General features: G+C 33.0%; 1 protein-coding gene across 1 annotated transcript; it reads left to right on the forward strand.

Annotated features, from left to right (window-relative positions):
- Nucleotides 1–8,903: 8,903 nt before the first annotated feature.
- LOC129233124 (acetylcholinesterase-like) lies at nt 8,904–48,379 on the forward strand. Its single transcript, XM_054867186.1, has 5 exons — nt 8,904–9,000; nt 13,177–13,367; nt 24,493–25,606; nt 33,790–33,965; nt 42,996–48,379. The coding sequence occupies exons 2-5, from the start codon at nt 13,289–13,291 to the stop codon at nt 43,115–43,117; spliced, it is 1,491 nt and encodes a 496-aa protein (XP_054723161.1). The 5' UTR covers nt 8,904–9,000; nt 13,177–13,288; the 3' UTR covers nt 43,118–48,379.
- Nucleotides 48,380–72,089: the final 23,710 nt, after the last annotated feature.

Raw genomic sequence — 72,089 nt, forward strand, 5'->3', positions numbered from 1 at the left:
GCTTTTGGCATCAGTGCCATCGAAGTTTTAATTTAGAACATCGATGATTTCTCACTGATGCCTGCTATATAGTCAAAACGAGCTGATGTGTGCATCACATGACTTCCTTTTACTCCAATTTAATCTCATTTCCCTATTATTGGCAATTTTAATGTGATTCAATTGTTTACTCTCGAAATATCACCAACAGTGGCCAAATTGAAACCAAATTTAAAATTAAAATAAAAAATCACCAAATTTGTTGACAAGTTGGCGACAAAACTTGGCGACTAAAAGACTGGCGATATATCGCCGTGTTGGCCAAATTATAACACCACTTGAGTATACATCGAAATTAACAATGATTTTCCCCCAAAAAGGGCAAAAGACCCCTTTAGAAACACCCGAATGCAACCAAAAGAGGAGGTGCATAACTAGACCCCACTAGGAGTCTACGTACCAAATTTCAACTTTCTAGGACATACTGTTCTTGAGTAATGCGACATACATACGCACATACGCACACACATACATACGTACATACCGACGACACGAGAAAATTCTTTGTAATTAACTTGGGGGTCGTCAAAATGGATATTTCGGGTGTCTGTAGGTTCCTAGGCATATGTCCACGGGTGGTCGGGTCGAAAAAAAAGACTCAACATTCATTCAGGGGTGAGAAAAATAGAAATTAAGGCCGATTTTTGAGTGAACATTTTTTCGCAAATACAATACTTCCTTTTTTACTTCATTTTACAAAAAAGGAAGTATTGTATTCGCGAAAAAATTTTCACTCAAAAATCGCCCTTAATTTCCATTTTGCTCACCCCCAAATGAATGTTGAGTTTTTTTTTCGATTCGACCACATGCGGAAAAGTGCCTAAGAATGTATAGACACGCGAAATATCCATTTTGACCATCACCGAGGTAATTACAACGACTTTTCTCGTGACGTCTGTATGTATGTGCGTATGTGTGTATGTGCGTATGTGCGTATGTGCGTATGTATCTCGCATAACTCAAAAATGGTATGTCCTAGAAAGTTGAAATTTGGTACATAGACTCGTAGTGGGGTCTAGTTGTGCACCTCCTATTTTGGTTGCATTCGGGTGTTTCTAAAGGGGTCTTTTGCACCTTTTTGGGGGGAAATCATTGTTAATTTCGATGCAAACTCAAGTGGTGTTATAATTTGGCGGTCACTTGGCGATATATCGCCAGTCTTTTGGTTGCCAAGTTTTGTCGCCAACTTGGCGAAAAATTTGGCGATTTTTTTTTTTTTTTAAATCTGCTTTCAATGTGGCCATTGCTAGTGATATTTAAAGAGTTAGAGAGAGAATCCCATTAAAATTGCAATAATAGGGAAATAGCATTAAATTGGTGTAAAAGGAAGTCATGTGATGCACACATCAGCTCGTTATAAAAGGAAATAAAAAATGATTTGCTTCATTTGTCTGTAAAACATTTTTTAGCTCAGAACTAAAACTTATACATCGGGAAAAGGAACTAGGAAAACATTTTCTTCAGTAAACTGACTGATAAAACAATGTCACAACCTCCTCTTACAAATGAGCAAATAGAGAAAACAAATCTAATTATTTACCTTGCGAAGTAATAACTTCAATTAATGTTTGCTGAAACTGTTAGAAATGAAAACAAATACATTTAGTGAAAATTAATGAAAAGTAAACCCCGCATTAGAAAGACTAAATTGATCTTTATTCAGTTTGTTCAATATGCATTTTAAGAGGAAATGACTTCACTGATGAGTTTCTTTTAATTATTTTAAAATAAAGTAAATGTTGCTCAAAAGGTTAAGAATAAATTGAAGCAGTTTTTTCTGATCACCGTCTGTATGTATTTGATTCGAGTTCAACTGTACAACCATGTTTTTAGTAACTTAAACACAGAATAATCCATGTAAACCAAGCTGTTTACATATTTAATGAAATGCAGCTCCAGTTCCTGCGTGCTGAATAAATTAGGAAACTATGATATTTGTTATAAGAAATATTTTGGTAGTTCTGTTTTAAACGCGTTTGTTTCCAACGTTATTCAAATTAGTGCTTTTGCAACGTTACTCTTTATCAAGAAAAAGGAAAACATACATTTTCATTTCAATGTACGTTAAATAAGAAAACAAAATCTATTCAAGAAATCGCCGGAAGAAAGGGAGAGAGAAGATCTGTCTTTATTATAACAAACTAATTATTTGTACTACTATTTGATTTATATAAATGTTTCTATACATCTTTACATATTATAATTATGTTTTATTTTTTAATTTATTTCATTCTTGTTCTTTTTTTTACATTTTCTACTTTAACAAAATCATTACATTTTTAATAGTTACGTTAAGTTCCTAAACATTTAAATCAAATTTCTGATAATATTTTTATGTAAAATAAGTATAAAATCTAAGCTGAAGAAATTTAGTGGTATTGCCAATCTTAAGGATAAAAATTATTTTTTTGAAACAACTGGAGTTTACACAATCGTGTCATGGAATCTCGTTCTTTTCGCACAAAATATTATAATCTCTAACTCAAAGATTAGTACAAGAGGATGATCAAAAAAAAAAAAAAAGAAAGAAAAGAAAAGACGCATGAATGAAATTCCACTTTATTCCAAGGGGGAATTTTTTTTTTTTTTTTGTAAAATTTCCACTGAAAAGAAAGGAACACAAAATGTTACAAAGAAGCGTAGAAAACAATAAGAATTAATGCGTACAACTTTCAGGTAACATGTAGGTAAATGACCAAAGTTATCGCCTTGGATTGTCTCTCGCTTCGCCAACATCAGGCTGTTTCGCGGTCTTATCCAATTATTGTTCTCCAACGGCTCAAGTGGGGTTCTGTAAATGGACTCCGGAACATCACAAAATGGGCAAAAATGTTCAGCAGTTATTCCAATTTGGTGAAGATAGTCATCCACAATTTAAGACTGAACAAAAATTTATACAGTTCAAAATCAGAAAAAAAACTAATTTTATTTTTATGAACTAATTTTCTAGTCAAAAACGTTGTAACACTCATGAAATTAAAATTAGTTTAAAGTTTCGTAATTTATATAAGAAGTAAATTACAGCACTTTGTACCAAAAGTTAAAATATAAGTAATATACTTATAAAAGCCCTTTTTTGCAAACTTGAGATGCTAAATAAGTTTTAACTTGTGTTTTTAATTTTTTTTAAATAAATTATTTTTAAAGTGAAGATGGTTTGTTTTTTTCTTATCATTAAAAAAGACCTTTTTTTTCTCAATTACAATCAAATGTTCATGCTTTAAAACAAGTCTCTTGCGTGAGGTTTTTGAAAACACACAATTTTACGAAGAGCAAGAGAAAAATGGTACAGTGCAAAAACTTGAAAGATGTATATCCGACAGGTATCTCTGAACTAGTGACGAATAACTATTATTTATTATGTCCTTAATTTTTGCATACTTTTGGTCGGAGCTTTGGAAAAATCTTCACATAACTGTAAGAGATGCTGAAAAAAAAGTGCCTCATTCGTAATATAACACTGTATATTTTCAATTTGGCCTATAACTTCCCGTATTGTGCAAAAGAAATTATTTATTAAACTGATGAGACTCATACAGCTCATATAAATGGTACTTCAGTATTCAAATTATCTGTGATGTTGACATGTATGACTTGATATGTAAGGTGAGTTGGGGGAAGTGCAGCCCTTAAATTGTACAGTTCGACTTTATTAAGGCCTAGACATTACATGACTTGATACAAATTTTTTAATTTTTATTTCATATGTTACCTGTTTTAGTGTGTTTCCCGAGACATGAGCCTGTTAAAATCATTGCAGGTAAAAACGTTGAAAAAAAAATTTTAAACTATTGTGCTCTAGGGCCGCACTTTCTCAATTAAAGTGGGGCAAGAGCATCACCTATCTGAATTTTTTTTAAAAACTGTTTGAGAAAATAAGGGGTAAGTGCAATCAATAAAGTATTTTTTTCCTGATTAAAAACGATTTTTTTATTTTAATTTTCACCTATTCATTGGGAAGTTATTACATTTTTCCTAACGAAACCTGTCAATGTAAAATGAAGAACGTTCAAGGAACAATGGATTATTAAACAAAATTATGAAGTTTTTATTTTAAATTAAATAAGGAACATGAAAGATAACTTTTATTATGCTAATAAGCTTAAAAAAAAAAAAAAACTTGCATACCAAGGAATATTCTTTAAAACTTGAATATCAACGAACTTATAAAATATTAACTTAATAATACAAAAGGTAACTATACAACTGACAAAAGGTAACATGTCTTTGGCGAACTTGAACATATTTTTTTGTATAAGTACACTTAGTATAGTAATTAACAATAAATAAGTATAGTAATTAACAATTTAATTTATATTATATTCTGAAAACGTTACTTGGAATATCAAATTTCCTCTACGATCTGAAGAGGGATTTGGAAGGATTGCTGCAATGTCGTCGTCTTGGATCTCGCTAACGTCGTCTCTTGAAGGATAACTAAATACAGTGCTATAATTTCCAGCCGCTTTTAACTTTAAAAATTTAATTTCAGAGAAATTATCATCATTTATATTAGTAATTTGTCCTACAAAATGTTTAGTCATCTTTTTTGTAAAAAATCTCACAAGAACCCAGTCGCCTACCTTTCTCTCCGTTGGATGCCTTCCCCACTGAAAGATATCTTCTTGCTGTTTTTGCTCTGTGGCAATCATTTCTTCGACTGTCATTTCATCATGTAAATCTTCCCTTAAACTCATATTTTCATTATCGTCACTTTCTTCCTCCTCGTAATTTCGGAAGAATTACAAATTAATTACATTGCTTCATTAAATCGTTGCGAACAAATTATATCTGTCATAAAATAACATTGCCAGATTAATAGGAAAGTGCAGCCCCAAAAAATGCGAGGCTGCACTTGCCCCTTTTTTTCGGACCGCACTTTCCCAGTCGTATAATTTTCTGGGCAAGTGCAGCCCTAAAATTAATTGATTTGAAAGTAAAAAATAATAAATCTCAGTTTCAAAAATACGAAAAATAGACATGAAATAGTTGTACTTACGCTTTGGAAGCACGAAAAAGTGGGAACAACAACAGAAAAAAACGATGATTTCTCGAACCATAACAACATGGCACTGTAGTGGGAATGAGAAAAGTTAGGAAACCAGGGAAGGAGTAGAGTTACCATTCAAGTAGCGCGATCTAACGCACGCAGTGCAAAGTAATAACATTTACCAAGCTACCCAGATGGCAGCAGCCGTGCAGATATTCCCGGTTTCTGATTATTAACCTAAGCCGCACTTGCCCCAAGACCGCACTTACCCCAACTGACCTTACATGTAGGCCACTTACAATGTTGTTTCAGTAACAATTAAAGGATACAATTAAAGAATATCGTAAGTCACTGACTGGTTGTGACTGGTGTGGTGTGTAGGAAGGTGGTTTTGACCTGATAGAATTCAGTCTTTTTCCGAATGTACACAAGTTAGATAGCTTTCCAATTTATTCAAAACATTGTCCTGTTGGAATGCAGAATTTATTTTTAGTATTAGTACCAACTCTTTTTAGTTTTGTTTCTCGTAATAAGGAAAACAATCAATGATCACAAACTCTTTTGTAAAACTTCGTTTCACTCTTGGATGTAGGTGTCAAATTCATTTTCGCCTATTTTAAGCTCAAAATTTCATATATTTGTACTTGACATATAAATATACCCACTTTATTTGTGATAAAAAAAATTTCATTTTTCCACTTAATATACTGTTTTGCATCTGGTGTTAAAAAATCTGTTTATATGGCTAGGTACATGACGATACAACATACTTTCTTTTTGCTGTAATTTTAAATTTTGTTCAATATCTTATTAACAGTTGAGAAAATAAACTTTTTCCTCTAAATGAAAACCCCGACGATCATGCCATGGGTTTTCATTTAGAGATATACATTTTATTTTTGAGTCATACTCTGAAGTACGTGCTTTTTGCATAAAAGTAGGACTTACTTTCTCTTTCAAACAGTAATTTTCGAGTATTCCCCTTGTTATGAAAGCTAGTAGCTCGTTTTCATCTCAGATTCTTCTCGATACATAGGTACATATCGATTTTGCATCAAAAACTACAAATGGTTTTCGTCAAAAGAGGCAATAACCTAGCTTTTTTTCTCTCGATAAATTGATTGTTCCCATAAATGTTCACATATGTACATTTAATCATTTAATATATATATATATATATATATATATATATATATATATATATATATATATATATATATATATATATATATATATATATATATATATATATATATATATATATATATATATACACACGGGGAAATGATAATAAAGTGAAAAATAATATATTCTACACTCAACCAGCGCATAATTGCGGCTAAAGCATTAAATGCATTTTAAATATTTGGTGTTATGCTCGTGTTCCACCTTCAGTCGTGCACGAAGTAAATGTAAAATAACAAATAACGAAATGAAAACAAACTGAAAAAATTGAACAAGAAATGCAATAACGTGAAGAAGTAGGACAAATGCAAAACCAACAAATTCAAACACAACTACATTTAAACAGTAAAAATTAATTGGGTGGGCACTGCTTCGTCGACGGAGAGCGGAAACGGTAGTTGTACTTAAAATTTGCAGGTTTCTGAAGAGGTCGACAGCGCACGAGTTAACATTGAAAGTTTAATTGTATTAGAAAGTCTAAAAAGACAATACTACAGCCAAGTTGTGCAAACAACCCCCCCCCCGCTCTGACCTGCAAATAAAAGAAAACAGATTGCCCCTGCAAGAGAATCCAGTTGCAAAAAGACAATTCCGTCATCACAACTCAGTCCGAATTCTTTCCAGTCGATACGGTAACCAAACCTCGCATCCACTTAATACCTCCCTCAATCGGGTTTCAGTACTACGCATCATCAGAGTTGAATGGATAACCGTTGCCAAAAAAATATCGATTCTGCCGAAAAGAATTACAAAACAGATTAAAGTAGTAAAATATAAATTCAGCCGGATAGTTGTTCTGATAATATAAATTAGCGATGAATCTATAGACCTGTTTATTAAAAAGCGTGTCATCATTGCATATTTTAAAAAATCTACTAAGTTGACAAATGATGATGTTAATGAAAATCTTTTTGTGCAAATTGCTAAACCAGTGAGGCATGCTTCTTGTCTGAAAAGTGTTTTTTTTTTTTATCATATAAATCTGTCAAAAGTTGAAAATTTTTAATCTTAAAAGAAATACCCAAAAGTTAGCTGAATTAGTTACCTCACTGGCTTTATTTAATTGAAGTGTTTGTGGATATACGACTTTAATTTCTTTCTCCATATTTTTGTTAAATACAAGAATATCATCGATACATCTGAATATCTTGATTCTTTTACTATATTTGACCGTGTAATTGAATTCACAGTAGAAAAGGTATAAGTTCTCGGCAGTGTTGGAGTATTTAGTGCCCATACCGATTTCATGTTTTTGTTTGAAAGTAACACTATTGAAGGGGAACAAAATTATTCGTACAAAAATGGCAAAGACCGTCGAAAAAATTTCGATTTATCCCTAGATCCTCACCAATGTTAAAAGAATCAAAGATTTTCAGAACAGTTGCATACAGGTCTTCTAAAGGAATATTACAAAACAAGTTTCCAAAATCAAACGTATAAATTCTGTAAATAAAACCAATTTTGTGACACAGTCTCTGTCTTACTTGAATCATGCGCCCTTTTCTAACCCGGTGGTTGATTTTTGAACTAATTATTTTTATTGCACAATCCTGCTCCTCATGGCCTATATACTCTACTAGTGGTACCGGCACGGCTTTGCCCGTAGTAGAAAATTGAAAGGTCATTTGGTTCGCCTCTATATTTATAAATATTGGATGATGATTTTCTCACCAATTTGCTATATTCATTTGTTTGCCCATGCTACGGTACCACGTTATGATGATTTCGTAATTTAGTCGTCCACGTTGTGATTATTTGCTCGGAAAGATTTTCTTAAAATTGAAAGAGAAAAATAACAAAATCGAATTTTCAAAAAATCGCTTCGAGGTGCACACCACCATTCTACAAACTAACTTTGTGCCAAGTTTCATGAAAATCGGCCGAACGATCTAGGCGCTATGCGCGTCACAGAGATCCAGATATCCAGACAGACTTCCAGCTTTATTATTAGTAAAGATTAGGAATACCTGCACGTTAGGATTTGCCTCTTGGTAAGGAAATAAATAAATAATGATTTATTCTAGCTTTAAAAAAATACTTTTTGCTTCATTGTGAAAGTGCGTACAATATATCTCCATTACCAAGGTAAAAAAAAAAAAAAAAAAAAAACTCAAATGTTCTTCGTTTTTAAAAAGATCCTAATTACAACTAAAGTTCAAAAAGAAAAAAAAAACATTGATTGCATGGTGTGTTATTGTGGTAAAAAGTATTCCGTAACATAGACTTTTCAGCTTTGTAAAAGCTTTTCTGTTAGCTCAAATCCCAAGAGATCTGAAATAATAGAATTTTCTTGCTCACCCAAGTTGAGAGAACAAATTAAGTAGACTTTTATTTTCAGTTAAATAAGTATTAGTAAAGATATGCCTAGTTTTATCGAAGTCCCATGTGTAGTGCGGTCCCCAGAGGGGTCTGAACAGGGTAACTCTAATTATAACCATCCTGTACATCCTTTTGTATGTAACGATTATCTGATCGGAATAATGTTTCGTTTATGTCACAAAAACTTTAACTAATATTCCATTTTTTAAACTTTCAGGAGGTATTATAGTGAACTCAACTCAAATGGCTTCAAAACACATTCCAGAAAAAATCGTTCTCGTCGTCCTGCTGCTGCTAATGACTTATCTGGTGGAGTGTAGAACACCACGAGCTACTGAAGATGATTCTCTCACAGTTGAGACCACAAAAGGACGCGTTAGGGGCATAACTGAGATCAGTGGGCACGGAAAAGAAGTCGACACATTTCTTGGCATACCATATGCAAAACCCCCTTTAGGAAAATACAGGTTTGTGCTGAAACGTATTGTACAATTTTATGTTTATCAAAAAACATTTTTTTAATCTCTCAATGGAAATTTTTATGTTTTTTTTTTAAATATGCATGAAATCAAATTGATTTTTAAATTGATTAAAATGTAAAAATAATGTCAAAAAAGCACAATTTGTTAAAATATTGCTACGTATACTTATTTTTCCAATTCCTACTATTAGATTACACGCTCCCTATAGCAGAAAAATACCTTGTTCAGTAAAATGCTTTTTATTCATCCACTCAAGATCAAATTCATTTTTTTCAAACTTGTAGTGGATGTCACTTGATGTTAATAATTTTTTAAAATATTACTTCATTAATTACATTTAATTTCAACTTTTCCACTTAGTAGTATGATTCTGTCATATTTATTCACATATTTACATTAATTGTAACTATTTAATAAAAAGTAACTAAAACAAAATTTTTCTTTCTGACCTAAGTAGGACTTGACTCTATTTTTTTTACATCTTATTTACTCAACAACTTATTTACTCTCTCCAGTTGAGACCACAAAAGGACGCGTTAGGGGCATAACTGAGATCATAGCTAAGCTCATAACTGAGATCTATTTGATTTGATCTTCTGAATGTGAAAACTCGTTTAATGATTTTCAGCGGATTTGAACGAGATAAGACTAGTGATATCATATGTTTTATTTCTAACTTAAACGACCGTGAAATTGAAGTTAAAGTGGTTTTCGATTTGAGGTGGTGAAAAGAATAGTGGGGTAACTCACTTTTTAAAATGTATTTAGTCAGGTTCATAACATCATGGAATATATTTTTAATCACCACAATTTAATGCAAAATACAATTACTTATTATGAATCTGGTTTGAGTAAATAAATTGCAAACATAAAATTATAGACTTTTTTTTTAAGGATTCATTCCGCAGTAACGTGTGTGATTTCCTGAAGCAGTTTCTTTGCAAATAACAACAAAAAATTTTATTGAGTTATTAAAATATCTTTTTTCCCTTTAGTATGATAACAGAGAAAATCTAGGATCAATTTAATGGCAATAATTTTACTGTAGAATAATACAAACATTAACTCAATGACTTAGGAATTAAAAATATATGTCTTTAGCGGTTTGTGAAGGGTTTTTTTTTTTAAATCAACAGTTCCTAAATTATGTCAATCTTTTGTGCTTAAAAAAAGCCAAAATCAATACAGAGTTCTGCTGCGCAAAGACAAAACTTATTACTTAACTTTTTTGTTGCAAAGCACTTCAAAAGGTGGGGCTCTAATAGTAGAGCTTGTCACGGCAAAGTTACAGGCTACAGTCACACAGAATCGTGACGCCTTGCAAGAGTCACGGCATCACACAATTGTGACACGTTTCGCGTGACTTCACTGTGCAACAATAAACCTGTGATCGATCACTTTATGACACTATGAAGTCACTGCAAAGTTACTTCATGAAGTTACCGTGGCCTTGCATTCGTAAGTTTCTGCATCCTGTTGACGACTTTACAGTGACGTTCTCGCAACGGGGACCTTAATATGACTGTCACATGAGGGTCACGTTTCAGTCATCGTGATATCTGGGCAGCTACTTTCTGAAGGATTTCTGAGTGTGACTGCCCTGTCCAAATGTTGTAAGAAAATGTCACAAAAACCACCTCATTTGCAAGGCAGAGATTAGAATCAGGAACGTTATAGTTACGGGTCCACGCGTTTCTGTTGAGTGTCATGAATCGGCTATTGCACAGAAGAAAAGTACCCACTTTTAAACCTAAATGATTACAATATTGTGTAAAGCAGGGGTGCAGTCATAAATTTTCCTACACCAGAAGGGCAAGGGAAAATGATTGTATTCTGTTTCGTTACCCAGGAGAGCCTCAAAATGCAATAATTGGGTGGGGGGAAATTCAACGGTTTCCAAATTAAATCCTGAATTTTGAGGAGCATTAAAATATGATCATTCATGCATAACATCCGATAAGAAAGAACATTAGTTAAACCTAAAACATTATTTTAAAATTGTTAAAGAAATAAAAGAATCAGTGTTACAATATTGTCGTTAAATTGGTTGAATCGTCAGAAAAATTTGTCGAATGAGGAAATTCTTTGGGAGATCACAGTGGACTCCCAAAAACCTTCATTCAGGCTGCCCCTGTTGGTACCAGCTTTACTTGAAAGGGAAATTTAATTTCCCAGAAAAGCAATTATGGAACTTTGTTCCGATGTATTCCGATACCAATTTACCTCCGGTCAAAATATAGTTTTGCTTAAAATTAAGTAACAAATTTTTACACTTAGAGTATCTTTTTATTTTTTTAATTACTACAAGCTTTGTGGTTGAGTACAGAACTTTTTCACTCATGAAACTATTAAATGGTGAAAAAACTAAAATGCTTATCAAGTTTTGTGAAAATTGGTTTTTAGCAGGGTAGACCGGAACACGTTTACGCGGTTTTTTTTTCAATGAGTTTTCTAAATTTTATGTTTCAACTTTGGACATTTTAGACATTGCGGATTTATGAAGCAATTAATGGAATCAAAATTTGTATATTCAGTTGTTGCTCAGTTTGTATTTTTAACTGTTAAAAAGAATATTTTTGAGTCCAAGTCGATTGCTTTAACTTGCCCCGGACACGCGGCACGTTTACGCATATTTATTTTGACACCTAACGTGGTTCTGTTAGTGTTTTGAACATGATGTCAACGAATGTTTTACTTTCGTTAAAATAAAGAAAATTTACTGCAGACTGAATAGTGTATAAAGTAAAAGCTGAACGGGAATGAAAACATGATTGTAAGCTATAAGACACGAATTTTAACTCAATTAAAACTTAAATGGTGACTTTCAAAACTAAATAGCCTGAAAAACTTAAAAGTTTGACAGTTTGGAACTAAAAAACGTCAGGGTAGGTTTAGAAGTAAGACACAGTAAGAACGTGCGTAAAGGTGCTTAGAAGTCAACGCGTAAACTTGCCCCGACGCCAAGTTTGGATTTATTTTTAACGTACAAAAAAATGTAATAACATTTCAGTTCATATAAGTAAAATTGTCAAAAAAGGATAAAATTCTGCTAATTTTTATAAATTTGTTCATTAATAGGTAAATACTATTTATTCACAATAAGCTTCAAGACGTTCAACTCAAAATTTACTCGACTTGGTAGAAAATAGACTTTTCTTTCTGCAAGCTAGACCGAAACTCGACTGATGCTCAGAAACTAGTGAAGATATTTGCTAGGAAGCAACATCAATCTGTTATGACTGTTGGTTCTCCAGTTATAATTCGTTTTAAAAAAAAAGTTACTGCGTAAACGTGCGCCGGACTACCCTACTTACTTTAAAATGCTTCATTTTAACTGTAATACAATCTGCTTTTTAAAAAAAAAAAAAGCTTTGGTTCCACGCAGAACGCTCGGTGGAAAAACGATTGTTATTTCTGCTTACTAGACCGAAACTCGACTGATGCTCAAAAATTTGTGAAGATATTTGCTAGGGAGCAGCATCAATCTATTATAACTGTTGGCTCTCCAGTTATAATTCGTTCTGAAAAAAAAAAGAGCATTGCGCAAGCGTGCCCCATGCGTAAACGTGCCGCGGCCTACCTTAGTTTGTAAATAGAGTAGATGTGATGTAAAAGTATATATAGTCCTTTTTTTAAGAGATGTAAAGCTGCAACTATTTCCAAAATGTGATTTATTCCTAATTCAACTCAGGAATATTTGTACATTTAATAACATTACCAACATTTAATTTTCAGTTTGAAAAGTAGCCTTGAATCAAAGTGAAAGCATTGCAGTATAAACGCTAATACGTTTTTTTTACGATATTTTCAAAAAGAAGAAATAGTATGTTTTTAAAGAATTTTTCATATTTAGGTATACATTTATTTATTTACTTTTTGGCTAATCTGAATATTCTTTTGCCTTGAAAAAATGAAAAAAAAAAAAAAAACAATAATATATTTGTCTTCGATGATTTATGAAATAAATTTTTACTTTTAAGACACATAATGATCCGTGGGTTTCAAAGAGTTAAGGAAAATACACATTTAACGAGATTTGCATGACGTATAAGATGCAAACAACAAAAAAAAATTGCCTGTGACCTCAAATAAAGCTATTTGCATTATTACTTAAGCATTATTCTTCATTTTCCGTTTTCATCCATTCAAAATATGTTTTAGATTCCGACATCCGAAGCCTATAGATCCATGGAAAGGAGTTTTTAATGCAACAACGCTGCCTTATTCGTGCGTTCAAATTAATGACACTGTCTTTGGGGATTTCAAAGGATCCATGATGTGGAACCCCAATAGCCCAATAAGTGAAGATTGCTTAACAGTTAGTGTTTGGGTGCCAAAACCTAGACCAGAAGGTAAGTGTTATGTGAAATAAATTTATCTGAGTACTGTCAGCAATGCTTTTAAAAGCTGAAGCGTCATCACTACATGACTTGACAAGCAAAATCAAAACTAATAAAATAATAATTTAAAAAAACGACAAGATTTTTATTAGTAAACTTTATTCTAGATAGAAGGTTCAAATACGAACAAGCTGAACTCTTGAAAGTTACAACAGTCAATGCATCATGCGAATTCTTAGTGAAAGATCTGATTATGACTTTTTGCATTTAAAATAATAGGGAAAAAGTCTATTATTTTATTATTTAAAATTTAATCATTTTCTTTTAATTTTTTTTACTAGTTCAAATCAATTAGTAGTGGCGTATCTAGAAAAAACATTTCGGAGGGGAATATGACCTAATTTTGGAAGGGGACGGTCATATTAGGGTTTCCAATCCCGAAATCCCGATCCCGAATCCCGCGGGATTCCACATGATATTTGGCGGGATTAATCCCGCTAGATTTAGAGCAAAATTTCACATGATTTCAATTCCCACAAATATTCTTCTTGCAAACGTTTTCCAATTTTTGCCGCTCATAAAATGAATATTTTCAAAAGCATGATACCGTCGCCTCTGAGCAACAGTAGGACATCTTAGTGTTATTTCTGGGATTAGATGTCTTAGTGTTGTTCTGATGCGACGATATGATATTTGAATCATCTTGCTCTTCTTGCAGAAATACGAGCAAGAAAAACTTTGTGCCCCATATTATGAACGGTGGATTTACCATTTAAGAACAAAATTAAAATTGATTATAATTTTCTGAAAATGATATGGTATTTTCACTTGAGGTTTCAGTTCTCATACATTCAGCACTCGAGAAAATGCGCAAAAATTTTAAACGTTTGTGAAAGTCATCACAAAAATTTGAAACCCAGAAATTTGCGCTTCAGAAAAAAAAAGAAAAGAAAGTATTAGATTGCAAAAACCGCTGGCTGGTGTAGCCTGAATACAATGTTGGAATGTTTCTGTAAAATCAAGGAATGTACTCAGAATCTTTAACTTAATATAAGTGCACAATATTTTTCTCCGAAAAAGAACGCGAGGAAAAACCTAAAATTATGTTATCTAACCTGCAGAACGTGCCTGTTGCTATCTTTGTCACAGTGAAACTGATATTATTAATGTGGGTGATACTTTGAAAAAATTATGTTGGATGAATTAGCTGACAAATTGGCAATATATATATATACATATTCGGCCCGACTCTAAAAGAGGGGAAAAAAAACTTTGATGAAGCACAGGATAACTCGCATGACCGTGCAAGCTGCTCAAGTCTTTGAATGTCTCCTTAAAATGAGAGGTATAATTAGGGATGTTACCCAAAAACATTTACTGTGACTTGGTGAAACCAATCAGCGCTTAGTCCCTGTAGTAATGAATCAAATGCACTGATACAAGGACCAACGAAGCAGTATTCTCAATGTGAGCTAAATTGGATACAGCAATACACAAAAAGACATCTTTTTTTTCTTCACAAATTTGCACTTCTTGAGCAAAAAATAACCATGCCGCCCTCCCCCCCCCCCCTTCCCATGAGAAAAGGAAACTCTATTTTAAAAGATTATGAAGTTTTTGGGTATATTTTGGTAAGTAAAAACAATTATTGAATCTCAGGGAAACCAACCGCAGCCATAGCACGCATTTTAACCAAGCGCATTATTTTTTGCGAAAAAATCCTTTCTCATACGATCCGCATACGAGAGATGCTTTGTTAAGAAGCATTGGACACTTTTGCGTACCAAACGATGGTTGCTAAATGGGATGTGATTTTGTAGCATTACAATTGGTGTACAGAATTCGAGAAAACTACTAATTCAAGTAACAAAAGCAGTCCTTCTTAAAAGGCGCCAACATTTTCGAATATATATTAAAATTTAACTTTTAGAAAATTAAGTCAATCCACGAGAACCCGAGATTCCGCGTTACTGAACTCGGCGCGGGATTGTAAACCCTAGGTGATATGTTAGTTTTAGTCCTTTTCTGTGAGAAAAAATTTAGAAGATGAGAAGATTCTAATTTTGTTGGAAGGGGGTGATATATCCTCAGGTCTCCCCTCGGACACGCTCCTGCAAAATAGTTGTTATCTAGAAAATCTTTGCCCAGTTTCTGATTCTTCATACTAATATACTAGAATTGCAGTCCCCAACTAGAAAAAAAAAATTTAAAAAAAAAAAAAAAAACAGATGCTCACTTAAATTGGTGCGTTTTGAAACCAAATGCCCATCGATTCTAATGGTTGCATCCTAATGGTCGATTTTTTTTTTTTTTGCATGACCTTTCGGGCCATTAGACAGTTCCGAGTAGATTGAGGATAAAGCATGTGAATCAATGCAGCCATGCCATAGTTGGTTCAAGAATAGCCGCCAAAACTACTCTAGGAGATCGGACGATATGTCGGATTTCTTGCTTAATTTTCTAAGTTGGCCAAAGCTTCATATGGAATGAAGACATAATTTGTTTTCATGGTAAAAATTTCTTCTACACTCGTTTGTCTTGCTTGACAAGCAACGTACAGCTTAGCAAAAAGAGTACTGTCTCTCCTCAAATCATAAGTGCTTTGCTTGTCTTTAGACTCAGCCAAAAATAAATTGCCACTGAGTAAGGAGAGATTATTTCTTTTAATTACTTCATGAATTAATAGTTTCTTACTAGTAAGCGGTCTGTTAAAAATGTATCGAATTGTTTTTTTTCCCTACTACATTCCAGACATTGCACTTTATTCTGAGAGAACAATTCTATTGCTGCTGACTCTGCTTAACTCGTCATCTTCAAAGGAATTTGCCGTGTCCTTCAAATATTTCAACGAGGTCAGAAACGTGGGTCTGATATCAATGATAAAAGCTTTCTGTGTCTTCAAAGTGCTCTCAGCAGTGGTGTCAGACGTCAGACTCAGACGTCAGTTTTTTTTTTTTTTTTTTTTTTTTTTTGAACTCCCCAATCATGCATACAACTTTGGGTTTAGCCAAAAATTAGCCAAAATCAGAAACACTCGATTCAGAAAATGTTTCTGTCTTTGAAAAACATATGAGAGAAGTGATTACAAGCTATATTAGTATTCTAAAATCACAGAAAACAAATAAACCAATAAATTTATTTCTAAAAATGTTGTGAGTTCAAAAAACATTTCGTAAAATAAAAAAGATGTAAGGTAATAAATACATGCTGTATGAGTGATTTAAAGCTCTACAGAACAAACAAGCAAAGTTATTTATTTCAAATATCAATTCAATTGCTCGACTCAAATTTAATTAATTTTTGATTGCAACAGCATTACCCAAACAATTACTCATTCAATCGTCCATAGCTGATGTCATATTTTTTGCCCCCCCCCCCCCTCTTCTTTGTGATAGTGTTGCATTTCCTCTTACCCCTCCCCACCCGTTGTCACACATCACGCTGTATATTACATAAAAATAATGCAATAAAAACGTTTACTAGTACCAAAATGTGAGATGTCATACTCGCTGTTACCCATCCCTCCTTCCCCTTTGTCATAATTTAAAAAATCCCTCCCCCTGAAAGTGCCATAATTTGTAGGTGTTTCCTAATTTAAAGTTAATTTTCTATAATGAACACATCATCATAGAATAAATAATTGCAAAATACAATGATTTCATAAGTCCGTGAGGGAGGAGGGGGAATTGACCCCTACTTAGTCCTCTAAATGACGTATCTAACCTCTTTATAGCGCTTCTAAAGACCTTTCATATGGTGTTCTTAGAATTCATAAAAGTAAGATTTCTAAAAGTGTTTTACTCCGTTAACCAAACCAATTCCCCTCTTTACGGTCGCCATTTTGATGACGTCACTTTGGGGGTTCATCCCTAATCAAGTGTCTCCTGGCGATTTTTTGTTCTCAGATATGTACATAAGCACTGCAAAATTTTACACTGGTATTCGGAAGTGAAATATTTTGGATATTTTTGTCGCTAACTAAATGAATTAGAAGGGGGTTTGTTGGGGGAAAAAGTATGATTTTTGTTTTTCAATTATTTAAGCTAAATTAACAGGTTCTTTAAAATTAATTACGAGTGGCCGCCTTTCAAAAAGTTTACATCAAGCGTAGTAAATACATCACGTGTTCATTTAAAAGTGAAATATATTGTCGCTTTTTTCTTTCTTTTACATTTTTTTTTTTTTTTGCATTTCACAGATGCATAAACAAAATCACATCTCTGAGAAACACCGAAAACCTAGACGAAATAATAATTATTTGTGATACGATTGCGAATTGTAAATATTTGTGAAAAATCTCTACTACCATAAAGTAATAATCTAGCACCTCGAAAATTGCTATTGGCTGTTGCAGCAGTGTTCTACAAGTACTGATTGAAGATATGCGTGCAACTTTTCTTACAGTCAGACTCAAGTCATAAAGAGCATTTGTACTCACGCTAGGAGAGATAATGGGTGTTTAGAGTATTTTCATCACGCCAATGTTTACAAATTCACAATTCGCATTCTTTGATAGAGTTTAAAGCGAAAGGTGCGTGCCTTTCATTACGCTTTGGAAATATTATAAAACTTAACAACCAAAGTTATTACTTTCTCATACATGTATGTAAAAACATTGTATGTATTACTGTGACACATTTTAATTTTATCATTATTTATCTTTGAAAAATCACAAAGAAAAAAAAATTCTTTTATATTTTTTTTACTGTTTAAACTATGCCACTTATATTCCAGAATGAAACTTTGCAACGAATGCACCCCCCCCCCCCAAAAAAAAAGAAAGAAAGAAAAAAGAAAGAGAGAAAGACGAAGAGAAATAACTGATTTTCGTTCAATGAAAGTCGAGTAGTCTTACACTGAGCTTAGTTTTAAGTTTATTTATCTGTAACTAAAAACATATTTATGTAATGATTTTAGAGTATCAGAAATCATAGCCGAAATATATAGCTCTAAACTCTCTTAGAGATATAGAAACATAAAGGACAAACTTTTAGTCGATTGTAATGTTCGCGCGGAATTACTTTTGCATCTAAAGGCCGAAATTACTAGAATGCTTGTGACCATAGGATTCAATTTTATTAATTTAATGAGATTCAATGGAAATCCCAACGTTTTATCTTTGTATGTTAAGAAATGTATTGTCCAAGAAATTAAAAAAAAAAAAAATGTGGCGAGCCTGCGTCTTGGAAACCCTATAGCATCTATAGCCTTGAATTTTTAAACAAAGTACTCTCTAGTGCATCTTATATGCATCCTTTTAGAAAGTTTTGCCCAGTGTACATGTTATCGTTTTTTCGTAAGAGTTAAAATTAATGTGAGCAAAACATTGTTTGCATCAAAAACGCACACTAACGATATCCACATACACACATGCATATGTCAATTCGTGACAATTTGAATCCAAAGGGACCGACGAAAAACTTCGACTTACAGGAATTTTGACTTACTGCTAACTTTGGTTTTCCACATTTCAGAATTAAAAACAATAAAATATTTTAATTAATATGCACATATTACAAACAAAATTACAGAACTTAAAAGATTTTAAGCACAATATGCATAGTTTCTCCGAGAAGAGTTCTGAAGACGAAGTTGTGTCTAATCTTGAACTTCTCCAGCCATCAAGCACTGGCGAGGAAATTTTCTGTGTTCAGCAACATAGTAAAATTCGTTGCTTTTTCCCGCAGCAAAGACCTACGTGTAGAAATGGCATAGTCTTGATTTCAATACTGGTGGAACCACTTGAATAGAGCTGATTTTACTTCAGGAAACGTGCACATCTTCATTCGTTTCAAATTCGGATTAATGCATTCTACCGCTTTAGAAGTTTCTCTTTGTCTTTTAATACTACTGAATTGACAGAGTACTAGCTTAGACATCTTTAATAGTAAAGAAAACTCACTCTGTCTCTCAGGCACTTATCAGCAAATGATCGAACTATAAAGGATGAAGTTCAACGCATCTTAACGTGGGTCAGCCTTTGAATAAAGGTTCAATCAGTTGTAGGGCTCGACCGATGGCATTTTTTGGCCGATGGGCCGATGCCGATTGTTGGCCGATTGTTCAAAGATGGCCGATGGCCGATGGCCGATTGTTTTCCTCCAAATGGCCGATTGCCGATGGCCGATGGCCGATGCCGTTGGCCGATGGCAAAAAAAAAAAAAAAATCAAACAGAAATAAATTGATAAAATTGTCAGAGATTTAAAGGATGATTGATTCATTTCACTTTACTTCCTTTCTACGAATAAGGAATTGCAATCACAAAAAATAAAAAAAAAATCAGATTTTCACCTAAATTTTTATTTTACGATCACCCAATTCAAACACAAGTTTTTTCGGCACATCTGTACATGCATATGTACCTAAGAACATGTAGATGACAGAAATATCCATTTTGAACGCTTCCTCAGTTAATTATCGCAAATTCTCTTGTGATGTCTTCATGCGCGTAAACTTACGTCACTCAAAAACGTTATGAAATAGTAAGTTGAAAATTCATACGTACGTAGTATGATCTAAAGGTTAGAGGACAAGTTGTATAAAACCTTACCCTGAATAGTTCACATTACCGAAGCAAATCTATCTACAAAATAGTCACCTTGAACGACTATGCACTTCTGCCAATGTTCGTATAGCTTTTAGAAGCGCTCCTGGAAGACATTTTCGCAACCTCCTGTAAGGCCTCTTGCGCTGCTGCTTTAACTTCATCGTAGGGAAGAAGGCGACTTTCATGTTGAGGATGCACGGTTCGATTGGTCAATACTCTGATATGACAAACAAATAACATAACATTTCGTCGGACTTAGCTCCGTGTGACTTTTACCTGTTCCCAGCAAAAAAACATTTGCATGGACGATGCTTTCCTCCGTCAGGAGAAGATAAAGCTGCATCATAGAAGGTAGCGAAAAATGGCTTTCAGAAGTGTTTCCAAAAGTTATATAAACACTGGCAGAAGTACATTGTCCCTCAAGGTAAACTTTTGAAGGTGGATGTGCTTCTGTAATGTGAACTATTCTGGGTAAGGTTTTATACAGCTTGTCCCGAACTTTTGGATCGTACTACGTACAATCTATATAGGGTGTAGTTATGCTTTTCCTTTTTTGACTGCTGTACAATGAAAGATAAAGAACAACAGCCAGAAAAAAAAGAAAGAAAGAAAGAAAGAAAAAAGGAAGAAAAACAAAAAGTCTGTTTAATAAACAATTGATTTTTTTTTTAATTGAACATATAACTAAGATTTCAGTAATATTGTAATGATGTATGGATTTAAGTTCACTAATCATAGTTAAAAAACATTAAATTATGTTGTTAAATCATTCAAAAAAAATTAAGAATAAAACTATGAAACCGTCAACAAATTACTCAATTAAATTGGAAAGATTGCACGTAGACATTTTTTAGTCATCAAATTAAAAAAAAAGATAACAGATAAATTACAATACTAAATCATAAAAGAAATATTTTTTTCTTATTTAAAATTTATGAATAGAAAATTTTGCATTTTTCAAAAAACTAAAACAGTGACATAAATTTTGCTGGGAAAAAAATTGCCATGAAAAGAGCGAGGTTCTTAAAGCGCAGCTATAAACAAAATCAATATTTACACAAAGTTAATAACTGAATACATATGACTACTTGATCTGATGTTTGCATACATAATATTGAACAATTAGATTGTTTAATCTTTTATGAAGCTTTACAAACAAGTTCAAATTAAATTGTTCAATTTAACAGTAATTTTCTGAAATTTAAAAAATTGCATAATAGAAAATCCTTGAAACTTTTCTATAAAAAACGAAAATAACTTATTCATTGATTTTATATAAATACATAAAAATAGTTACTTACAACAGAAAAAAAAATCGATTGCTATTAATGATACAAAAAAGATGGCGCATTACGAAATGAAGGGGGGGGGGTCACCCTCTGATTTTGCAGTAACTCACACTTCGGCCCCAACCTCGGCCTAATATTTGTAGTACAGAACCGCTAAAACCAACACCTCGGAAGAGTTTCTGAATCTTTTTCCGCATTTCCGAAGAAAAAATTCAAAAGTCCCTTCGATTTCCGAATTGTGTCACCATTCAAAACGTCTTTCTTTAATCAATTTCTTAAATTAATGCTTTAAATTCTTTCTAAACAATAGATAAAGTTTGAAAAAAAAAATCTCTAATTTTATGAATGGTGTTAGTTTTAAACAACTCAGGAGTATAACTAGAGTTTAATTTCAGAAATTGAGGGAGTGGGAGGAGGGGCACACAAGTGTTCTCGGAAATTCAAAATAGTCGTAAAAAATAGAGTTCAAAATAATCATAAACATTGAGCAAAAAAACCCTTCCGAAACTTGCACCCGAGTTTGCATTGACTTGCAGTGGCGGATTTAAAATACAGAGTGTTTTAAAATGAATAGCGGGGTTTTGCCATCTCATATTTGTTTCCATAGTCTCCAATTCGGCAATATATCACCAAATAACCGACAGTCTGAGACGCTATCTTAGTTTTGCATTGAAATAAGTAATTAATAGCCACAAAAAATGAGTAAACAGGCTTTTCAGAACACCCGATCGAAAACAAAAAGGGAAGTGCACAACTGGAACGTACGCACACCCCACACGCAAAAACTTATCCTTCTACAGTTTACCATTTTGGAGTTATGACTTATGAGAGATACTACGTACATCCAGCAGCAAGAAACAACGCAATAATTAACTTGTTTGGTACCTGAATGCAGTATTAAAAACTCTTTCAGGGGTGACTCAAATAAAAATTCATACTGAAATTTAGTAAACAATTTTATATGAAAACAACCTTTACTTTGTATTAAAAGGTAAAACATCAAAGGTCTTTTTTTTTCAAAAACATCGGCCAATTCCATCGGCTTTTCGAAGTTTTTAAGGCCGATGGGCCGATGTTTCTTGCAATTTAGCATCGGCCGCCGATGCCGATGCCGATGGCTAAATTGTTGAACCATCGGCGCCGATGCATCGGCCATTCCGATGTATCGGTCGAGTCCTAATCAGTTGACTTGACAACTTAACTGCTAAAAGCAGATTCGTAGTCCAGCAACATGTTTACAGTACAGTAGGGTAGACAGGGACACGTTTACACGGATTTTTTCCAATGAATTTTCTAATTTTTATGTTTTAAATTAAGTTATGATGTTTAAATTAATGCGGTTTTATGAGGGAGTTAATGGAGTCAAAATTGGTATAGTCAGTTGTTGTTCAGCTTGTGTTTTCAACCGTTAAAAAAATTATTTTTGAGTCCATGTCGGTTGCATAAAGTTGTCCCGGACACGGGGCACGTTTACGCATATTTATTTTGACTCCTGTTAGTGTTTTGAACATAATGTCTTACCATCAATAAAAGAAAGTAAATTTGTTGCAGACTGAATAGCGTAAAAAGTTGGCGCTGAAAGGGCATGAAGACAGCACTATAGATTGTAAGCTATAAGATACACATGTGTATCTTAATTAAAAATTAAATGGTAATTTTGAAAACTAAATAGCCGGAAAATACTGAAAATGTTTAAGACAGTTTGGAGCAAAAAAAGTGTCAGGAGCACGTTTAAGTAAGATACAGTAAGAACGATCGTAAAGGTGCTCCGACGTTCAATAAGTTAACTTGCCCCGTCGCTAAGTTTGGATTTATTTTTAACGTGCAAAAAAATTTAGTATCATTTCAGTTCATACAAATACAATTCTCAAATAAATAAATAAATAAATAAATTTTGCTAATTTTTATATATTTGTTTTTTGTTCACTAAGTATTATCTTTTCCCAATAAGCTTCAAAATGTTTGGCACAAAATTTACTCAACTTGGTAAAAAACAGATCTACATGCAGGACCGAAGCTCGGCTAATGCGGAAAAACTTGTGAGAATATTTGCTAGGGAGTAGCATCAATCTGTTATGACTGTTGGCTCTCCGTTCATTTTGAAAAATGGGCACTGCGTAAACGTACCCATGCGTAAACGTACCCCGGTCTACCCGGGTACAAAAGAAAGCTAGCTGTACTCATTTCCGCATGTGTAACTCCTTTTTCGCACATTGGCTCAACAGGTGTTCTCCATGCTTTAAAAGTATATGCAGGAATTGCAAGGAAAGGTGAATGGATTTTTCTCTCGTAATCAATTGTTTCTTTCTTTTTTTTTCGTTCTTCCTTCGAAGATAGGAGATCGGATAGGAGATATTGAGATATATTAGCATGGAATTAAAGACCAAGGGATCGGGTCTTGATAAAAACGAGTTCTAGTAATGTTCGAGTTATCGCGAATTGACTGTGTGTATATATATATGAAGAAACTTTCACACAAGCAGATATAGTATATGAACCTGGACAATTCAAACAAATTAAACACAATTAAGCCTCACAACACAGTTCAATAGGCATCATAGGCAGCACTTTGATAGTAGTAGTAGATGTGTTATTATCAATAGAGAACTTGAACAAGAAGGAATAAAAATTTTAACCATGAGCAAAAAGGACTGAAAATATTTACCATTTGACTTTTCTGGTATCCCCTTTGTTAGAGTTGTAAGATGTTGTGTCGGGGTTCTAGTGTTGCGTTTTTGAGGCAATTTCACCTGTAGCACTCACATCTCATGGCTTTCCCTGCCCATGGTCCAGTCCCTCTGATGAGGCCCCAGGGTGTTTTGGGACTTTGGTTCAAATTTTCATTCCTTCTTGTTCAAATTTTCTATTGCTAATAATATATGTATGTATACATGCATCCAATGCTTTACGTTTTATTACTTTTAAACATTCTATTTAAACACTTAAATTGGCATCTATTAACATTCCTCAATTCTTTGAGAAATATGTACGTGTGAAGTACAACGCTTATGAAGTTCAAATTTTGAAAGTCATAGCATATGCTTCGGGATCCCACTGAGCTCTCTTCCTAATGCAAAAGAAGAAAGAAAATACGACTTTTGTCAAGCATTCTTTGGCCATCGCAGTAGTTAATGGCTAGTTTTCTTAAATGAAATGAAAAACAAATGACGAAAAAACTTGAGCGTGTTTCAAATGTATGTGAGTGTGAAATAAAGTTTTTAATTCAGCTATTTTATTTCTGAATGTTTTAGTTTGTGCTACAATTGTAAGCCTAATAACATATATCTCCATTATTTCTAGGTGCGGCAGTCCTTGTGTGGATTTTTGGCGGAGGTTTTTACAGTGGAACGACAACTCTAGAAGTGTACGATCCGAAAATCTTAGTATCAGAGGAAGAAGTAATAGTTGTTTCAATAAATTACAGAGTAGCATCCCTAGGATTTTTATACTTCGATAGACCAGACGTACCAGGAAATGCTGGAATGTTTGACCAGTTAATGGCATTAGAATGGATAAGAGATAATATTGCATCTTTTGGAGGCAATCCAAACAACATCACAATTTTCGGAGAAAGCGCCGGTGCAGTAAGCGTGGGATTACATCTTTTGTCTCCTCTTAGCCGTAATTTTTTCAATCAGGCTATTCTTCAGAGCGGATCTGCAACGTCCCCTTGGGGAGTCCTTGACAGGAAAGAAATCATGAGGAGAGGATTGAAGCTCGCAAAAGCTTTGAAATGCCCTCATGACGAAAACGACTTGGATCCCGTGGTGGAATGCTTGTTGACCAAAGACGCGGCTGATCTGGTCAATAATGAGTGGGATGGCTATGGAGTTGTCGAGTTTCCGTTTGTCCCTGTTGTCGACGGAGCCTTCCTTGATGAAACTCCAATCCAGTCGTTGTTGTCGAAGAATTTCAAAAAGACCAATATCATGGCTGGAAGTAATACTGATGAGGGCAACTACTTTATAATCTATTACCTGACTGACTTGTTCAAGAATCAGGAAGACATTTACGTAAATAGGGAAGAATTTGTTCAAGCTGTAAAGCGACTAAATCCTCAAGTAGGGGATCTCGCTCATGAGGCAATTATTTTTGAGTACACGGACTGGATGAATCCGGAGGACACCATCAAAAACAGAGACGCAATTGATAAACTTGTAGGAGACTACCAGTTCATTTGCAGTGTGAACGATTTTGCTCTAAGGTATGCTGAGACTGGAAACGATGTGTACATGTATTATTTCTCTCAGCGTTCTACTGTGCATCCATGGCCGAAATGGATGGGAATACTGCATGCAGATGAGATAAATTTCATTTTTGGAGAACCTCTGAATCCATCTTTTGGCTACACAAAAGCTGAAGAACAGTTGAGCAGACGAGTCATGAGATACTGGGCCAATTTCGCAAAAACAGGGTAGGTTTTTCATTATTTTTTGTTAGTATAATGTACAAAAGATTTATTATTGGTATAATATACGATTAGTTATATGTATGAAGAAAGATACATATGCAAAATTAATAGGGAATTGCATATGCATGAAAGATCAATACGAAAATCCCCTTTTTCATTTCAGAGTTACAACCAATTTTAAAGCAAAATACTTCCCATGCAAATGACTCACGCATAGTTTAAGAAATAGTCCACTTTTTAGGAAGTATGTGCTTGTTGCTTGAGTTTTGCTAGTGGTGATTTATAAGATACAATATCAGTTTGTGTGAGATTATTTTGTTTTGCCAAAAATCTCAATGCTTTAAAGTGATGAGAATATTTAGAATTGGGATAGAAAAGAAGCACCTGTTGTTTAACTTCATATTTAACAGTTTTTGTAAAATTAAAATGAGGCTAAGTACTCATATCAGCATATTTTGCTGGGAAACTAACATTATGCTTACAGAACAAGTAATTCCTTTCGAAATCATTGGTCATCTACGGTATAAAACTTGATTATCTACGGGGCTATGGCCAATCGCCATCAAATGAACTATGAAGCGAGAACACAACATATTTTGTTCTTATATGTTCTGTGCATTTTACGTATAGTTTACTGTTTTGAATTGTAAAGTAATTAACTACAATAGAGGTTACCAAATTCTGCGCTGAGGCCCTCTCGTGTCCCACAGTGAGACTCCCATTATTATTTTTTCTTAAGAAAACAGAAAACTGTCAAACATACAATTAAAGTACTTTTGTGACTTATACACAGTCGTCTAAATGAACAGTTGTGTACATGTATGCAATGTACAGAAAAGGTTTTAAAAAAATGAGTAGTTTGATTTTGTGCACACTTCTTGATTACACGCATTTTTACAATTAAGAAGAAACGTGAAAAGTAGAGAATGCATTTATTTGATGCATTCTCTAACCCAATTCTTAACACAGGACTACAGGAATTTTTTATTTGAGTAATTTATTCTACTGTTGAACGTTATAGCTCATTTCACTTTCTGCAGAATAAATTTTCATCAATATTTTATAAATTGTAGTTAATTTAAACTGAGAGTACATTCTTAGTTAAAAATATTGAACTTCGCATTTAAAATCTGCCACTTCCCACTGCCCCAAACATATAATGAATCATTTTAGCGATTACTTGAGGTAGAGTAGTTATTATGTTTATTCTGGAGTGAGATCCGAATCAAATCTAATTTTCTTCACCGTCCCTGCTCCATACATCCGTTGCCATGACAAATGGCCTTCGGGCAACATGTAACCGTGTTACCTCCACTAATTGCCTCTTAAAAAGAAATACTCAATGGCATTTAGTTCCCGATCGGTTCGAAAGCATTACGGTTGCAGTGGAGGATTGTCAACCACAGCCACCCCTCTTCTCTACTGATCCCCCTATTCTGATTTGATTCCCTTTTGATTCCCAGTTCTCGAGAAGAGACATCGAGGCAAATTGGAATGTCGTCGGCAATCGATGAAAAGCGGAAACTAATCTGCGAAACAGAGAAGAATGTGGTAAAAGGAATTTATTGCTTATATACATAGAAAACCGCCCTGTGTTTGGATACATTATCTTCCATTTCTGGGAAGTGAAATTTCCGGGATTTTCAGAGGAATTTGTAGAATTTGCTGCATAAGTTTCGGATTTTAACTCCATTAAGATGATAGGGTTTTGATTTAGTTTTATGCTTTCAGAATACAGAATAGGTATTGCAACACATATTATAAAATATTACGATAAAATGTGCTAAAAAATTACAAAATTGGACTTTTAGGAAATGAATTTGAAACGAACCGCATTGTAAATACGACAAAAATAATAGTTTAAATGGAAGGTGTTATGCAGGAGAGGGGGGGGGTGGATTGGGTCAATAGCTATAAATCTGACAACCCAAAAACAAAAGTTATAGAGTCAGTTGAGCTAAATAGACATAGATTTTCAATGTTTCAACTGTAGATCCTTCCCTTTCTCCTGGGCGAGTTGAGATATAGAATTATGTACATTGTGTCCAAGCCTACATTTTCTGTGAGTAACTGTATTTTTGACTTAAACTGAATTTAATTTTTGACTTGATGACTGTTTTTTTTACTGAATAAAATTATTTTTTAAATTGCATCAGAGGCTATAAGGGGTAGATGAAAATATTCCATTTCGCCCCATGATGTGGATAATCGCACTATACACAATCAATTCAATAGCTTAGGAAGTTCTACCTAACAATATTGACCCGATGAATCCCCCAAATGTGATCTGAAATCATTTAAAAGGAAAAACTATGCAACAAATTAAATTATGCGCAGTAAAACGTTGACAAATGCACTAGAAAAAGAAATGTTCATTGAGATTCTCTATTTGTCTGTTAATAAAAATTAGATCCATTGCGAGGTAATTCTTGAAAACATTGAGGTTTTACAGGTTTATTTCTGGTGCATTCGCCAACTGCACACTTCTTCGAGTTCATATTTATAGTGGAAACATTAGATCGATGCTTTCAGATTATATGGTGATGTTATTATTTTTAACAACAGACTATCACAACATATAGGAAGAAATTTACCTCAAAAATCTTGTTTGGAAACATAACGATAATATTTGTTAACAGCCTTTCTGGATATAAATATCGAGCTCTGTAATAAAAAGTGAAATATAGCACTGTGCAATAAAAGTTTGAATTTTAATTTTCTTAACTCATTTTCGCAACTCTACAAGCAAAAAAGTTTTCAGAAACATTATCATTTCTCACGTTTTAAAATACAAAACAATTTGCAATAATAACAAATCTGGAGCAGCACTTAAACTTTTAAAACTTCACTAACTATGGGAAACGTTACGCTTTAACTTTACAAACAGTTTAATCTGCATGGCGTTGGCTAAGTAGAATGTGTACTTTTTGGTTTTGATCAAGTCATTTGAATTCGATTTTTTGGTGCTGTGTTGAATAGTTTTTTTTTTTTGTAATTTGCTCATTTTGTGTGCTTTGGAATTAAAGTTTATCCCATTTCTTGTTTGTGAGCTGTCGGACACAGAAATTGCATTTCTAGATTCATAGCCGGTGACATCCACAGAAACATCATGGCTTTAGCTACCATTTTTCATACTATAGGGGAATCTCCCCTGATGAGATCGCTGTTTTTTTTTTCTTGCAATGTTATTTTTCAATTTTTCATGGCTTCTTGCTCAATTTTTTGATATATATATATAATATGTTTGTGGCCTAAAAATCAATACATGTACCTATAACAGAAATACTCTTAAAATTAAAAAAAATATTCCTTTAATGAATCGTTATTATTAAAATAGTTTTTACGGTAAATATTTTTTTATTTAAATGATTTATGTAAAAGTCGTTTGTATTATGTATAATGAGATAAATTGAGCTTTCTTTTGTTTTTAATTAGGGGAGGGTGGTTCAAAGCGGGTAGGTTTTTGAAGAACTCTCGAAAATTGTAGTTTTTGGATTTGTATCGCAACTATTTCGGTTTTATTTCCTAGCAGGGTTCTTGAACTTCAAAATAAGAAAACAATTTTTGCATTATTTCAAACCCAATATTTATTTATTATCAAACTTAACCAACATGTGAAAAACCGGCTTTGCCCTACCAGGTAGCACAGAGCATCTAAACTTAACTAATTGGGGTTTGGTACATTTGCCAAAGTATGAAGTTATAAATGATTAAAATAGTTGACTAGCTACCTGCCATTATATAAAAAATATAAAACAGTTGTACTTATCTTATTTATAGTCAGTACATTTGTTTGTAAAACATAAAGAAATAACTGTGCTAATTAATAATAGACTAATTAATTGCCATCCTAAAAAAATAGCTTTTTAAAGTTACACTTATCCTATTGAAAGAGAAAATCTAAGTCGGCACACGAGTCAAGAAATTTTAAATAAATATATGATTAAATCCTATACCCGCTTTGCCCAAAGGCACGTTTTTTATTTCAATAATCATAACCTTAAATTAATAACTAAAAAAACATAATGACCATCGTAGTTTATGGTGGATAGTGTCAGAATAAGTTAATATTATTGACAATCAAAAAAATAAGCTGGTCTTTGACTAATCACAGGTTACAAAATTTAATTTGTTTTTCAGAAATGTATCTTTTTTTTTTTTATTTTAAGCCTAGTTGTACCATGCTGCTTTACTGCTGCTTCGCTGGGACTGATAATAACTCGGGGGTGTTCGGGTAAACACAACATACGTATTCATCGCAGCTAACACACCATGGGGGGGGGGCATACGCTTTGGGCCCTACTTGTTTGAGCCACCCTCTCTTATCTTTTATTACAAGAGCCGAAACATTAGAAAACAAACTTATGGAAAATGTCCCAAAAACCAAAAAAGTAAAAAATACACATTTTGCAATATACCAATAATATTCCGATTTAGATTTAGTATAATAATACATGTTTTTTATTTTTCTGATTAGCTCAGTATGTTAAACAATGCAAGAAAACAAAGGAATATTATGAAATGCTTAATTAGATTTGGCTTGTTTTTCTATTTTAAAGTTCTCTTTAGTCGAAAGCGAGCATTTCGACGGTAAATATAGTTTCTGTGTTGCTTACAAAAAATATTCTCATATATTGCATCAGTTTATCTGCGTAGTTTTTTTTTTTTTTTTTTTTAAACTTCTAAACCAAAACCTTTCTAAAAAAAAGAATAATTTAAAGACTGAAATATATAATGAGATAAAATTCGAATAATTTTCTAAATCAAGCTATAATAAACTTTTTCAGAACTTTTAGAAGAAACTAAAATGCAAAGCAATGCATTCCAAACCAATAAATAAATTAACAAGTTTATCGCTCTTCCCGAGTTTAAAAAGAAAATGACTTTCCAATGAAACTCAAAATGTCTCCGACATTCTCAACAGACAAATAAACCGGAAAAAAGAACTTCCTTTATTCTTTAACGCTGTTAATCCCGTTGGCCATCTTAAACCGCGACGCTAAGCAAATTTAAAGATCAATAGAGCTATTTTTAGCAAGTGTCCCCAGTCTTTTGCCAATCGCATCCTCCCTTAAATCCCCTATAACGTATCCGGAAGAGTAAATATCAGCATCTGACCTCCGTTTATGGAGCTGCTTCCATCTAGGTCCATTGTGAGATGGAAAACAAGCCGGCTGCACAAAGAGGAAAAATTTCCAATCCCCTCTTCAATTGCTCGATCGATCGCTACACTTCTCTCCACGTGGGAGCTTGTAAAACATGGAAGAACATCGATAATATTACAGTCTTTTTCAAGATTTATTATCTGAATCTTTAAAGAAGTTTCCGTCTCTTAAAGTTGTGAGTTTTCTGAAAGTTTTGGGACATGAAATATTACTATGAACAACATTTTTATTGCTTTTTTAATGGGGGAAAATCGTGTATTTATTGTGAGCTACATTTATTTACATTTATTTGTCTCGAAGTAAACAAGTCGAGGAAGGCATAAAGCAGAACATACTATAAACAAACTCTTTTTTATTTTTTCAATGATGAAAATTGAGTGTTTATTTTCAGGGATTGATTGAGGGAGAAATGCCCAAATAGAAGCTATCCGTGCTCCATAATCGTTTTAAAGTACATATTGATAAACACATAGTGAAATATGCTCGCATCTACTTCTGATGTATCGATTAAGAATGGAATTTAAAAATATTATGTCTACTTAAACATTAAATTGTTGTGTAAAAAATGAGAAGACAGTATACAGTGAGCCCACTAAAGTTCCTTGCCACTTTTTCAACTTCGGAACGCTTGCTGCTATGTTCATAAACTGCTGGCTAGGTATAGCAAAGCAGCCATTCGTTACTGAATAAAATAACTTGCTGTGTCACCTGGTGGAAAACTGCGGAGTTAGCATTCCTATTATGAAAACGTAACGAGATAGGGGGGGAAAGTTAGTTAACAAAGTTGTGGGGCTTCATCAAGTTCAGTGCGGAAAGTCACAAAGAAAAGAGTAGAATTTTTAAAACTCGGGCTTATTTTTTCGTGATCTTCTACACTGTGACGTGATAAAACGATCTAAAAAAGAAACAAGTTACACTAGTATACTTTCATTTGATACTGCGGTGTCGTGTTAAGCCCAAAAGATAACTATTTCCCTATTCTTTTCAGTTTCACGACGTTACTGGAGCGGAAATCAGGAACTTTTTCTAGTAATAATGAAAAAAGTAATAATGAAAAAACTCATGTGGATTTTAACCGGTATTTAAAAATTAATGGCCACAAAGTATATTTTCTTACAAAATCGATGATACTCTACAACTTTGTGAATAATTTTTTTCTTCTATCGTTTCACTTTTTTAAGATACAAATTTCTAACTCCGGTTTTTTCACACGGTAGCGCAACAAATGGTTTTAATCAGTAATGCATGGCTACTTTTCCATACCTAGACACATCTTTTAGGAATGCAGCAACACCCATTCCGAAGCTGAGAGAGTGACAAGGGATTCTGGTACAATGAATCAAGTCGAATATGTCAAATTGCAATGAGGTTGTTTCCTTCAGTCAAAATTGATAGAATACGCAAAAGAAATAACATGGAGGGAGATAAAACTTTCATTTTCCCAACGCTTAATTTTTAATTAATTTTTAAAAATGTCCGGTTTTGAAAATAAGGCGTGGTTTTTATGACGTCACAAATGATGTATTTTGGCGCACCTGTCTATCGCGTTTCCACGTTATGATAGTGAATTAAATACTACGCTCTACGCTTGCTATCAACCATATCTTTGACAACTCATGTGAGTAAAGATCTGAATTAAATATTATGCTCTGTGAGTGGCATTTCATCATTTGTGGTGTCATCGGCATAAGCGTAAACAATGAAAGCGCACCGATTAAAATAATTTTTTAAAGATATTAAATTTAGTCAAAATGTTAAATAAAATGATCAGATCCTTTGTTTTCAAGCATGCTCTTTCAGAAAAAAATACTTTTAAAATTTTGGAAACGACCCCATTATGATGGCAGGGTACATGCATAAACAGCTTATGAAAAACAAAAAGGAAGTGTGAAATGTGAAAATTATTGAAGCGTATAATATGGCACGTATGTGACGAAAAATGGTATTTAAATAAATTTAAAAAAAAAACATTTTTTTAAATAAAACTATTTCTTGATTAATTGTTTGCACGTCGGCCATGTAAAAAATAAAGGGAAAAAAATACACTCCCGACATGAGTGAGTTTTACATGCCCCTGGAATGTGCAGCAAAATAATATTTGAGCCCTGCTGAACACCTGAGAGAACTGTGGACTATATGTATTTGCTGTAGCGAACTTTTTAATGAATTTCTCTGATCATTCTGTTCATTCCAACGTCCATTCCCCACGATCGGGGAGGTTGATTTAACTTAAAATGCAAATGCGCTATTCTTGACAATACGCGTAATTTTTCAGATGTGCAAATACTTTTTTCTCGCATTATTTCCGTACTCTTCTGAAATATTCTTAGCATGAGTGATTTCAAATAGAATTTTAAAGTGATGCCATTTGTTTGTATTAATTTTTATGCTATTTAATATTAATTTAAGCGTTCAGTATCAAAGGCAGCTCAATCGCTTTATTAAACTCCACAAGAGAAGAAAAAAACACGTGTTTTTCAAAAAAGATGGGTTTTGACATCCGTGTTTGATCTGATCGAGCAGAATGCAATCTTAATTGCTTTACAATATGACAGTATCCACCAATAAGTATCAACTCGTAACAAGTAAAAACTTTTGAAAATTTATATATTGAGATGATTTTGATTGATTTATAACTTTATATAAATGTTTTATTATTATAACATCTATAACAAGTCCAAAAAAAAGTCTAATGATTTACTGCAGAGAATGAGGTAAGATTTTAGGTCATGGTGTAAATTCGTTGCTGTTATTCTTAAATATTGCTGTTTTTCTTAAATATCTTGCGTTAATTTAACATCAACAGTTTTATGTATGTGTGTGTTTCATGCTTCGGATAGTGAAGAAACTCAGCAGTATTAATTAATGCATTTAAGTGTTGTCAACCACTTCATTTGCTGCTACACCTTTAAATAATTAAGTTAGATACTATCAATTTTATCATTTAGAAAAAGAAATATGTAAAAAGAAACGATTTTTTAATTATTATTATCACATGCTGATGGGATACTTATTTTTCAGAAATCCTAGTCAAAGACCAGACGGTGAATATGAGCCGGTGTACTGGCCGGTTCACACAGCCACAAGCCGTGAATACTTAACGCTGTCAGTGAACTCCACCGAAATCGGTCTGGCGAGGAGGGCCAAACAGTGTGCCTTTTGGCAGGACTACATACCAAAATTAGATAAATATTCAGGTAAATATAGTACTAGTTTTTAATATTAAATTGATAATTTCTGAATTAAGATACTTAAAGCATAAAGGAATTAAAGCCGAAATAATTAAACCATAAGGTCTTAATAGGATAGCTTTGAGATGCTTTATTATTATTATCGGTGAACAGAAATGGGTAACAACAAAAAATGATTGATGTAGAGCAGAAAAAATAAACTCCCTTTACTGATCATTTTAAATTCTTAAAATACAGTAACCCTTATAGTAATATCACTTCGGCAGACGACAAAAAAGCATGATGTCTCCGAAAACGCAGTATAACAGAACTCATAAAAAAGAATGATTTATTTGAAGTCCAAATAAATGATATATGCACCTAACCACTTTTAAAATTAGCTTGAAATCAATGTGTGGTTGCTGTGCATCTTTCTCCAGTGGGCTTTTGCGTATTTTGAAAACAAGAGCTAATAAAACAAATCCACTACCATAATCGTTTTTTTCGAACCAAAATTAGTAGGAATTGATTATTTAAAACCAGGATACAGACAAAAAGTTCTATTTTGTTGACTAGTGTAATCGTTATCCCAAATCAGATCGGCTTTCCTCTCAAATATTAAAACAAATGGAATGGTTTAAGATTCAGCGAATTGGAAGTCAACTTATCAGAGACAGACCATATTCTGATTGCGATAAACATAAGAAACTATGGATAAGGGAAACAGTGCTTACGTTTCAAACCAAAATGTGGAAAATTGTTTAGTTTTACCTTTTCTCTCTCCATATTTTGTTGAATCAATATTGAAGGCCTCTTAATTGTTTTGTAACGCAGCTTAAGAACAGTTGTAAAATAGCTGAAATTTTCGGTTTTTTTTCTTAAAAAATACCAAATGCTTTTTTTTACAGCAACAATCTCTGTTGTATCAGTAAATTTAATTATTTTCAGTATAAATTGTAGAACTCGCTCATTAGTCATATTGGAGTTTACAAAAGTAAACTACCACTTATATTGCTCGTAACACTTTGTAAACGTACAGATTGTTTTAGCTGATATTTAAATAAAAAGTTTATTTCATAGCCTTGAATTAGTTAAGTTATTTAAATAATAAAGTAGAAAGTGTCGGTTTATTTAACTGCAACAGTAAAGAATTGAATTATGACTATAAATTATTACTTGGTCATCTCTTTACGTTAAAAAAATCTACCGCTGTTGCTATCCAATCATTAATTTTGTGAAAGATTCATTAATTTTGAAGAAAGAAAAACTTATGCACCTTAGTACTCTAATCTTAAACTCATCAATTATTTAAAGTTTAGAATCGCCTGTGCAGACATTCTCGAATACAACTGCACTTTTCAAGTGAAGCAGAATAAATCATTCCATGGAACATTCTGGCAACGTTCCATTGCAGATCCAGCTGCGGCATTTATAAAGACTTTTCTGGCAGACCCACCCAAATGCCGTAATTAAAATCATTTAGAGATTTTCCTTCTAAACGCTAGTAACGAATCCGTTTTTCTTAAAAATTAAGCAAGTAGTTTGTGATAGATGTCTTTTAAGAACCATAATGAAAGTGCTTTATCGTCAGAAAGTACTTGAATATGCTAAGAAACAGCATTAAGAATTTTTCCGAAGGCGAAAAGCAGATTTTGAGAGAAATTCTTGTGCATAATTCAATAAATTATCTGCTTTTGAAAAAGATAATGTGGGAAAAGTTTAAAACCTTAAAATAAAAATTGGAGAATGATATCAATTCCCATTTTGGTCTGTTAACATGAAAGCGGTTTTGATCAGTTATAGCTGACTCTTTTTCATTTTGCAATAAATTGGTAGAAATTAGTAAGCAGTAGAAAATGGACCTTTATTTTTCCGTATTTTTCATCTCTACTAATAATAAAGCTGAACGTCTGTGTGTCTGGATATCTGTTACGCGCATAGCGTCTAGACCGTTCTGCCGATTTTCATGAAACTTGGCACGAAATTAGTTCGTAGCATAGAAGTGAGCACCTCGAAGCAATTTTTCGAAACTTCGATTTTGTTCTTTTTCTATTCTAATTTTAAGCCACCATTGGTGGATTTAATTATTTTGCACCGAGCGAATTACCATAACATGAACGAGTAAATTACTATAACATGGACGAGCAAATTACCATAGCATATTGGCAAGAAATGCAACATCCATTATTTGTAAATGTACAGGCGAACCTAATGACCTTTTAATTTTCTACTATGGGCAAAGTCGTGCGAGTACCCCTAGTTATAAATACGACAGATGAAATGCCTTTATTAAACTATCGCGCATTTGTGTCTTTTACAGAAAACTGCATTAAATTAAACAACATTTAAGCTTTCAAAAGCTTAACAAGCATAACAATTTCTGCAGTAAAGTATGTCCCAACATTTATGCAAGATTTGCATTCAGTAGAAAACAGTTTTTTTTTTCCAACTATTTTTGTATTTTAAAATTATGTACATAGTATTTGGCTAGGTATGAAAAACACATCAAGTAAATGACATCAATGGCTTTGCTGGCACACACGGACTTTTTTGTTGAAATGTATAATCATTTTGCATAAATATGGCTGGATTTCGTTGATGCAGTGGAATCTCCTCCTTTAATGCTCTGGGGAATGCAAACTTGCTGAGATTGTGTTGTCATTTCAAACTTTCCCGAAGACGAGAATCCAAGTGTGTTAAATCACAGGGTGTTGCGGATCAATTCTGATATTAGAAACGAGGCAATACAGTATCAGGGATTACCTCACGCAGTAGTTGGATTGTTCAACATTAAAACCTCTTTGCTCGTTCATGCCTTGCTGCCATCTCTATTTTTACCATCTCCAAACTGTCATCTGTCGGACTGCTTTCTTTTTTCCTGTTTTGAACACCAAATCAATTAATTTTCCATCTCATTCAGATCTTACCTAACTTTTGGGACACCGTACAGAATTTATAAATTACTCAATCTCCTGCAACAAGTATTAAAATCAATACGCATTACATTAATTCTTCCTGAGATAACCTAATTATTGCCCTAAAATTGTAATAGTTTAGCATTACCCAATACGTTTTCAACTCTTTTAAACTTCCGTATTCTTTATAAGCTGTTCGAAGTATTTATTTTTAACACTAGTTTTATCTCAATGATTTCTGCAAGAAAATTTGATTGAAAGATTATTAAAAGCTGACTGAACGAGAACTTGCATTGCTTTCACGTTAGCTCATCCGCAGGAAATTCTTAAAAGATTCATGGAAAAGGAAGCAAATTTGTTCGGTAGAATGGCTAAAAGCACGTGCGCGGAAAAACTGCATTTTTTAAATTTTTAGTATAAATGATTAAGAACATCTCATATGAAAATATGGTATATTTTCATATGAGATTCATTCACAACTATTCACAACTTTATAAATTAGATTCGTATCATGATTGACGACTCATTGGACGGTAATAGCGTATAGATTAGAAACAAAACAAGGAGTTGATTTAGTAGGTTGGTCGAAGGGACGCGGAAAATATTTTTAACTAGCGGTACACACACGGCTTTGCCCTTAGTAGAAAATTAAAAGGTCATTTGGTTCGCCTGTATATTTACAAATAATGGATGATAAATTTCTTGTCAATTTTCTATGTTCATTTGCTCACCTATGTGATGGTAATTTGCTCGTCAACGTTATGGTAATTTGCTCGTCAACGTTATGGTAATTTTCTCGTCCAATTGATGGTAATTTATTCGTCCATGTTATGATAATTTTCTCGGTAAAATAAGCTTAAAACTGGAACAATAAAAAATAACAAAATCTAATTTTCAAAAAACCGCTTCGAGGTGCTCACCCCTATGCTACGAACTAATTTTGCGCGAAATTTCATGAAGATAATGAGCTCTTTGATGTGCAAAGAGTATAAGTTGATGACCTCTGTGATACGCAAACTAATGATGAACTAAAAGAAGCTTTTTATTCAAACATCGAGGACAAATTTTACAAAAAAATTTTAGAGAAACAATTTTCTAACAGAATTTTTATTTTACGTAAAATACATTTTGACAGATTTTAGAAGTATTTTTATAAATAAGCAAGCATTTTAGAGAACGAAATTTGAAAAATGAAATATTCGTTCAAATATGGCTGATGGGGGCACTTGGGAAATTCTTTAGTCATGAATGACATCAAAGTTATGTAAATTCATTTTTATGCACGAAACACGTGCTTGCAATTTTGTGTTTGTTTTATTTTAATTTTTCCATTTATTATATTAGCACAAAGGCGCTATTTATATTTCTTTATTCATTTGCCATTTTGTTTTATTCTGTTATTTCTCCCCTTTTTTAAGATATAGTAAATAAATAACAATAAAGAAGGTTATTTTTTATGTTATTTATATGTTTGAAAGCTATTGATATTTCAATAAACCTCATCCCGCCCTGATATCGTTTTCTTTTTAGCGGTGTAGCAGCTCTAGCAAAAAGGTCGCCACCAAACTCTGCTTTAAATAATAATAATAATAAAAAAACATAAAATTACTTTTAAAAAAAGCAATCACCATCTTAATTACCTTTTCTGAACGAGCAGCGACAGTGATACATTCTGTCAAATTTTCCATGTTTTGCGTAGAGGTGTAAAAAGAGAACAAGTATTTCCAAACAGTCTTTCTATCGCAACTTACCAGCTCATTATTGAAAACTAAACTATCTTTTGAGGCAACAGAAAGTTAGTCAAGCAAAAGAACATATATATTTTTTTTCTTTTCTTGGAACGAATTTTGAAAAAGCTCGAGAACGTCTTTCTCTCGCGTTAGAAAGTAAAGAAAAGGTTTTTTTTTCTTTTTCTTCTTCCTTACAAATTTTGATTATATTTTTCCGAAGGAAGAAAAAAAACTTTTATTTCGATCCCTTTTTTGGGAATATATATTTAATGAAGCTTGGGTCGGCATGTCTCTCGGAAGTTTGGCTTCGAGGCATGTAAGAACAATAGGAAGAAAAAAAAAAACTTTGAGTCCAATAAGATTGTGAGTGCAAAAAGAAATAACGTGCCTCCGAGCTATTCTGTATTTAGTTTTATGTCTTGTTTATTTCCATATTTTTTTTCTCTTCATCATAATATTTTTTCTTCTGCCAAGTTCCTTCTCTTCGTTTTAAAAATGATTGCTAAAAATTGTCCGTACATCTCTCAAAGCCCCTTTTTTTTATTTGCTTTTTGTTATACTTGCTCTGTCATTGGTGAGAGACATAAACTTTTCAACCGTTGCCAAAAACAAAAATGAATAATAGCAATTATAATATTGATTTTGCTAATTAAGTTAACAAATTAATTCAAATGCTAAAATAAGCGATCATAGATTTGTGAATATTCGCAACTCCAACGAACTATAGGGGGTACTGAAGTCACTGTCTAATGGCGGACTTAAAAACCAAAACAAACGCACATGGTAACGAAGAAAATGCTAAAAGTGTTGTGATTTTTGTTCGTACGTATGATTTTTTCGCTTTATTCTTTTTAAATTAATTTTCAAAGTCTTGTGGATATTCTGGCCCACGTAGAAAGAAATGAGAATTCAAGAAGCATTACTAAACGTCAAAGATTAATGCAAACTACGTAGTTCGTAGTTCTAAGCAGCTATTTCCACGATGATGAATTCGATATTTATCAATTCTTGATAAAACTAAATAATAATTGTGGCCTGACAAGAATAACAATTAATGCTAGAAAATTCAATATGACATTACAAATTGTTATCGAAAGAAGATGATACTTTTTTGCCTTGCTTGGCTAGCGCTTATTGTTTTCCATTTGTAGCCGAGTTATTTCTCTCGAATTCCCGAATCGGTTAATTAAAAAATTTTCTGTTTCGATTTTCTAATTTCTGAGTTACGATTTAATTGTGTCATGTTATGCAAATCATCAACAAAATTCTCACGGATATATGGTGGTAGTTTTCTTTTCAGTTGATTGACCATTATTTCTTTTCACTTATCGAATTTTGTAATCTTACTACCATTTTATTCCACTCATGATAAAAATTAAAAATGGTTTAACTAAAAACGCAAAATCTCGCCAAGGCTACTTTCCTCGCACTATACTAAAACTAACCCTAAACAAATTTGGCGAAACCTTTCAGCTGAGAATAAAAGGAATAAAGTAAATTCTTTCTCGGTTATTCATTTTGTTCTACGATAATATATTCAAGAAAATATTTTGCATACTGTCCATTCCAAATAAATGCTGCTGTAAAATATTTTAAGTTTAATTAATTTAAGATTTAAAAAAAAACCATATTCTTACAAATTCATACAAAACAATAAAATTTTTTACCTTGTATAACGTTATCCAAGTTTGTTAATCCAGAATTTTCTCTTTCACCAATTATTAAGGAAATAATGAAAATTAACATTATTTTGAGAAGCTCGAGAATACTACTAAGAGACGAATTAATTTCTGTAGCTGAAAGCAAACTAAGACACAACTAAGACAATTGCGTTAATAAATACTCAGAACAAACTGCCTGCGTTTATGTCAACAGACACACGTGGAACGCAACGTGGCAATGTTTTAGTTTCATTTGCAGTTTAGTAAATCACCGCAAGGTAGCGTATTCGAGCGCTGGAGTTCCGAATGGCACTTTTTAAGCTTTTCTAATTATATAGGGTTTTGAGGCTTTCCTCAATTCACATTATCGGTTTAAAAACATACCTTAAACTTTTTCTATTCGCAATTCAAATGAATTGTAGGGGGCGCAGCAGAGTCTTGCCAACGGCTGCTGAAAGAGATAAAACAAAGATCCACCCACCCACATCTGTTCAATGAGACACTTGCCTTGTCTGTGCAAAAAATTTAAATGTTTTGCCTCTTTGATTAATTGCTTAAATCACCTATATTTAAACCCCTAATAATATTTATGAGTTAAAACATTTGTAAATTATCACTAGGACATGAAAATGTTCGTTTCTGTGAAAATGATCCACTAATATATTAAAACTACAAGTAAAATTTTTTTTAACTTAATTTGTATGAGAGAATTTCGGAACTAGTATTTAAAGTAATCTTTTGTGTGTGTGCGAAATAAATTTGTACCTTTCTCCCATTTACGCACAGCAATTGAATTAGTCATAAATAAGCAGCTTAGCAGCATTTCTAGCTTAGGAAGAGTTACAAAAGAATACCTACCATAAATTACGGCATTAAAAGAATTTTTCATTTTTCTTGTTAACTGTAAACGTTTTTATTTTTTATTTCAATGTGCATGCGCATGTTCACTGTCATGTTATAATTACAGCTTCGATTACATAGCTAGGTGAATTTATATGCATATATGCATGAAGGCAAATTTTCCGAAATAAATGCATGAACTACATTTATACGTGTTTATATATTTTTTTAATGTTCATTAGATGCAGTTTATTATTTTTTTTTATTTTAAAAGTACATTTTGCATTAAAGTATATTAAGCAGTATATTTTGAACATTCCTCAGATGCCAAGTCTCTCTCTCGTATATTGATATTCAAATATTTTCATTGATACAAAATATTTTTAATGCTCTTTTTAAGTTTAATTTTCGTAGTTGTACTGACCTTTTGAGTTTTAGTAGTAAAGAAAGATGGAAATTTCCTTTTAATTGCTCAATCGATTCGTACATAGAACTCTCCTTATAACTGCTCAATCCATTTGCTCATGGAAATGTCCTTAAAGTGGTTCAATTCATTTGCACGGGTATGACGATTTCAACGCATGTATTTAACTTTATTCCTAGAGTGACAGTACCATCACACCCACGGCAAGCACAAATCATTATTTTTAAACATAAGAATTTATTTATAGAAAGCAATTAATGCTTCATATTATGCTACATAATGGTTCCTTATATTTGAATATATCGCAATTAAAAGACAAAGTTTAAAACCTCGGGAATAAAATTCAAATATAGTCACACAGGTGGAATTGAATTGAGTATAATATGATTGTGATATGAATCATCTTAATTAATGAAATTTAAATTTTTGTCCGTAAACTTGTACGCACATATGGTGTGTATACAGTAATATGAAATCAACCAGACATAATTAACTTGAAAAATTACTTAAGAGAATGTTGAAAAAGGTTTAGTATCTTCAAGGAAAATCAGAAAATTTGCTGTATAAAAATCCTTTTTGTGTCTACTATACAGTTTGAAATTCATTTCTCTCAACTTGAAAGGCCGTTTTCCCCTTGTAAAAAAGTACAAGCAATCGCATTAAAAACTATTCAAAAGTTTTTTTCGATTAAAAATTTCCAACTTTCCGTAAATTCAGGATTTCCCTGACAAATCTCGTTTTTTCCCCCCTCATTTCAAGTCTTCCTCTTTAGTTTTTATTATTTTATGCTAATTATTAATGTCATGGAAAAAAGATTTGTTGAATCACGTATTTTATTAAAGCAAGTTTCATTGAAACGAAATCACCTTTCTTTTCAGAAACGATTCTATTTTTTGACGAATCATTTAAAATATTGAGTCTTACTATATTTAAATTATATGACTCTGTGACCCTCTTTTCTGAAACATTATTTAAATTGTTTGTCCTTAGGGGCTGTCCATATCTGACGTAACGTTATGAGGGGGGAGGGGGGGATCGTGAAATTGTTTGTGACAAGGGGGAGGCAGGGGTGACAAAAGTGTGACATCGCGCTTTTTTTATAAGAATATGTTTATGAAAAATAGCATGTTATATGACAAGAGGGGGAGGGGTAAGATGAGATTTGACACTTCGTGACAAAGGGGGGGGGAGGGTCGAAAATGTTCTAAAAAAGTGTGACGTCATTTATGGACAGTCCCTTACTGTATTTTAATCTGTCGGTGTAATCCTCTCTTCGGAATTTTTTATAAACATCATTTTTAATGTTAAATCTTATATTAAATTAGGTGACTTAGTGGCCCTACTTTCAGAAACATCCCTCGTTTTTTAGAAACCATTTAACCATCAGTTCTTATAGTATTTTAGGTTCTGTGACTTTATTGATTTAGAAAATGGAGATTTTGTTTGTTTTCATAACCTAATGCACTGTTATGACCATTATTTTGTAGCTGAGCACAACCCTCACTGCACGGGCATCAGCCAAGCGTCCTCTTTCCACCACTCGATCAGTGGTGTCTGCTTCTTTGTCTGGATGAATGCGCTGATCGTCTTACTACTGAGGCTAACGTAAACACCTTCAAGTTGCTGCAAGTGTGCATAGACAACGGGAAGTGTGAACAGTCAAAAAGGGATTGCCTCGGCAACGGAAGGTTTGCACCAGTGAAAGCGATGGAACTCAACAAATGTCTAAATGGAAAATTGTCATTGCGGCTGTGATTCAGTTGATGTCTGTTGACGCAGGTCCGGATTACGGGTACAGTTCACCATTTTTTTTCTCACGTGCATTGGACTGCTTGGGTCCTTGAACTGAATTAGAACTCGGAGGAAATGAACTGGCCTTCATACAGATGCAGGAAGCACTCACTCATATCGGACAATGTGAAAGATCTGGTGATTCTTCACTTGTTGACTAAACATATCTCTTCTAATTCGGCCCTGTGTTGACATTCAGCGCTGTGGATGTTAAGTTATTCTTTAAGGGGAAAAACGTTTGCAGTAAATCTGTTTCAATGTATTTCCACAAAGTGTTGAAATCTGTAAATCTTACCTTGTACAAATTCTTTGATCAATCAAACTTAACAAATCAATCAAGTAGCATGATTTGCCACTTTTATTCCAAATCAAAGTTTCAAATTTACAACATATCCTCTTTCATCTCCAACACTATTGAACATCAACTACTTACAAAAAATGATTTTCAACTTACCAATGGAATGAGTATAATTTCAACGTTTGAATCCTTGACTTACATTTTAGTTTCATTTTCATCAGTTGGATGTATACAGAACTTTTAAAATGTCAATACACTGCTCTTGTCTAGCACAACTTTCCTGTTTATATATTGAATCAATTTTCTTTGAATTTAGACTCAATGTTGCATAAAGGTGAAAGACTCAAATGCTTTTTCTGTGATTGAAACCATTTATAGGATTCTTTTCTTTAATTGAGCACATAGCTGTATGTATTACAAGCTTTTAACAAGTCAATACATGTGGTGAACTTGCATTCAATGTTACAAGACCTGAATGTCGTGAATTTCCGATTTTCTTGTTTAGATAATATTAAAGAATAGAAATGACATGCTATATTTTATACTTTGGGAAATATAATAGCAACCACATGTAGCTACTTCCACTTCATTGCCCTTTGACGTTCGCTAAGCCAAGTAGTACAATGTTTAGTGCGTAATACCTACAAAGAAGTGTTCATGTGTTCAAAGAAGACAACAAACTTTGCTAGCATGCTAAAGCTTTTGAAAAACATACTGCCTAATGTTCCAAGGTTGAGATTTATTTTTAAAAATAATTTCAGATCCAATGCAGGAAATATATTTCCGAACTTTGTTCATTATTTTTTTAAAAACAAATTGTTATCACTGAAGTTCATGTAAATGCTTACAACAAAGAAATAGAATCAAATAACTGCGTAAACTGTATAAAAATGCGAAAAATAAAATAGGTGCTCACAGGATTTTTTTCAGATGAGATGGTTAAGCTTTTCCAAAAATTAAAATAAAACAAACATTAACCCTTTCGCATAAAATAGATATTCAGGCTCATCTGCTGTCTTACACTTAATGGCAATATTATTTACCGCATCAATTGTCGTTATTTTACTTGTTCATTAAATATTTCGGTACAATTTAGTCCGCTTAGTACAAAGCAAATGTTTGACAGCTGCCAAAAGCACAAATGCCCCTTTTTACCCTGTTCCTATTTGGCTTCAAAAATTAAGCATTTTAAAACAAGTTGACAAAAGCCACAATTTATTTTTTTATGTGAAACTGCATCTTACTGAGGATGAAACAAATATTTTACGTCTTAAACAATTATGTGCATTTATTGCTCAAAATGCAACAGCATAGTAAGCAATTTCTTTAAAATGTTAAGATTTATGTACCTGACTTATTTGCTTAACCAGTAATACTTTAACTTTGTCACTTAAGTAATTTTAAATGTTCTAACAACAAATAGGAGATGTGTTTTACTATTATGTGACCATGGTACTTACAATTTTTCCTATTCTATTAAAATATCATGTCTATTTAGTAAACTGCATATTTGTAATGTATATTTGGTGCTAATTATAAACAGCATACTGTTTAAGGCCTATTTTTAATTTTCATTCATATAAGGTGTAATCCAACTAAAATTCCTAAGGCAGTCGTATATCCTTAGAACTTTGTTTTCGCACAGTGCTGTAACAATCTTTAAGTAGGTAACTTCATGTGTTAAATAAAGCATTAAATCGCATTACAAGAAAAAACGGATTTTGTATCACAACGTTCAGAACGTCTTATTGTTACTTTTCAGAAAACTAAGCATAACTTTCAGCTGAAAATGGTTTTTAATTTTTTCTTATTTATTTTCATTCTCACAATCTATGCACATTGCAGCTTTCATTTTTACACTTGCATTAAATTAAATTTAATTGCGAAAGAAAAATTTTTTGAACTAAAATAAATTCTTAATTTTTTTACACTTCATAACTGAATGAATTTTCTTAATCTGAGCCTCTTTAATATGAATCTTGCTTTCGTAAATATCTGAATTCAGATTTGAGAAGAAAGTTTAAAAATTAGGAATTATCCGAATGATTTCCTCAAACGACAAACACATATTTTTTCATTAAAAATTATCGGCTATTGTAGTCGATGAAGCTATTACGTTGGTTCACGTTTACAACAGTTGCATTTGATAAATCAATATAGCAATTAGAACATTTTACTGTAAAATGTAGATACATTATTATGGAACTGCTTTTCAAGTGGTCATTCTTTATCAGTGAATTAATTCATTGTTTAATTTATTTTATTTTAACCAATTTTTAGCTAACCTTTAGGTTTGTTAATCTATATCATGCTAATTAAACACCAGGATAACGAAATCATTCAATTTGATTCGCATAAAATTAATGAACTTAGTAACTTTTTTGTATAACCACAAGATAGACATTTTATTAAGTGCTATTAATTAATGTTTAACAATTTTTACATTAGTGCCATAATTGGTAAAACATTTAATGCTAACAAGTTTCTAATTATCATTAAGATTTCTAAAAATTAGATAAATGTTAAAATGTAAGATCTTCTTTCAGGCCGGTTTGGACCAGTCTAAAATGAGGAGATTTTAATTTATTTGAAAAAAATACTAAACATAAATAGAATAAAGAAGCAAATTAAGAAACACCAATTTTCAAAAAAATATTTCAAGAAATTTTTTGACAACTTGTGCTTTATTTGCATTGAGATTTCCTTTTCTTCATAAAGAAGTTCTGTTGCATAATTTTAAATGGATTAAATTGCATATTCAACATTAGAATATTTCTTGGAAAACCCGTTACTAATCTACAGGTAAAGAGAGGATAGCAAAATTTTTTTAGAAATATTTGTCAACTATTAAATTAAATATAATACAGAAACAAGTTTCTCAAATGTTATGCTATAATTTACGAAGACAATCCTTATAAATAAAGTTATTATAAACAGAGGTTTTCAGTTTTCCATTCTGTTTTTCATTCGTCATAGTTTCTTCCATGAATATATCATTCACATTGCTGCATTTTATTATCATCATTATTGTTATATTTTTCTTAGACTTCACAAATCATTTCCTTCAATTCATTTACCATGTTTTTTAACGTAATTGAATTCAAGTTTATTTTATTTAAGCAAAATTGTTGTATATTGTCTTCGAAATGTTCATTAATGAGAATGTACAAAATGTGTGTGGGAGTAAACTCTTGTATTGTTGGATTATTCATTGAAAGAAAAAGCGCATGAAGCGCATTCGTGTTGTCAAAGTAGATATAACTTTGCAAGTGTTTTACTTTAATGCAGCTATTTTTGGACAACATTATTATTTTGTACACATTTAAAATAATTTAATCTAAAAAAAAATGCCCAGACAAGTAGGAATATGTACTGAAACAAAATAAAAAGTCATTTGCTGAAAATCAGACAATACCATTGCTCGTGACCCAGTAGCATATGCAATGTATTTAACGATTTTTGTCGACGTTAACGAGTCTTTAAAACCTAAAATGGTGTTGATAAAAAGAAATAATCTATCCTAAAAAGAAACACATTCAAAACCCTTAGAGTAAAAAGAAAAACTTGTCACTTATTATAACAGAACAATTTTAAATGCGAATGAATTTGTAACTGTTTTTCACAAGTCAAGTTTTTATGTGAAAAAAAAAGTAAATAATCTGAGAAACTGCTCAACTTAAAAATTTGATTCACAAATAAATACATCTTTCAGTTTTGTCTCCTAATTCTGAATAAGAACCACAAAAACAAATTCTTTAAATACATTTTTGGGCGTACATATTGTTATTATTGTTGTTTATGTATTGATTTATTTATGTATTTTCTTCGACAAAAAAAAGTCATTTACATATTTAAAAAATCACCCACGAAACCTCATTAATTTTCAATTTACTTTACACCAGAAATTTGAATGTCTGAAATTAATGTTTTGGCGTATTTCTTCTTCTTCTTCTTTTTTTTTTTCAATTTTATTTTGTGAGGGGAAAAAACCTTGTAATTTGTACATTAAAAACTCTCCAATGAAACTTTAAAGTCCTTAAAATTAATATTTTGGCGTATTTATTACTGTTATTTATTATTATTATTATTATTTTGTTCTGTGAAAATAAAAAGAAAACTTGTAATTCATATATTTAAGAGGTCCCCCATATAGGGGTCAAAAAATGTCTCGTTACCTCACACCAAACATTCGATTTTCTCAACAATGGACTTAAATATGTAAAAAAGATGACTTTAACCATAAAAATGTACAGTTTTAGGCACAAATCTCAAGAACGCAAAACTTTTTTTTTTTTGATTGAGGTTATTTAAATAAATACCAACGTATGAAAACAAGTCGGTACTTTACAAATTACAGCGTATTTGTTAATAAGCTTCTATGATGAAAAATGTTGAAAATTCCACGTCAAGATCAAATTATCTTAGTATCTGTAAATATATATAGCTGAAATTTAAGTCCAACAAATACGAGTTTGTGTAAAATTGAAATTTGTTTTGTGTGTTAAATTTTATGCATACAGTTTCGAAAATGCTGTCTATTTTGCAAAGAATTTTATCATTTGTTACAAGTTCAAAATTGTAAAAAGAAAATTTTCTTGTTGATATAGTTTGCAAAGTAAATTTATCTTTAAATAATGAAAATGACATATCTCTACTTGTGTAGCAATTGAAACATATCATTCTATAAGATATAATACTTTCGTATAAATAATTAGACTCCACTTATTAGAAATAAAAATTGTCTGTATCAAAAGTTGTTCTAGTTTCCTGAATAAAACACTGCGTTAAATTTATTGTTCAATTTAAATTCCTTGAATAGAATATTTATTATATAGTTATATTTTATGTTCCTAAAGTGAAGAATAGATTGAGCTTTGGTGGCAAATGAAACCTATGACATGTTTAAAAAAAAATTAATATTTGTTCACAAGAGATAATAATAAAAAAAAACTTATTGAAACACCAAATTAAACAAGAAGTTCCGTCCAGAACTCTACGAGCCTACTTTCCTGTATACCAATATCAACTTTCTTGTATCTAATCAATATTAGCTAGAATCGCAAATTATTTAAAGCAAATTTTTAAATATTTAAAACTGATTTCTAGGAATAAAATATGCGTCACTCATCTAAAAAATTACATGAGTAAAAAAAAAATAGCAGCACTTTTTAAACAAAACAGATAAAACACTATTTGTAACTCCACAGCTCGAATACGCTACTTTGTGGAGATTAACAATACCAAAGGAAAAGGTAAAACATATTCCATTCTACGTGTTTTTTTTGGGGGGTAAATTACAGGTTTCAAACAGTTTGTGATGCAATGTAATTTCAGAAGAATAGAAAAGAAAGCTTCCCACAAACACGATGAAAAATTACTGTCATTCACTAAGCGTCAAAGCAAGTTATAAGTTACGGCATTCGTTTGTTTTACCTTTTTCATCCGCCATTAGACAGTGGCTGCAGCGCCCCCTATAGTTTATTGGAGTTGCGAGTTTTCTATTAAAAAGAATCTTTAACCGCTTTCAACACAAAAAAAAGAATTAAAATTAATAAGCTTATAAAATAACTTTGTCACTTCAAAAAAGAAAAGAAAAGAATCGTTTGCTTTCCCCTTGTTGTCAAAAAACAATTAATGTACTTAAAAAATAAATAAATAAAAAACTACAAAATGTCAATTTAAAGAAATAATTTTCATTATCAAAAAAATAATTAAATAAAAAACGTCTGCGCATATCTTTATATAGAAATATAAAGGACTCGGAATTTCTCCGCCAAACACCGAATACATAAATTAATACTTTAGCGTGAAAAAAAAATCATATCAGCAATAATTATTTCAATGTAAAAACCATGCCGTCGGAGTCGGAGTCAATCTCATTTTGGGACAAAAGAGTTAGATTCGGGAGGCCAAAGGTTATTAATTCAAAGGCTTGGAGTTATAATCGGTCATTTTCCCTTTAAGTCCGCTACTCTGTCAATATTTGTGGAGTCGGACTTATTTTGGGATAAAGGAGTCGGAGTCGGAGTCAAATTCTCGAGAGTCAGTCATTTTTATCCATGTATAAATTTTTTGCCAAAACTACGAAGTCAGAGTCGAAGTCTGGAAGTCGGAGTCCGACTAATTTTCGGGCACAAGAGCTGGAGTCGGAGTCAAGTGCCTCGAAACTGTCGGAGTTGGAGTCAAGAGTTGTTCCTCGAGAGATATTTCCAACGAAATTTGTTGGAAGTAAATCCGCCTTTAAGTTCGGAATCTATATTGACTTTCAGTTTTCCCGTAGGCGGTAATTTTAAGGGATTTGAACTGTTCAAAGTTGAACGAAAAATTGGTCAAATCAAAAAGACATTTTCTATACATGTTCTTCATCAAAGGATTTTTCTAATCAAGTTTTTTGAAGCAAATTCGCCTCTCAGTTCGAGATTGCCTTGAATTTCCCCGTAGGCGCCAATGTTAAATTTTTTGAACTGTTCAAAATTGAAAGAAAAATTGTTCAAACCAAAAAGTAAAATACAGGACTGAGGTGTCCTTGTCAAAATCTTTCGAACAAAAGAAAATTTGTTCGAATCGGACTATTCACTCAAAAGTTATTAGGCGGGGACAGACAGACCGACAGACATTTTTCCCTATCTCAATGACCTACTTTCCAATTTTTAATTTTTCAATTTTTATTTAATTATTTTATTTATTTTTGACTTTTTTTGTTTTTGCGATACTTTTAAGATGCACTAAGCCTTCTTTCATGCTTTTTTCTTCTTTCTCTAACTTTTATTGGGAAACTAGGTTAAAAATGTATAGATCGATATGTAGATGTTTACGAGTGTTTCAGCGTTATAAGGAACGCCTTTTTTTAATGAAAACGAAGTGAACTAACGGATGAAAAAACATCCGACAAGCGCACGTTCACTTTAGTATAAGTAAGGAGAATTTTTCCTTGAAAATCATTTAATATAATCTATAGTAAAATTTGAATACTTTAAATGATATTTTTCTCACAATTTTGGCCAAGTTTACATTGATACCCCAACAGGAAATATTAATTCCCGAATAAAAAAGCTACAGAGTTACTAATACCACATTAACGTTCTCAAAAGGCTGCTATTTTGCTGCGCACCGATTGCTACTCAGCACCACTCTCTTCTTAAAAGCAGTACTTTCTACAAATGTTCATTGCTTTTGCCGTCTCTACAGAGAAACTTTAAAAAAGTGCAAATTTTAATGTTTATCAAATATGGTTTCCGATGCTTCAGAATGCACCCAGTGACGTAACCAGGATTTCATTTGGGAGGGCGTCCAATCAGAAGCGTAGACAGGACAAGACATCTCATTGCCAGTTTTGATCTTTTTTGAACAAAGTGCGTGAAAGATGTTTTAAGTAAATTCTTTACTCAAGGGTAACTACCGGGGGGGGGGGAGTTACAGCACAGGGGGTTGTTTCTAGGGGTCTTCTTTTCTCGTCTGGGAGGGGGGTGGCTTTTGCTTTTTTGAGGCCTTTCAGGTATTGGGGGGGGGGATAGCACTATCGCTCTTGGAGGAAACAGGCACCCCCGCTTTACATGTGTGTGTTAAAGTTTAGAACCACTATCAAGCTTATCAAGGGGAAAGTTTTCCCAGAGAAAAGAAAACTTTAAAATAAGATTAAACTTAAGTTTTATCTTATTATTAGTGATGAAAGCAGGTCCACCCCTTAAGGGATCAGGAGGTGGCAGTTGACCCCCCTGGTATTCAAAAAAAGAGTAGTTATATGTACTTACAAAAGTAGTATAATATGGGAGGGGAACACGGGGGAACGTCATCACCCGATTTTTTTTTTTTTTTTTTGAAAACAATGCAAATATTATGAAATTGATTTTAAACCACCTTTTTTCCCCTCTCTCATTCTTTCTCTTTTGGCGAATCCCCTAAAACCTAAGGTGAGTGTATGTTTATGTTGCTTTTCGGTATAATAAGCATTTGCCGTGGGAAGGTAAAGCGTAACGTCTGCAAATTTTTCATTCCCCCCCCCCCTTTTTGCCTTTTTGTCACTTTCTGTGATTCAGCTTTAGGGTACAAGCTTACTTATTTGGTTTTCACTTAAAATTAAGCACGAAAAGAACGTTATATTCTAACGTTCTTTATGGAATCCGAAACGCGGTTCTTCAAGTATATCAAAAATTCATTTCTGCTGATACTGCACTTTAACTTCTCGCGGAAGAGCTAACCCTTTCACCAGCAACACTTTGAAGAGACACACCTGATTGATGCAATATATTTTAAGTAATTTCTTATTATTGTTCTTATAAGTATTAATTATGAGTATTTCTTTTAGTTTCTGTAGAAAACTAATTTGTTTACTTTAGGCAATATGAATTGAAAAAAAAAAACTTCTTATTGAGAAATTGTAATTAGCAGATTAATGAAATACAAATTATTTTTTTATTATTATTAAGATTTATTAACAAAATACACATACATAACAGTAAGTAAAATAAAATAAAGTTAAGTTAAAACTTAAAAATTATAAAACATAAAATACAAACGTCATAACAAAATATTAAGAAAATCTTGACTATAGTTCAACATGAGTTAGTGGTAAATTAAACACTAAAGAGCGCCAAAGGCACTGTCCGCAGTGTTATTTAATTGGTTTAGTATGGAGTACAAACACAAATATGTATTAAGCAGTAATATTTACAAATTAATTTTACACAAGTAATAAATATTTCACACAGAAAAATAATTCCACGACTCCAGAAATACAAATTAAAGAAAAAGAAAATAAAAATGAAAGAAGCCTGTTGAAAGGGAAAAAAATATGCTACTGAATCTGACAAATATAATACTGAACAAAATAATGCTTAAAAGGTAGAAAAGTGTGGCACCAGGAACATTATTTCACAATTTAATTTTGTACTGATATTGCAGCGGTCAAACTGCTTCGAAAAGCAAAATTGCAAAGTAGTTTCAAATGGAGGTGGCCGAGTTTGTAATAACGCAAACTTGTACCAGGTATATTGTATCATGCCTGAGTGTTGTGGTGCACTAATCTGGAAATGAATAAGTGATTGTAGTTTGGTTGAAACTAAACTTGTAAAAGTTATTCAGTATTTTTTAAAATGAATAACTAACATGCAATATGTTGTGGATTAACGTTATTGCCAAGTGACAGGTTTTGTTTGGACGACTAACGAACGTCGACTACATTAATAGTTTTTAATAATAAAAATATCTATTTCCATCTATCCATGACGTACTTTCCGATATAGATAATTTTGAATTTCATATTACAATTCAAAATTATCGAAAAAATATTTACAACTTACTATCCGTTATTTTCACTTAAGAGTTTAATTTTTCTTTCCATTTTAAATTAAAAATTAAATATTTTTCCTCACAGTGATCAGACAATAAAAATTCATATATTGATAATAACTTAAAAAAAAAAAAGAACTGATAATCCATGACCATATTATTTCAACATCGAAGACTATATCCATTTTACTATCTATATACTGTATGAGTTCAAATTACCCTGTTTTTTGTACTTATTCATAATAATTCCCTTAGATTATTAAGAAATACCACATATTTCATTAATAAGAGTTAACACTTAACGCACTTAAAATACAGTAATATTCTGAAATGTATTATTATCACGAATGGAATTTCAAAATTTAGGTTTAATTTCGTTGTAAAGTTGTCGTTCTTTTGGATGAATCTTTCTACTCTCCACTTCATTGGCTTGATGATGATTCTTTTATTTAACACGCACAAGTAAAGGGTTAATGCAAAAGATCTTTCACACGCATTTTGCAGATGACCCAAAATGGAAACGAGGCGCCTTGCAAGATGCAGACAATGAAATCACGCGGTGTTTTCAATTTCGTGCCAAGTCTTTAAATTTGGTGACTTTTCTTGTGGATTTCGGCAGAGTTTAAGACCCCGTATCTCGAAAACGAGAGGACGAGGGCACACAGTTCATAGGTCAAAAAAAATGTCTAAATATGCTCTTTCGAATGCGACCATTTTCAACTTTTTTCATGATTATTGAAGTCGTGTGGTTCTCTGGTTAGATATGTTTTAATTCTCTCAAAGCACGAGAAACTTTTTTCGGCAGATCACGGTGTAATAGGAAGTGTGTTCAGTATTTTTAATTCATAATAATAAGACGGAATAATTACTTGTTCTACAAGAAGAATGAAGCCGAAATTAAATTTTTAATATCGTTATCCTATTATCATGAAGCACTACGCTAAAAAATACAAATTAAGCCAATCGGCTCACTAGCAAACTGGTTCCTTTGCTTCGACGGCGACAAGGGTGCACTGAAAGTATTTTTTTCTTGACGTCACCGGTTCTATCTTGTCCCCAAGCTAGATTCATCACTTCCCCAGAAAGCCCAAGCAGGGATAAAATTTCAAGAAGTTTGCAGGGAACTAGACAAAGAAAAAGTGCCTTTTGTTAGATTATACTCTCAGAATTTGCATCTACTCCAACGATACGACGGAAACCAATGTTTTGGAGACTGAAGAGAGAAACATTTTCGCACACTAGGGAAAAATTGAGAATCATTGCAATAAAGCTATACGCCTTACGTCACACCCTGATTTCGTCCCCACCCCGTATAGTTCATTTTACTGTACCAATTTTCCCTTCAAAGCTTTCTTTTGTATGTTTCATGGCACAAGAGAAGCATATATTTTTCATGTCCCATTTTCGTACTTGATTAAAATGCTTGTTTTCAACACAACCCATTGGCTACGCCACTGAATGCACCAATGGAAGTTCTCCAAAGTCCAAAAAGGATAAGCTAATCAGAAGTTCTAACAAGAGCAAAATATATATACATACACTCCTGTTTGTGAAAATTGCAACACACCATGAAGGAAGCATCATAGTTGAATGAAATTTAATACGCAGTTGAGTGGTAATGGTACAAATAAATGATTACATTTTCAAACCAAACAAACAATAAAAAAGAGATAGAAATTAGTATTTTGTGTGGCCACGACGCGGAGCGGAGCAATAAGAGTTGCTACACGACTCGGCATGGAGTGAAACAAAGTTTGTATATCCGCCTGCGGAAGAGTATTCCATATTGTTTGTATGCGCAACCAAAGTTCGTCTGTCGAAGCAACAGGACGAGGATCACGAGGGAGACGCCGCCAAACGAAATCCCACACATGTTCAATCGGTGACATATGCGGGGAATATGCAGGGCACGGAAGAAGCTGTAACTGCTGCGAATCAAGGTAGGATTTGACATTCCTGGCGACATGTGGACGGGAATTATCCTGCTGGAATACAGCCCCTGTCAATCCTTGAAGGAAAAGAATAGCTTGGGGTTGTAAAACTTCGTTTTTGTATCGGGTACTGTTCAAATTGCCCACAATTCGTAGCAATAGTGGTCGTCCATGATATGCTATGGCTTTCCAGACCATAACTCCGGGTGTTCGTCCACTGTGGCGTTCGATAATGCACTCCGGAATGTGCCGTTCACCGGCATAGCGCCTGACACGAATTCGTCCATCATGATGCCACAAATTGAAGCGGGATTCGTCAGAAAACATGACCTGCTGCCAATCAGCACGCCAGCTCCTATGCATATATGCCCATTGTAGCCGCTGGCGGCGATGGATTTGCGTGAGAGGAATCCTGTATAAAGGAATCCTTGCGCTCAGCCAGCGCTGCAGCAGACGTCTCCGAATTGATGAAGCACACAATGAAACACCTGTAGCTGTTGACCACTGTGCTGCCGATTGTCTAGAAGAAGCTGTGCGGTCCATCAGCGCCATACGCACCAGGTGTCTGTCGTCGCGAGCTGACGTCACATTTCGGGGTTCACTCCCGGATTTCCGAGCTGTCCGACCCTCGTCCATCCACTGCTTCCAAACACGCATGATTGTGCTGCTGTTACGCTGCACACGAGCGGCTACTGCACGATAAGACAATTCAGCTTCACGAAAACCGACGATTCTGCCCCATTCAAACTCCGAAATTTGCTCAAATTTTGCTTTCTTTCGTCGAAGAGGCATAGTAAAAATTCAGTTAACGTTTACTCTTGCATATAACCACCGATAATCATACACGCCTCACTACAGTCGTCTATTTAGATTCGGTTCGATCTACCGTTCAGAGAGCGCTGCTCAGCATACTCATGCGTTACCGGTCTGCAATTCTAATCATTTGCATATCATGCCCTCCTTTACATTTCCTGCAATTTTCAGCTCGCACGCGTAAGTCCTTCGTGTTGTTGCAATTTTCACAAACAGGAGTGCATAATTTCAGTTTGATAAACATCAGTAGATCATTTGATCATTCAGTTTGATCAGTAACGATAACAAGTTCGTAGAGGGCATCTCAACTTCAAATTGTTCTGCGTTCGGTTTTTTTTTTAACATTTGCATTAACTTGAATTTGAGTTATAGTATCCTCAGAAGTGGCATAGTAGTGTACCAGCGTCAATGGTACACTACTGGCCATTAAAATTGCTACACCAGGAAAAATGCAGATAACAAAATGATATTTATTGGACACTTATATTATGTTAGAAATAACAAATGATTAAATTTTCAAGAAATTTGGGTGAACAGATCCCGAGAAATTAGTACCCAGAGCTACCACATCTGGCAGCAATAACAGCGTTTATACGCCAGGGCATCGAGTCATGCAGAGAGATGGCATGTACAGGTACAGACACCCATGCAGCTTCAATACGATGTCACAGTTCATCGACCGTAGTGGCTGGCGTTAGCTGACTAGCCAGTTGTTCAGCAACCATTGACCAGACATTTTCTATTGGTGAGAGATCTGGAGAACGTGTTGGCCAGGGCATCAGTCGATCATTTTCCGTAACAAGGAAAGTCTGCACAATACCGGTCACATGCGGTCATGCATTATCTTGCTGAAACATAAAGTTTCGCAGGCACGAATAAAGGGTAGTGCCACGGGTCGTAGCACATCAGAAATGTAATGCCGACTGTTCATAGTGCCGTCAATGGAACAGGAGGTGACCGAGATGTGTATCCAATGGCACTTCATACCATCACGCCAGAGGATGGACCAGTATGATGATGGAGAATGCACGCTGCCAGTGTGCGTTCACCACGATTTCGCCAAACACGGATGCGACCATCATGATGCTGTAAGCAGAAACTAGATTTAGCAGAGAAAATGACGTCTCGCCATTTGTACACCCAGGTTTGTCGCTGATCACACCATCGAAGGCGCTCTTGTCTGTGATGCAGTGTCAATGGTAGCCGCAGTCATAGTCTCCGAGCTGACAGTCCATGCTACTGTAAACGTCGCCGAACTGTTCGTGCAGACACTTCTTGTCTTGCAAATGACCCTATTTCTTGACTCAGGGCTCGTGACGTGGCTGTTCGATCCATTAAGGTCATGCGAATAACATGCCTGTCCTCTCGTCTGCTAGTGATTACTGGCCGTTGAGAACCAGCTCGGCGATCTGTATTACCATCCTGAACCCATCGAATCTATACTCTGCCAACTGCCATTGGATCTCGACCGACGGCGAGCAGCAATACTGCGACAGAATAAACCACAACCCCGGTAGGCTGCAATTCGACCTCTATCAAAGGCAGAAACGTGCTGGTACGAATTTTTTCTTCTTGCACGACGCTTCATAACAATTTTCCACCACGCAACAACGTTCAAATTGAATTTGCACGTGGAAAATTGGCTTCACAAATTCCTCATTTAAACACATTGTAGGTGCCGCTGCTGGCGCCTGCGCTGAAAAGCTAATCATTTGCATATCACATCATCTTCTTCCTGTCGTTTAAATTTCATGTCTGTACCATGTCGCCTTCTTGGTGCAGCAATTTTAATGGCCAGTAGTGTATATAATTTTCAAATCCTTCTCTGCAACAAATTTTGAAACATGGGTTTTCTTCACTTGTTCTCAGGATTTAGGACTCATTTATAACTTTAAGTTGATTTCGGAATGTGGAAGGAATTTTTCCAATAAAAAAGATAAGCTCAGCTGGAAGTAAATAGAAATTCTAGGAATCACAAAAATATTGTTCGCTTTTAGCGAGGTCTGCTCGATAAAAGTGAGTTGTACTCCCGTAGATTTACATTGTACTAACAAAATATTTCTGCCTTCCTCGCTGAAACCGGTTTCTCATTGAATCAGGGCTTGTTTTGAACGAGTTCGACTGTTTATGCTCCAAAGAGTAATGATGCATATGCCAGGGTTTCCAAATTACGGGTTTTCTCATTAGATTTAGGGGGAAATTTTAGAATGGATTTTTTAGGGGGATAACATTTTTAGGGGTAAATTGGGAGGTTTAAATTTTAGGATTTTACCAGGTAAAAATGTTTTTTCTTAACCTTTGGGAATGCAATGTTCGACTGTTTTATTTTATTTTTTTACTTTCATACATTTTTTGAAGCTTTTTGAACTATTTGTTTTGATCAGAAATGACATAAAAATGAAAAAAAAAAGCTTTAACTACTCAGCATTGATAATAGCAATGATCACGTGACCTTTTATTTTGCCATGTGTGACGTCACATGAACGTATCCAATAGCATTTAGGGTTTTTAGGGGTTTTATGAGTTGAGTTTAGGGAGAAACGTTTTTAGTAGTTGGCAAAAGCATGTCAGGAGAAGCGTTAGCGAGTAATGTTCTGGAAGGACCACGGCTTGCACGTCGAACAGTATTTATAGTTTAAGATTTCACGGTAAATTTCTGCTCCGCCGGTTTTTTAAACAAAATACAATTTTTATACACAATCATGATTAAATGAATATGTTTCTGTCAGGCTGCCTATCAAAGTATGACCGAGTGTCAGGGGAACCCCTGTCACCATGATAGATTTTAGATGCGTTTTTTTTTTCAGTTTTCTTTTCATGTCCCAAAATCTTTTTAACTGCTAGTAAAATCATTAGATTATAAAATAAAGAGCATAAAATCACCTTTTTAAATATATTTTTTTTTAATGTTACTGTAAAATGTACGGAGATATTTAATTTTAAATTTCGTAATTATTTTTTTAAACTGACCATTTTTCCTCCTTGTTTTAGTTTTGGGATTTGAAAAATGGCCTGCAAATCACTTTACTGTTTTAAGCTCGAAGTCGGGTTAAAAGATCATTTTGATGCGCAACACGGCAGAAACGTATGCTCCCGCCTACCTATAATCGTAATCATGTATAAAACTTGTGTTTTGTTTCAATTGAGTTTTAAGTTGCAAAAATGTTATTGTTGAAAGAGATGAGGGGTAGAAATTGTCAGTGGGATCTTAGACAATTTTGTTGTCGACGCCGCACGCGAAAACTTCCGTTTTTGCAACATAATCAATAATCCTTACTTGTTTAAATTAACGCGACCGGTAGGTTATTACTTGAAATTTTTTTAACTCCACGAGGTTGCAATTCGTGAACTTTTGTATCATGGTAACTAAAAAAACTATTGTTGCACTTTAAAAAAAAAAAAAAGTCCCCACACAACCCGTTGTAAGTTTAGTATTTTCTGTACTGAATATAAGAGGTTCTAGACAGCTCAAATCCCAGAATATGAAAAAGCTGTATAGGAAACTTTTAATCCAATTTTATTTTTTTTCTATTATTAACCTTTGATTTTTTAGAGGCACTCAAAAGTCGTTTTCGCAGTCTAAAAGGGGACTTTTAAAAACTTTTGGTGAAATCTATTTAAATTGCATTTATGGCTGTTAATTTTACATCTTGGTGTTAAAGTACATAAGATATTATTCTCAAATGCTAAGTTATGTAGTAGTTACTTATAATTAAAACAATGGCAATAGCTTCAAGGTCCAATGTGAACTTTTTACTCATTTCAAAGAGTGATAACTCTCTGAGGGCTTAAAAGCACAAATTGAAAAATGGCAAAACCTAATCACTAAAATCCCACTAATGGAAAAATCTAACTGTAATCGCGTGTTTTTTAACCTGTGTGTTACGCATGTTTTTATAGTTTACAGCTTCTCAAAATCAGAAAATTTACAAAAATGACATCTTTAGATCCTAGTAAACCAAAAGGTGTGGAACTACAAACACAATTTCTTAGCTTATTAAGTATATTCAAGTACTACGCATGTTGTGTATATTGGTCTGTGTGTTTGGTTTGTAAAAAAAAAGATAAAGTTTGAAATTAGGAAGTTTTACTAGTTAACGCACACGCAAAAAACAGATTATAAAAAGTATGAAAACATCATTGCGCATTCTTCTACTATGTATATTATTCACTTTATACTATATAAATATATATATATAGTAAAGTATGTAGTTTCACATACACGGGTAGCACAGAAATAAGTGTATGTAACAACGAAGATAAACAACAATAACAACAACAAAAATGAACATGGAACGTTAAAAAATAAACTAGGAACATTGAAAACAAGAATTAATGAAATCATGGGTATTAAACTGCTGCTACGTTTACGAAGAGCTGGAGCAGCTGGCATATTAAATATTCTGCAAGGTTTCTGTGCGGGTCAGTATCATACAGGCAGCAAAAATTAATTAGAAGTAATGTATTTGAATTAACGAACTTATATGTGTAGCTACTTATAAGGCTTAATACAGTAAGCAGGAAAATTACATAACGTTTTATAATTTTCCTACTTATTCTCCACGGGGTCTCTACGATGCCTCCTACGGGATCAAGTGATCTCATCAAGTGTGGGATGACGGTGGGAGGTGAGCCTCCCTACGGGGTCAATTGATTGGGATGGCTACGGGAGGTGTGCAACAGCATCCCTAATGTTCCCGAAACCATGAATGAATTGTTTTGCTATGGTGAATTTGGGCCATTGTCGTCTTGATAAGTCCAAACCCCTGACGGAAACAATGTCTGGAATGCATATTGTCGGCTAAAAAACTGAGCACTAGTGATCTATTTATATATGAATAAGATGACAAAGGAACGTGCTCCAAACTATGAGAGTAGGCCAGAAACCATTACGGAACCACCTTAATTCTTTACTGTAGGTCTGAGTTGTAGGCTTTTTCAGGGATTCACCACGCGTAAATCTGTCCTGAGGTGGGGAATATAAAGATACTATTCATCAGAATGCAATACATGTTTCCACTGATCCGCAGTCCGGGTTTCCCTCAATCCAGGCTCAATTGTCACTTTCTATGCCGTGGTCATCCCTGTTTTGGTCACAATCTTCCGGTCCGAATCCTTCCTGTCCTTCCAATCGTCTGTCTCTCGCAGTGAGTTTGGTTTTTCTTTCCCAGTTCGGTCTCGCAGAAGTTGTTTTGAAGTGAATATTGTGCTATCATGATCTTCAACACGTAACCTATCGATATCCCCACTAGTTGTGTCAGTGTGGTTACAGATGCACCGACCAGACGGGACCCCACTATCTCCCTCTTGGGAACTCAGACAAGTCACTCATTTTGGCTTCACATGGGACACAATTAAATAAACAACGATGAAAAACTAAAAGCAACAATGTCGTACAAAAAAAAAAAAAAAAAAAACCTCGAAACTGAATATTTCATTTAGTTTTGTACCAGTACATACGGAAGTCATGATTTTCAACGAGGTTTTTCTATTATTTTGAACAACCCCTGTATATTACACACAAACCATTGCAATACGTATAAACATGCTCTCTGTATATGTTTACTTACGTAAACATATACAGAGGATTTGGTCAAGTTACTTACGTAACTTGACCAAATCATATGCAAAATTATTATACACATAATTAAAAAACAAAGTCACCCAGTAGTATTACAGTTCTAATGGTGACACAGTAAGTTGCGCACTGGAACACTTTACCTAAGCACATTCATAATTTGTTATTTTGTAACTGTACCAGGGCCAAGTATACGTATAACAAATTATCTAAATTTGGCCATAAACACAAGCTATGTAATCATTTTCTGAAAGTGATAGACAATTTGCAATGACGATTTTCTTAAAAATACTCTTCGTCATGCGTTTTGTGCCTTTCCTAACGTTTTATGTGTCAATGCACCATGCATTCAAACCGTAGTAAAATACTTTCTCACTTTGCATTTTCAGATAAATAATTACAGCCAAAAAAGATAATGAAAATGAATTTTGATGGTACTTTTAACCGCAAGTATAAACATCAAAAGTTTAAAACTGACGTCAAAAGACTTTTGATTGCAGAAGAAAAGAAATTTCATTTCGACTTTATTCACTCAGAAATTAAAGACTGCAAAAAGAGTCAAGACTCAATGCATACAGGAATCTTCAGTAAAATTTCAATATCGCATATCTAAATTTAGCTGAAAAAGAAATAAATTACGCATTACAAAATCAATTAAACCTTTGGAAAACTTTTTATTGTTACTTTTACAGTAAGAAAAAAAAAAAAAAAGAAATTATTAAAAAAAAAATGGCTGATTTCCCGTTTCATGGTCCAACAAGGTCACTTTTGGTTAGCCCTACAAATTTCCGAAAAAGTTTGGTCTTCTAAAATATTCTCGGTGTGCCCAAAGATGCACAAAAGCGGCTGGGCCATTGTTGCCTCAGTGTTGCGTTGCCAGCCCACCATCTCCCAACGAGATTGCCACGGTTGACCAACAATTCCATACCCGTCTGCCGTCTGTGCTAAATGTGCGCATTCAATCTAAAAAAAACTCCATGTAGCTTTTACTTTGTTAGTATCACTTAAACTTATTACAAAATAACCTAACTCAAATCAGTGGTTGGAAAAACTGTATTTTTTTTTGTAGCGAACTACAACTGCAACTACTTTTTTAAAATGTAGCAACTACACACTGCTTTTGAAAGTCACTACTTCGCTACTTTTCAAAAATAAGTTAAATAAAAAGCATACACAGTAAGGTGTCCCACAAAAAATGAAAGTCGATTTTTCAAGTCGTATACCCTTTTATATTTTTCCTCTTATGTCAAAGCAATTGTGATTTTTTTTTTCCATATAATTTAAAGAACGACAACCCGTGCCGACTTGCGTCTGAGAGTGTATACCAGCACTTGTATGCTACGCCAAACCAAAAATTTCTGTTGATAAAACGTTGCCCTTATACCGCACACCCGACATGTACCAAAAAAAAAAAAATATTGAAATTAAAAAACATTTAACTATCCCTCAATTGGCCAAAAACTTATAATTATCTTCATAAAATTTATTTTTTTTCGATTTATCTTTTAAAAAATTACATATAAATTTAAATAAATAATCAAGTTCAAAAATTATTTGCGAACACATTTTCAGATGAGCACTTGCAAACGAAAAATAAAAAAATATATATTTAAAATGAAAAATTTAGCTTAACCTTCAAAAAATTCATATTTTGAGTACTATGTGGGAGACTTAAATATTACAAGAGAGAAAAAATTTCTATTCAACGCTATTTAACTTTATTGTTAGTATTTTTCAGCTTGATAATTTCGTAAAATTTACCTTACATTTTAAAAAAATATGTATCGAAAAAAATCAATTTTTCGAAGAAAATTATAACGTTTAGGCCAAGTGTGGGGTACCTAAATGTTTTTTTTTATTTGAATCACTGTCTTTGTGGTGCATGTAGTGTATATAGGAGCAACGTTTTATCAACAGAAATTTCGAGTTTCTAAAAAAGTTTTTTTTTCAGTCTGTCGCAGCTGGTTCACACTTTCAGAGCAAGTTGGCACTTGTTGCCGTTGTTCAAATAAAATGAAACTTTTTTTTACAATTGTTTTTACGTAAAAAGTAAAATATAAGAGGGTGTACGACTTGAAAAATCAACTTCCGATTTTTTTTTCTTTTTTTTTTTTTTTTTTGACGCCCTAATACACACACGCCGTAAGAGGATTGAACGAACAAAGGTTTAGATTGATAAATTAGCTCATCTGAACATGGAATTTTGCTTAGAATTATTATTTTTTTCTTTTCTCCTTTTTTTCCCGAAAATGTTCATTATCATACTCTTATATAACACTATAATGCTCGTATTTGCTGTAAGCCGGCTAGGGCAATTCAATATCATCCTCTTCTATAATATTTACAGTAGCTTCTTTATCTGGTGAATACTGTAAAATCACTTATTTTTGCGAGACTTCAATTTCCGCAATTTTCGCGTGCCCGTCGTAATCACAAAAATTTAAGCCGCGCGAAATATTTCTGTTTTTCGACTTTCGGTCTGTTCATTCAAAATTCATGAAATCCTCAGTTCGCGAAATCAACTGACAGAACGTATGGCGTCAAAATGATATACCTGAGGTCATCTCCTAATTTTATGAAGACTTGCCTGTATTTCTCATTGCATCCGCTGATTTGCTTGTGTAAAATTTGCGCAAGCCAAATTCGTTTGAACCTTGATTGTTTTTTTAAGTTTATTTAAAAGTAGTTTCCAGAAATCACCACTAACAAACTACTCACTACACTACTTTTTAAAAAAAAAAAACGCAACAAACTACTAAAAAATGTAGCTACTACAATAGCATCACTACTTGTACCGCGCTACTTCCAGCCACTGACTCAAATACATTCAGATGTTACTTTGGTTATATCTATTTTGTTAGTAGATTTCTCATTGTTACAAATTACATACAAAACATGCATCAAAGGTTATATGTTTTTTATTCTAATGCTCGTTTATATAACCTAATTGGAATAAAAATACTGAATTTTAATAAACTGAAACACACACAGTTTTCTACTTTGGTTATTGAAACTCTAATTCCTTTTTTTCTGTTTCTTTGTCTTTTCCAAGGTATATTTCTTTTGCTCTGAAGATTTCCCATAACGGAAGTAATGAAACATGAGCTACTTCATAAATTGGAGTCATTGAATGACAAGTTTGCATCGTCTGTCTTTTTTCTTATTTATATACTTTTTTTCTGCTCTTGCATCAGCTCAATTAGTTCGATTTGTGATAATAATGTGCAACCAAATATGAAACTAGAATTTTTTTTAAAGAAAAATATCGTGTTCTTTAAGAACCGAGAATTTTCAAGTTTGAACCGGTCTTTCATTTTTCTTGAAATTGAGAAGGATACTGCCCCCTCACTTTCAATGAAAAATTAATGATTGGTTGAAAAATGATTTTTTTATAGGGTGAATTGATCTATTTCACGAAAGTAAAAACTGAACATTCCAAATAAATGGACTTTTCTCATCTTATTTCTTAAAAATGGAGCTTTAAATTGGAAGGGGCAAGTCTACAGTGGATATCCGTCCCGACTTTTGAGGCCACGTTCCATACTTTTTGGAGGTGAGAGAATCAGTAACGTTAAAAGCCTTTAAATAATATAGCTCAATTTTACAGCGAAAAAAAAAAAAAAAAAGAAAAAAGGAAAGAAAAGAAAAAAGAAAAAGAAAAGAGCTTCAGGGGCTATGCCTTCTAACCCCACACATTTCTTTTGACCCTCCGATTTTTAGGTGCACCAGCCTTATGCTTATAACCCCCCCCCCCCCCTTCCACGCGGACTTGTGTGATATTTAAACAGCGGCAGTCTGTAAAATCAAAAACTATATCCCAGGGGGGACTGGGCCGATGCGCCCTCCCGCCTATGTGTCCTTGCGCACTCAAGGCTGAACACCTTTTTTTTAATTTTTTTTAAAAATGTATTTTATTTTCTCATATTGGTACAACTTTCTTTCTTTTTTTTTTCTTTTGCACTTTCAAACATGTGCGACTTCACTTCGCTTTTTTTCCTTTTCTTTAAACCCGCGTAAACCTGTGTGTACCACAGTTTTTTCTTTCTTTTTTTTGTTCCCTTGTTTTCGTACCTTTTTTTTTTCTTTTTGCATCTTTATTTTTGCATTTTTTTTCTTTGCACCCTTTGGACCGCCCTTTTTTCAACTCGTTATTCAAAAGTTTCAAAAAGCGACACATCTCCCTCTTCTATAGGTTATCCAAAACGTATCTCTGAAAGGGGTGTAAAAATAAAAGTTTTAACCAAAAGGAGCCAAAAAAGTGGGCAGGGGGGGGGATTCGGATCTGACAAAATCTCCTGGACAACATCCATCCACAAGTAAGATTTGTTTTACTCCGTTTTTTTTTGTTTTTTTTTTTTTTTTTTGCATCTGAAAACACTTATTTTTTTTTTGAGTTCCGTCTTCTCCCGATGTATGTGTATGTACATTTTGCGCTTTCAAAGGTCTGGGTTCATAATTTTTATTTTTCAGCACTTAGGAGTTCATGAACACAAAGTAGTAAATACAGTTGTGGCGCCATCTTTTGAATAGATAAAATAGTCAACGAAAAGTTTTTCCATTCAATTTAGCAATTAGTATATTGTCTTTTTTGTTATTTTCTTTCAGTGAACGGGGAGTGAAGGAGAATAAAATTTGTGAGAACAGTTAATTTAAATGTTCACGCATTATTATTATTGTTATTTTCATGGGCCTCAACTAGGTAAATATCTTTTGAATGTCACTTAAACATGTTTTAAGCTGAAATTTCTTTTGAAGTTTTTTATACATACAAAATGTTTCAAAACTCGTGGTAAATACTGTAAGGGGTGACATAAAAGCTCATACAGAGCACAAATCAACGTAGATTAGATACTGGATACAATGGTCCATCATCTCCAATGGCTCTCAAGTCCTTCTGCCGAAAAACATCTAGATCTTAAAGAACTCTACTTTCTGAAGTTTCTAAAACCACTATGCATAATAGATGCTAAAACCACTATGCATATAAATGAGTTCAATGAAAAGAAAGATGCATCAGGTTACAGAAGTTGTTGAAAATAACTACCCTTTGTAGTAATGCATGCCATACACGTGCGATGTAGAAAACGTAGATGAAAAACATCAGGTTTTTTTTTTTTTTTTTTAACAACGCCGCAACCAGCAGCAATCCTTGCAACAAAGTGTTCTTCATAGTAAATGGGGCTATCGCAGATTGTACTTTCTAAAACTGTTCGAGTATGTTTTTGTGTAGGAATTAATCGTCTTTATCAGGAAAAAGTATGAAATTATTTTTTGTCCAGTCTTTTTTTTTTTGCAAACAATAAAATAAACTTCCATTTATTTACGAAAGAACAGGGTTAGCAGGGTTTGAATACTATGGTAAAAGCTACGGTAAAAACCCTGGTTACCGTCCTGTCCAAAATCCTTATGTCCAAAACTGTCCGAAAGTGTCTAAAACTAGAGAAATTGCTTAAACTTTAGAAAAATTGCATTCTGTGAGAAACATCAAAAACAGAATAAAATGTATCAAAATAATGTTTTATATTGAACATTTATTCAATGAGAACATTCAACTTATTTATGCAGCTGGTTTTAGTGTTACATAGAAGTTGAATTTTTGACTAAAAATTCAATTTGTATGCATGAGTTTATTTAATTTTTTTTTTTTTTTTTTGATATTAGTAACCAAACTTCCCTATGTTTATGCATGTGTGCAAATGAAAGAAGGGTTGGCAAGGTTTTTACCATCTTGTTCAAAACCCTTGTGTTGCGGCCAAAAGTGTCCAAAACTACTTTTTGAGAAACTATATTTTATGAGAAAATATCAAAAACAGAACAAAATATGTCAAAATTATTTCTTTGAAAATTTAATATATTTATTCAATGGGAACATTCAAGTATAAATACATCTGAAACTTTTTTGTGCAGCTGATTTTAAACTAGTTACGTAGAAATTAAATTCTTTAGTATAAATTTCAATTTGTATGCAGGAGTTTTTTTCCCCCACATTCCAATATTTTCGATATTTATGCATGTGTGCAAAAGAAAGTGTTCAAAATATAGAGCAATAATTGACTTAAATGCAATAAATTACAATTCTTTATAGTTACAGAATGTATTATATTTAAAATATGAACCAAAAAAAGAGAGCAGCAGTTTTAACATAAGTGCTTAAACATCAATTTCTTGTTCTTTAATCTATTATTTAAAAAATAATTTTCTTAAAACATCATGTAAAACTTATTTACAAAAACCATTAAAAAATTAAGCTTTTTCTTTTTTTTTGCATCTAAATATTGCACATTTATTACCGTTTCTTTGAATTATAATGGAACTGAAATTAGCTGTCTTGGTAGTGTTGTGAATTTCCTTTCATAACTCTACCAACTGTTACATAAGGAAGTTTTTATGCAATTTGGCAATTTTTTGAAGTAAAATATTTTTTAAATGAACATTTTGGAAAAAAATTATATCGAATACTCATTAATTAACCTCATAAATATCTATATTTATGCATTATGAATATTGCAGTAAAACTGAGTCGGATACAGAAAAATCTTTCAGAGGGGGCACGGGAAATTGAATGCCTCTCCCCTTGCCGCCTTCGATGTTTCATAATAAAGTTTTAATGACTTCATTTTTAAATGTGCGTGTTTTTTTATTTCATGTTTTTTAGGATTCCTTTAGGTCAATGTGTCTACTTCTAAGTACATGAATATTATGCACGAAAAAACTTTGAATGTGGACGGAAAACAACTTTAACATTTCAAGCCATTTAAATACTAAACCCAATATAATGTCCAAGAGATGCTAGACTAGGAGCGGCTTTAATTAGGAACATTGTCATAATGGTTATAACACGAGAGCAAGGTTATTAAATAAACCCACACCTCACTTGAGTTTTTTTTTAAATTAATTTATAAAGAAAATCATTATTTCATAACGTATAAGTTTTACTGAAGGATTCAGAAACTATTTTTGTGTGAATTTCAAAACAGTTGCTGATTTGTTCTTAAAGCCATGATACAGCTGAGATAACATATTGATACAATATTGATCACTTGTTCTCAAAATCTATGTCTTATCTTTAATTTTCGGTTGAATTCAAATTGTTAACAGATTTTGTCCACTAGAATAATATTTTCTGAGGAGGAAATCAACAGACATTTTATGAGTTCCAAATATATTGCTCGCTTTAAGCAGGGTTTGCTCGTTAAAAGCAAGTTTTGTTCCCATAGACTTAACATTGTACCAACCGAATCTTTTTGATTTCCTTGCTAAATCCGAGTTCTTGTTAAAACAGCGTTCGCTAGTTTGACTGTAAGCGAGTTTGACCGTAATTATTTTTAATCCAGTTTTTTTTCTTCAAACAATGTAATAAAGTTCCATTTATTTACGACAGAAAAAACGATTATTCAATTCGACATTACACTATTTGACGTTAAAGTAGTTTCTTTAGCGAAAAGTGGAAAATTCTTTTCTACTTCTACCACCCCTGACTGCGCCACTAAGGTGGAATCCAGGCTGTTACCTGTGACTGTAAATACTCTGGGGGAGTATTTACAGGGGTTATAGGGTACAGGGAAACCAGGGCGATCGAACCTGTCAGAAGCTCGGGTAAGTTGTTGCTTTTCTATTTTTCCTTTTGAAATTCTATCTGATAGAGACGAAACAGGTCACAAACTAATCGAAAAAAAAAAAAAAAAAAAACAATTTTTCACAACATTATAATTTTTAAGAAACTTTTAAAGCAGTTGTTGATTTTAGCGGTCTACAGTTGTATTACACATCAGATAAGATAGGATTTATTAACGAAAAAACACACACACATACATAACAAACTAAGCAAAAATTGAATAAAGTTACACATACAACGTAAATAACAAAAGACAATCACAAACATACATGAGTCAAGCATTGGTGTCCTTGGATTGAATTGCCGACCTTCGGCGTCGCTTCTCGCCGAGAGGAAAACTTGATTCTTCTGCGCATGCGCGCCTGAGCTAAATCGACGTTCTGAGTGGCCACGCCGGAATCACTTGACTTTGATTTCAGCGTCACGCCGAGTAGCGACACCAAAGCTCGCTGATTTCGCTTCTAGGAAACCAGGGCTTTAGTAGTAAGACGCCAACACTAAAGAACGCCAAAGGCACTGTCCACAGTGTTGTTAAATCAGTATAATTTGGAGTACAAACACATAAATATGTATTAAACTACATAATATTTATGTTAAAAAATATCATAATATACACAAGTAGTAAATATTTAACATAAAACAATACTGCCGTGTGCAGGAAAAGTACAATAACTGCAATTTTTTCATTTTAATTTTTTTTATTTTTGTCATCTAGTGTACGTTGTCTTTTTTATACAAGCTCGCTTAGTTGGCTTCAACTGGGAAAAAAAAAAAAAAAACGTCTAATTCAACATTTTTCTATTGTTAGTATTGAATCCAGCACACATTTCTTTAAATATCTCGAAAACTCATTTCTGAAGATACTGCCTATTACCTGCGCACGGCAAAATAATTTGTCAGTTTGACTCAAAAAAAAAAAAAAAAAATAAATAAATAAATAAATAAAAATAAATAAATAAATAAATAAATAAATAAATAAATAATAATAATAATAATAATAATAATAATAATAATAATAATAATAATAACTAGCATTGAACATTCTATATTATAAAATCACAATACTAAATGCTCCCCCCTTCCCCCAGTTGGCGAGTCAGTATATTTTATCAGCTAAAAGTTTATTATTGATAGACTGTTGTTTATATTTTTTGAAGTTCTTTTCATTCCTAAAATCTTTTGTAACTTCATTAAACAGCCGTGGTGCCAAGAGAAGGAACTGCCTTTTAATAATCGTTTTATTTGTTTTTATAACTTTGTATTGTTACCTGAAATTCGAGTATTATATTGTTGTCGAGTGTATATTACGTTGTCATTGAGGCGCGTGTGTTTAGAACTAAAGGCTCCAGCTTCAAAGAACTGCTTTAAAACTTACTGAAAAACAGAAATATTACTTAAAATCATCTTTCGGGAGTATTTTTGCGATATGTTTCGCACCCGTCGTTTTCTTGCTTTATGTGCATGTAGTGCGTCAGTAACTATACGCTCACATATGATTCTTGCTTCTTATCATCCTCTCTGTAACGCCAGAAGAAGTTGGCCACATGATTATAGAATGTGATCTGGATAAACAAAATTTATCAGAAAATCGAAAATAGTTTTATGTTAACAGAAAATTAAATTAATCGCATGTCTCTGCGGCGACAGTGCATACTAGTGTAAAATCATTTGTTCTGATTTTTCTGTTTTATTTAAGAGTCTTAAGATTTCGGAGTTGATTTGTATAAATGCTTGTAATTCAGAATGATTTATAATGGAATTTACAACAGATAAGGGAAATAATTTAAAGTTGCTGCGCGTATCAGTCTGAAAACATTTTCTCTACTTTTACCGTTACAGCCGAGAGCTCAAAAAAATAATTTTATATCATATAAACACTTATGATTCAGAATGATTCGAGATAGCTTGTAGGAAAATGAAACTTGTATAAATTTTTATCAACGTAATTAATAATAGTAACAATAAAAGCAAAGTGAAAAATAAGTACATTTTTCAGCATCGATCCTGTATATAACATATTTTTCGATCCTGAACATATTTTTAATCTTCGTACGTGCAGAAAATATTTTTCATATGCACAACATTTGCTTAAAATTTCCAGAAATAAAAATATTTCGTACTGAATACAAATGTTTTACTTTTGATAGAAATTACGAGCATCAGATGGCAGCACGAAAAACCTAGCTGCTATCGCACGTTGCATGCCCTCAATTATCCACCGGCTTTATTTAACATATTTTGGTAATTTTCCCGAACAACAAACATACTTAAAACTATTAATGTTTACTTTCTTAAATACTGAATCGACTACACAAATCTTTAAGTTGAAAATATAATAATTGAGGGGTGTTTCCAAAACTTATTTTAAACGTATTTTTTCATCATTATCACTCTTATTTTAAAAGAGTGATCGATTATTAAAGATAATTGAGCTGAAACTTTAATAATATTTGTAAGATGCCATGAATGAACAACTTTGTTAGCTGTTTTATTCATAGAAACACCTAGCGGTTCAACGATAGCAACTGCGTCATTTTGAATGTTCTCATAGTTTGTTACTACAGTGACGATTCATGATGAAATTTTAAATGTGGAAAATTGTACTTGAAAAACCACTCTTTCAAGTCAATGTTCCCATTTAGTTGTTCAGTTGTTTGGAGTGAAAAAAATCAAAATCTGATAAAGGCTAAGTAATAGTGTGGAAAAGTTGCCTTTTGTGGATATATCTGGACATGCAAAAGGATTTCGACAGCAAAAAATATCTTGAAGTGCCGCCCGCACCTTGAAATTGACCATTATTGCATAAAAACTGGAAAAAGTTACAATTATTTCATCAAAAATATAAATTTGATAATTTTGATGAAATATAATTTAAGAGTAGGCTTTTTGTGCAGATTAAACATCGCATTCGATCATTTTAATAATAAACTATATTTTAAAGTTTCATACTTGCTTTGAATTTGACCAATATAGCGTCAAAATTGTATAGCATCGTGATGCTCCGTTACGTTGAGGAAAAGTAATAGAAATCATTATTTATCAAAGTTTACTTTCATGTTAATTAATCCTTGAATAGATACCGAAAAAATAAGCAATGGAAGTACTTCTTATATAGTGAAAAAAAAGTTAATTCTCCACTTAGCCTATAGCTTTGGTTTAAAAATGTAAAATTTACTTTTGGCAGAGAACAAAGGTTTAGTATAAAATTTTTTTTTATATAAATGTAGCTTTTTTAATATAAATGTAACGGCCCACATTAAGTCACAC

The sequence above is a fragment of the Uloborus diversus genome, chromosome 1, assembly GCF_026930045.1.
Source record: "Uloborus diversus isolate 005 chromosome 1, Udiv.v.3.1, whole genome shotgun sequence".
Taxonomy (NCBI): domain Eukaryota; kingdom Metazoa; phylum Arthropoda; class Arachnida; order Araneae; family Uloboridae; genus Uloborus; species Uloborus diversus.

Bases quoted from the DNA above. Each gene is read 5' to 3' on its own strand.
- LOC129233124 (XM_054867186.1), top strand. From the start codon at position 13,289: ATGATGTGGAACCCCAATAGCCCAATAAGTGAAGATTGCTTAACAGTT. The intron at 13,368-24,492 runs GTAAGTGTTATG...CATTATTTCTAG, and splicing joins GCCAAAACCTAGACCAGAAG to GTGCGGCAGTCCTTGTGTGG. The intron at 33,966-42,995 runs GTAAATATAGTA...ATTATTTTGTAG, and splicing joins AAAATTAGATAAATATTCAG to CTGAGCACAACCCTCACTGC.